Source organism: Kogia breviceps, chromosome 13, assembly GCF_026419965.1.
Source record: "Kogia breviceps isolate mKogBre1 chromosome 13, mKogBre1 haplotype 1, whole genome shotgun sequence".
NCBI lineage: Eukaryota > Metazoa > Chordata > Mammalia > Artiodactyla > Physeteridae > Kogia > Kogia breviceps.
In genome coordinates, this window is record NC_081322.1 from 23,347,319 (window position 1) to 23,399,044 (window position 51,726).

At 47.3% G+C, this 51,726-nt stretch overlaps 1 protein-coding gene across 4 annotated transcripts; it reads right to left on the minus strand.

Annotated features, from left to right (window-relative positions):
- Positions 1–389: 389 nt before the first annotated feature.
- On the minus strand, positions 390–49,344 carry GABRR2 (gamma-aminobutyric acid type A receptor subunit rho2). 4 transcript variants are annotated; one of them, XM_067011462.1, is made up of 9 exons: positions 38,801–38,877; positions 15,016–15,083; positions 13,098–13,321; positions 11,713–11,795; positions 11,385–11,525; positions 9,130–9,282; positions 7,465–7,661; positions 2,596–2,796; positions 390–682 (listed from the first exon to the last, which is right to left on the minus strand). In XM_067011462.1, exons 1-9 carry the CDS (start codon positions 38,817–38,819, stop codon positions 515–517), a joined length of 1,254 nt encoding a protein of 417 aa, XP_066867563.1. In that variant the 5' UTR covers positions 38,820–38,877; the 3' UTR covers positions 390–514. The 4 variants fall into 4 exon arrangements, with proteins under 4 accessions (XP_066867563.1, XP_066867564.1, XP_058939223.2 ...); XM_059083239.2 differs by lacking the exon at positions 390–682 and adding an exon at positions 49,217–49,344 and having other exon boundaries at positions 2,151–2,796; positions 38,801–38,907; XM_067011463.1 differs by lacking the exons at positions 15,016–15,083; positions 38,801–38,877 and adding an exon at positions 14,390–14,687.
- Between the last annotated feature and the right edge of the window lie 2,382 nt (positions 49,345–51,726).

Here is a 51,726-nt window from a genome sequence, read left to right on the forward strand (position 1 = left end):
TTCCGTGGTGGCGCAGTGGTTGAGAATCCGCCTGCCGATGCAGGGGACACGGGTTCCTGCCCCGGCCCGGAAGGATCCCACATGCCGCGGAGCGGCTGGGCCCATGAGCCGTGGCCGCTGAGCCTGCGCGTCCGGAGCCTGTGCTCCGCAACGGGAGAGGCCACAACAGTGAGAGGCCGCGTAACGCAAAAAAAAAAATTGCTATTTAAAATTCTACATGTTCGCTACAGAATGAACTCCAGTTTCACCGTATAAGCTAGTTAAAATACATCTTTATTTTTTTTTTTAAGTGTGAGCAGGCCACCATGTTATATGAGCCTCAATTTACGAAGACAATGTAGTCAGAAGCAGAGCAGTATTGGAATTAAATAAGACAACCAAAGCAATAGGATATATTTAATGACAACGTATCAATAATTATCATTCTTTGAGTAGCATTGTGGCCTAGGAGAGTCTCTAGAGAGTAAAAGTTTCTAAACATGTCCAGGTGCCCTGTACCATGCAATTTCCTTGTTTATGTACCTTCATTCTTCATTTGTCCATGAAGCTGGGAGAGCCGCTGGACTTGGGCCAGGCAACTCCATGGAGGGGAAGCTGTCCTGATCAGCACTGGAAGGGGAGGGGGACCTGCTGTGACCCCTAGTGTTGCAGAAAAAGCTGGTCTCTCACCTCTTCCTACAACCTAGGATCCAACCAAAACAGATGACTTGCCCCACAAACTAGACTCTGCAATCCCAAACCTTCCTGCCTCTCTCACGCCTTTGCTCAGGCCGATCCTTCCATCTGCAGCAGCACTAACAGGACCTTCCGTGATTGTGGAAATGTTCTCTAGATCTGCACTATCGAATACAGTAGTCACTGGCCACATGTGGCTATCGAGTAGAGCACTTGAAATGTGGCTAGCACAATGTGGCAAGAACTGAGTTTTTTTTTTTTTTCTTTTTTTTTTTTTTTTTTTTTTTGCAGTATGCGGGCCTCTCACTGTTGTGGCCTCTCCCGTTGCGGAGCACAGGCTCCGGACGCGCAGGCCTAGCGGCCATGGCTCACGGGCTTAGTTGCTCCGCGGCATGTGGGATCTTCCCGGACCAGGGCACGAACCCGTGTCTCCTGCATCGGCAGGCGGACTCTCAACCACTGCGCCACCAGGGAAGCCCAAGAACTGAGTTTTTAATTTTATTTAACTTTAATTAACTTAAATTTAAATAAATATATAGCCAGTGGCTACCATATCGGACTGCACATATCTAGCATGTACTTTCTCCATGTGAGCCTAGAATGAACATTTCTTCTCCAAATCCCCAGCTGCTTCAAGGAGCAGCTCAGAAGCTGTTTCCTCCACAAGATTCAGTCTTCCACTGGAAATCATTCTTTCCTCCCTTAGAATTCCCATCACACGTTGAACCATTTTTGTTGTGCTTAGTACTTTTTAACTTACACGTAATCGTATCCCATATCCTTGACCAGTCCTTTTTCTGAGAGCTATACAAGAATAAGACGATCTCTTACTCTTAATGTGGACCCTACTATATCTAGTGCAGGGATTTTTTTAATGTTTGCTGCATGAATCTATACTAGAAGCAGAGTAATTCACATTAACAATGAGGAATTGAAAATGACTGCTGTGCAGTAAAGGATTAACCTTGACAAAAGAAAGGTTTGGGCCTTGGCCTCTAGCTCCTGGGAGGTAACTTCTAAACTCCTGGAATGTCCTGCCTGATTGGAGGGTCTTTGTTCACCTGGGGGCCTATGGCCATACCAGATGGTCTAAGCCAACAATGTGGTTTATGATGGGATCTCAGGCTGAGATTTATCAGCTCAGCCTCTGAAGGAACTGGAGACTAAGGTCAGCCATACGTATAGGCAGTCCGCTGTATCCAGATGGCCAGCCCCCAATAAAAACTCTACACTTTGATGGGTTTGGGTGATGTTTCCCTGGTTGGCAATACTCAATGCACGTTGTCACACATTGCTGAGAAAAATAAGCGCTGGCACAGGGCAGGTATTCAATATTTAATGAATGATTGAATGGATGTATGAATGAACGACATCCCTTAATATTGCAAAATCATGCGAGCTGCCAGACTCACTCAGGTCTGTCTGGGATTAGAGTTTTTTTTTTTTTCTTTCCTAGATAGTTTTTTTTTTTTTTTTGCTTTCCTAGATAGGCACTTAATCCAGTGTAGGGTTTACAGATTTTTTTATTCCTATTTTGAATCTTAATTTCCTGTCTCCTATCCAGAATGCCCCTAAGCTTGCCCTTCATTTTTCCTTTCCCTTTACAACTGAATCCTAGGCTTCATAAGGGTCTCAGAACAGTCACCTGGGAGGCATTGGAGTCTTTTTTTATTGGAGGGAGGCTCTCGTGAACCTGTTCACACACAAGAACAGAAGAAGACAGTCCCAGAGCAGCAAGAAGTGGGACACAACACAGCATGAACGATAAGCAAGCCCACGAGGCCTTCCCCAGACGTAGCCTCAGAGCCCCTAGGCAAACACTGACCAATAAATTAAGTTGAAAAATATGTAGGAAGCCGGGAATATCAACCGGGAGTATTTGTCGATGGCGTGGGTGTTCTGGAAGATGCGAAGACCCACCTGGCCCTTCAGAAGCCCCTTCTTCCTGGAGGAGTTGGAGTCACTGCTCAGGGCCAGGTGGACCACGATTTTGTCTTGCCTTTCTTCTTCTGTCAGAATATGGCTTCTCGGGTACCCGGCCAGGCTGTTGGCCTCAGACTCACTGTAGCTTCCACCCAGCATCATGGTTCTTGAGTGGAGCATTCCACACATGCACGGGAGCTGTGGGTAGCAAACACAAGGGGAGATGTCAGGCATGTTTCGGCCTGTGAGGGGCCCAGAGGAGGCTGCCTGGGCCAAGAGTAAAGCCCATGGCTTCTCAGAACCACAGAAAAGGCAGAACTAGAAGCATCTCCAGAGATCACTTTGTCCAATGATTCCCTATCCTGGCTGTATATTGGAGTCACGTTGGGAGCTCTTTAAACTGGCCATGCCCAGGCTCCAGTCTAATTAATTTAAGGTTCCCAGGTGATTCTACTATGCAGCCAGGGTCCTGAACCACTGATTTAGTCCAAATGCCCTCAATTGCAGAAGCAAAAACTAAGCCCAAGAGAGGCTATACAGTTCTCCTGGGATCAGACAGTGTCAGATTCAGGACTTTAAACACACATCTTCTGGTTCCAGCCGTGGACCTCCACCACTGTGTGCATGAATCAAAAGATGATTAGGTGGGGCTTCCCTGGTGGCACAGTGGTTGAGAATCCGCCTGCCGATGCAGGGGACACGGGTTCATGCCCCGGTCCGGGAAGATCCCACATGCCGCGGAGCGGCTGGGCCCATGAGCCATGGCCGCTGAGCCTGCGCGTCCGGAGCCTGTGCTCCACAACGGGAGAGGCCACAACAGTGAGAGGCCCTCATACCGCAAAAAAAAAAAAAAAAAAAAAAAGATGATTAGGTAGGAGAGTGTCCTTATTCTAAAGAGTTCCACTTAAGGGTAAAGGGTCATGGTACCTATCACGTATTTTTATTTTTATTTTTTTATTTATATATTTTTTCTTGGATAATCCTCCAAGTTTTTTTTTAATTGAAGTATAATTGATTTACAGTGTTGCATAATTTCAGGTGTACAACAAAGTGATTCAGATATATATATATATAGAGAGAGATACATACACATATACGTAAAACGTTTTTTCAGATTCTTCTCCATTATAGGTTATAACAAGATAGTTCCCTGCACTATACAGTAGGATCTTGTTGTTTATCTCTTTTATATATAGTAGTGTGTATCCGTTAACCCTAAACTCCTAATTTATCCCCCTCCCCACTTTCCCCTGTCATGTATTTTTTAATGGTTCAGCTGCACCAACAACAGTATGTTTATATGAGAAAAAGCTCACACAAAATGGCAAAATGTCAACAATGTTGGATGGAGGGGCAGGGTGTATGAATGTATATTATCCTATTTTTTCAACCATTTCTGTGAGCATGAAAATGTTTATAAGAAATTATAAGGTGGAGGGAAGGGAATGGTCTTCTTTAACTCCTCCCCACCGTTTGAGATAGCAAAGCTGGCTCCGGTTAACAGCTGGTTCATGAACCCATATTTGTTGGATGAAGGCTTTCCTATGGTTTTTTTAAAAATTTATTTTATTTATTTATTTATGGCTGCTTTGGGTCTTCGTTGCTGTGGCGTGGGCTTTCTCTAGTTGCAATGAGCGGCGAGCGGGGGCTACTCTTCGTTGCGGTGCTCGGGCTTCTCATTGCAGTGGCTTCTCTTGTTGCTGAGCGCAGGCTCTAGGCGCACGGGCTTCAGTAGTTGTGGCACATAGGCTCAGTAGTTGTGGCACACAGGCTTAGTCGCTCCGTGACATCTTCCCGGATCAGGGCTCGAACCTGTGTCCCCTGCATTGGCAGGTGGATTCTTAACCACTGCGCCACCAGGGAAGCCCCAAGGCTTTGGCACGTTTTGAATGACTCTATACAGGAAAGTCCAATGCATTATAAGTCAAAAGTATTTAAATATAATCCAAAGGTATTTGATAATAATCAATGTACAGATTATTGAAAATTTAAACAAGGATTCACATACCCAAGTAAAAAAGGTTTGAGTTTGGCTGATGCTGGCCAGGGGTATGATGCCTGCCTGATCCAGCCAACTGACCTTGGGTTTGTTCTCAACCTGTTGGCTTTAATATGTTTCTAACCTCGCACTCAGCCCTGTGGTGCCTCTGTTTTTCCACCTGGGAAAAGTGAAATAATGACATTTCACACATTTCCTCCTATTGTCATGGATATTGAAATACACAGATGGATACCAGGAAGCTTTAGAATGCAAAATAGATGAATGATTTTATGTCAGATCAGAATTACTTGACGTATTTTTACACTTGAAGAAATCTGTGGTTTGGGGAGCTATTTTTTAAATCAGGCATGATTGTTTCATTACTATTTCTATGTCTTGTCCCATCAGCAACAATAATTAAGTAGCACATTAATACATTCCTGGAATAATTAACTCATAGATTTTAAGGATAGAAGGTCAGTGAGAGGTCATCTATTCAATTCTTTGCATTTAGATAAAATCACACCCAAACTTTGGTAAAATTGTGAGATATTGTTATATCACTGGGGACTTCTTTTTTGTAAGACATGGGTCTTCTTTTTCCTTGCTCTAAACTGAAATTCTTTCTGCTAAAATAAAAACAGACATTTAAGAGTTAGAATCAGGAAATGCCCCAAGTTATGGAAAATCTCTATTTCCCACATCAGCTCATTTCTAAGAAAAATTAAGTGGCACCTGGCTCACTGGACGGGTCTGGATGATCAGCCAAAGAATTCAAGCACATATAGGGGAGAAGAACTATACCCTGCCTGCCGGCTTCAACCCAAAGCAGCGTGGGTCCCCTTTTGAACCATGGTGAACCTAGCAGGCTCCAGTCAACTTTGCCCTCTGCAGGGCAGAAGTCAAACCTCCGTGAGCATCACAATTGCCTGGGACCTTGTCAGCAAGGCCAATTCCAGGGTGCCATCTCTGGAGATTCTGAGCCCGTAGTTCTGGGGTACAGCCCTTAATCTTCATCTTTAATAGGCTGAGAAGGTGAATCTAGGCCAGGTGCTCCCGGGTTCCCACTTTGGGAACCTCAGGTCCACTGGGGGCCATGTTAACGCTGTGAATGGTGGTTTCTCTGTGGGACAGCGGGAGAGAGATTTCGTGTCCTCCCACCGGTCTGCCCCCCCAGCAACGACAGCTTCTCAGCCTTTCAACCGCGTGCTTGACAACAGTGGAGAACAAGCCCTCACTTCCTGGCTGTCTGTTCCCATAGATATGGAGCTAGACTTGGAGCCCAAAGGGCTGTCCACAGATGATTTCCTCATTGCTCTTTAGCCAGCATCGTATCATCACTGGCAAACACCGGGCCCATCATATGGTAACAGGTTAATAATGATCTGCCTGAGTAAAGTCATGAGCTGTTAATGGTTCATGGGCGCATATCTGTCGGATGAAGGCTTTGCTATTTTTTGAACAAGGAAAGCCTAACAGATTACAAATCAAAAGTGTTTAAGTATATTCCAAAGGCATCTGATAATGATCAATGCACAGATTATCAAAATTTGAGGGAATTCCCCAGTGGTCCAGGGGTTAGGGCTCGGCATTTTCATTGCCAAGGGCCGGGGTTCGATCCCTTGTTGGGGAACTAAGATCCCACCATCTGGGAAAAAAAAAAAAAAATTGAACAAATCCTCAATTGCTGAAGCAAAAGTATTTTGAAGACAATTTAAAATATAAACTCTTAAACAATCTAGCATATTTGAAGATAATTGGAAATATTTAAAGGTATAATGTGGGCATTAAAAGACTATTTTTAGGGCTTCCCTGGTAGTGCAGTGGTTGAGAGTCCGCCTGCCGATTCAGGGGACACGGGTTCGTGCCCCGGTCCGGGAGGATCCCACGTGCCGCGGAGCGGCTGGGCCCGTGAGCCATGGCCGCTGAGCCTGCACGTCCGGAGCCTGTGCTCCGCAACGGGAGGTCACAACAGTGAGAGGCCTGTATACCACAAAAAAAAAAAAAAAAAAAAAAAAAAAGACTATTATTAAAAAGGCAACAGGTCCTCTTTACTAAAATTTAACGCTCCCTTTGCTAAGGAGCTCCCAGCCAGCTAGACACACATAAATGTGGAATTTTCACGTCCCCTGATCTCTACAACTTTTAGGTAAACACCCATTTTGATCAGTACAATGACTAGCAAGGATTTGGTAACAAGTTGGCATTTTATTTCTTAATGTGATTAATAAGAGTCCGCATATGAATAGAATAGATTTTCCCTCTCTGCCCAGGTGCATTGCCCTGAATTCCGCATTTGCATTCCATCCCATAGTAGACTTTACTATAGTGCAGTATCGTATAGATAGCATAGTATTTCCAATGAGTCTAAAGGCTAAGGTTGTATGTGGCTGAATTTTCACTGGGCCAGAGCACTGATAAATACAGGAGTTTTTTATTCTAGAACTTTCCTCTTGTCTGTTCACAGGATGTAGAGACATTTTCCCTAGACAGGTTCAGTAATGATAGTGATAATTTATGTGCATCTAGAAGCACGCAGTTTCGAAACAACTCTCATATACATCTTTGTAAGGGTATTGTGACCCTTACAATAACCCTGGGAGGAAGGTGGGGTGAGGGTTCTGTTATAGTTTTTTTTAACAGATGAGGAAACTGAGGCCCAACATAAATGGCAGAGTTGGGCCCAGGAACCCAAGTCTTCCTAGTCTTTGTCCAAAGGCTTTCTACTTTCTGGGATCCTTTGTGATGGAAGCTAGAATATTCTAAAACGGATCCTCCTCCTTTTGCACAAACATCTCCCTTTTCTCCGTGAAAGCTCCCATCCGTTATTCCCATCCAACCAGCAGCATGGGCTCCAACAAGGAAATGAATGAAACTTCTCTCACCTTCTCCTGCGGCTTCCGCTCTTTCCGCTCCTGCACGGTGGTCAGGTAGTTGACGGCCGCGTACTCCAGCACCGAGAGGAACACGAACACGAAGCTGACCCAGAGGTAGATGTCCACGGCCTTGACGTAGGACACGCGGGGCATGGAGGCGTTCACACCCGTGATGATGGTGGACATGGTCAGCACCGTGGTGATCCCTGCAGCATCCAGCTTTAGTTCAGCCACGGACAAGGGTACACAGCTGCCCTCACATTTCACTAAGTCCCTTTTTTTTTCAACTATTAACCATTTTATATTGATTTTTGTAGTATGCTTCTTCCAAGGTCTTATGTGCTTAAAGAGATTTTATGTATAGTAGTGTGTATATGTCCATCCCAAACTCCCAATTTATCCCTCCCCCTCTGGAAACCATAAGGTTGTTTTCTACATCTGTAACTCTATTTCTGTTTTGTAAATAAGTTCACTAAGTCCCATTTCACATTTGCTCTCTCTTACATCTAATAGGAAGTGGCCAGGGCACGTTTCCACCTCATAGAGGTGTGAGGATCTGCAAGGATCTGCTCCCGAGCAGCCGGCCCGTTCTCCTCCCGGCCGACTGCCTGACCCCTTTCACTCTGAGCCACTTGGGAGCCTGGGTTTCTATGATGTAGTTGCTAAGATCAGCAGAGCTTCCCGAAGGATCTGCTCAGATGTGGACTTTAAAACAGTGGCTATGAAAATCAACTCTACTTCAATAAAAAATAAAAATTAGGGCTTCCCTGGTGGCGCAGTGGTTGAGAGTCCGCCTACCGATGCAGGGGACGCGGGTTCGTGCCCCGGTCCGGGAAGATCCCACATGCCGCGGAGCGGCTGGGCCCGTGAGCCATGGCCGCTGAGCCTGTGCGTCCGGAGCCTGTGCTCCGCAACGGGAGAGGCCACAACAGTGAGGGACCCGTGTACCACAAAAAAGTAAAAAATAAATAAAAATTAAAAATCAGGGGCTACAGGACCCCTCTCAAGGAACCTTCCCAAACTTCAAGGAAAGAACACATCCTCCCTCATCTGAGACCAGGAAGACTGTGGAAATTCCTGGAAGCCTGTCATACAGGTTTCTTCTTCACTGTGCCTTGCTGGTCAAACCCTCACATGTCTCAGTGCCCAACCTGACTTTGTCCAAATCTCAATGATGAGTTGCAAATGTTTACTCTGGCATTTAGGGTCTGTGAAGGACTAAACCACAGCTCCAGGGAGTACAGCCCTCTCCTTCCCAGAAATCATGAAATATGGGCCCTGCTCCCAAACTCTCAGTCTGTCTAAATAAGGCCAACAAAGTTTTTGTATTTGCAGAGTAAGTTTGGGCATCTGTCGAATTGTCTTATTTATCAAAGTACTGAGCTCTCATACTGCCAGTGGTGGAAGTCTACACCCCAAGTAGGTGCTATCTTTCTGAAAGGAGTCGAGCAGAGCTGATGCGGTTGGAGCTCCCTGTGGTTTTCACAGTGTAGTCTGGGAAACTGAGGGCTGTATGTGAATGGAAAGCAAGAAGCAGGAGAAAAGTTCGCTCCTTCTGACTCAGACAGCCCATCGGTTAAGGACCCTGAATGATGATTTTACTTCTTCTTTACATAGTGATTGATTGAAAAGAAAAAAAAAACCACCCTATCACACCTTATCAAATGCTTTTACCCAGTGAAACTCTGGCGGGCACAGCTCTGCGGTCGATCCAGAAGGACACCCAGGACAGCATGACCATCAGGGTGGCGGGAAAGTAGGTTTGCAGCAAGAAGAAGAAGATGTGGCGACGCAACGTGAAGTTGATGTAGAGACGGTTGTACCAGCCTGGGGGACACAGGAAGAAGCCAGTGAGGTTCCATCGCAGAGACAAAAACAAACTCCTTCCCTGGGGGCCCTTCTTCCCCTGTCATCACAATCATCTTCAGCAGAAAGTTAAAAGTTAATGATCCAAGGGACTTCCCTGGCAGTCCAGTGGTTAAGAATCTGCCTTCCAATGCAGGGGATGCGGGTTTGATTCCCGGTCAGGGAACTGAGATCCCGCATGATGCGGGGCAACTAAGCCTGCGTGCCGCAACTACTGAGCTCACACACCACAACTAGAAAGCCCATGCACCACAACTACTGAGCCTGCGTGGTCTGGAGCCCAGGCACCACAACCAGAGAGAAACCTGCGCACCACAACGAAGAGCCCTCACGGCGCAGCAAAAAGATCCCGTGTGCCACAGCTAAGATCCGGCACAACCAAAAATAAATTAAAAAGAAAAAAGAGTTAATGATCCAAAAAAAAAATAGGGAATTCCCTGGTGGTCCCGTAGTTAGGCCTCCTTGCTCTCACTGCGGGGGCCCGGGGTCAAACCCTGATCGGGGAACTAAGATCCCACAAGCCTCACAGTGCGGCCAAAAAAAAAAAAGTTAATGATTGGTTGGCTTAGTATAATACATTTCTTTCTAAAATCTAATCTCTCTGAGTCTCAGTTTTCTCATCTGTAAACTGGGGATACTACGATCTACACCATAGATTTGGTAGGTAGAAAATAGTTAATTCATACAAAGCACTCAAAACAGTGACACATAGTAAAAGTTATACCGGGAACTCTTAAAAATGGTTTTGGAAAGAGAGTTGATTTGAACTTGCCAAGAACAGATGAGAAAAGAAAATTGTGCGGCAATGCACATCAGAGCAAAAGAGAAGAAAGGGATGGGGGTGAGCTCTATGGGCATAAAGGGAAAGCAGGTGTGAGCTGTCCTGACACCAAGGCCACCTTGGCTGGGGCCCGCTCTTCTCCAGTGTTTGATGTTGCAAACAGAAGGGTGGGGCTGGGGGCAGGCGAACGGGGAAGATGGTGGCCATGCAGGGGCAGACGGTAGCCCAAAAGCTTCCCACAGCCAGGCCTAGGCTCCTCAGCACTGGGACAACGGGTAAGGAAGTGAGAAGTCCTCCAGGGTCCCGTGGCTGCTGCAGAGCTGTGTATTGCAGCTCTATATTGCAGAGCTGTGTAACATATAAAGGCATGTTGAAGTCCTAAATCCCACCACCTGAGAATGTGACTTTACTGAGAAATCGGGTCTCTGTACATGGAATCAAAGTAAGACGAGGTCATATTGAGTTAGGGTGGCCCATAATCCAGTGACCGGTGTCCTTGAAGAAGAGGGAAGTTTGCACATAGATGCACAGAGACACACCACGGGAAGACCAGTGACAGGGAGAATGCCACGTGACAACAGAGGCAGGGGATGGAGTGATGCCATAACCACCAGAAGCTAGTAAGAGGCAAGGAAGGAGTCCTCCCCAGAGCCTTCAGAAGGAGCATGGCGCTCAGGCTTCTGGCCTCCAGCACTGTGAGTGAACACATTTCTATCGTTTCAAACACCCAGTTTGTGGTACTCTGTTAGGACGGCTCTAGGAAACTAACACAGGGGCTGACGGTGAGATTCAAGAAGAGCAGACAAATGGATCCTCTCAAAACTTCAAACATGGCCCCAAGGTCCAAGAAGAGGTCACACTACGCATAAGAAAGGAATCTATAGCTCTGACTATAGGTAATAAATACATAAGTAAATCCAGTAATAAATACATAAATAAATAGGTAATAAATACATTTCCCCATGTCGTTAAGTCAAACGAATCAGGTTACAGAATAGCGTGTACACTCTGACCCTGCTTTTGTAAAATTACATAATTAAAGCAGGATGTCTGCAAGGGTGTTTGCTGAATTGTTCAGAATGACTACCTCTGACCATGGAATTTCAGAGGGCAGCAACTTTCAAAGCCTCTGCTTTTAAGTGTTGTTTATGTCTTGTTGGACTGGGCATTATTAGAATAATGAAAAGTTATTTTTACTGGAAGGGGAAAAAGTTAACACTGAAAAATAATTCTAATGTGTTTTCTTGCACATCTGAATCTGACCATGGCAGAAGTTAGCTACCAGTGCTGCTGTAGAAGGCCAGTCTGGAAGTGGTGTGGAATTTCTGAATCAGAAACTGAGACAGGGAGATCTTCTCATCTGTTTTCAGGGATTCGTCCCCGTTCTTCCAGTACAGCATCAGATCTTCATCTGTATATGCATCTTTGGGAAGAGGAAAATAAGTTAATTTCACTCCTTTTCTTCTGAGGCAGGAGCAACAGGGGCCATCCTACCTCAGCCAGGGATTAAATAGGTCTTATCCCTGGCAGGCAGTACTCAGTCTCATAGTTACTAAAATGGCAGAGAGGAAATAAGGCAAAGATCTGTCATTATGAATTCAGACACTTACAGCTTTCCAGCTCCAAAGAACAGGTCTGGGAGTCCAGGGGAAAGTGGCTGAAATCCATGTTGCACATGGCGGTGACTGTAATCCTAGAACCCAAACAAACACGTTGGCTCGTGCAGTGAGTTACTGGCTCATATACCTGCCCAGAGTAAGGAGGACAAAGACACGACCAAGGGCAGCTGCCTCTTCACGTCTACTTCAGAAGCTCGGAAACCCAGGACTCTAACTTTTTTTTTTTTTTTTTTGGCCGTGCGGTACAGCATGCAGGATCTTAGCGCCCTGACCAGGGATCGAACCCGTGCCGCCAGCATTGGGAGCACTGAGTCTTAACTACTGGACTGCCAGGGAAGTCCCTCTAAGTTAACTTTTAGAGTTTTGTCTTCTGTAGATGATGGTATTTGCTCTGCTTGGATCACAGCTCCTGAGGCTGCCGGCTGTGCATGGCCCACACCTGGACCCTTCTCTGGGCATTGCCCGCATCCAGAGACTCGTCTTCCCCAGAGATGCCCAGAGGTTATGCCCTGCCTCCCCAGCCCCGACTCGAGGCTATTAGCACTGAATTCTGGCAAACTTTACAAGGTGTGGGATGAAACTGTGTAATCACTCAAGTCAGCCCAGAAGCCAATCTGCAGTAGCACCTAATAAACAGTAGCTATCGTTATTTTCCTATTTTTTGTTTATTACCAATAAACTAGAATCATAGGCTCTCAGGGGTGGAGGGTACATAGAAGGTCACCGTCTCCCTCAGATCATTCAGGTTCAATTAGTCTCCTAACCTAACCTTAAGATCCCTGATGACAGGGAAGTCAGCACCTACTACGGTGGTCATTTCGTCTTTAGAGAGTTCTAACTATCATCAGAAGGTTCAGACCCTCCCATGGAGCCACAGACCCAAACACAGTGACAAACTCTTCGGGGCCAAAGGGACAGACCACACATATACATTTTTTTTTAATAGAAGGGATTTTTTTTTTTTTTTTTTTTTTTTTTTTGTGCTGTAGGCGGACCTCTCACTGCTGTGGCCTCTCCGGCTGCGGAGCACAGGCTCCAAACGCGCAGGCCCAGCGGCCATGGCTCACGGGCCCAGCCGCTCCGCGGCATGTGGGATCTTCCCGGACCGGGGCACGAACCCGCGTCTCCTGCATCGGCAGGCGGACTCCCAACCACTGCGCCACCACGGAAGCCCAATAGAGGGGATTTTTTGTGGTGGTTTTTAAACCAAGAGTTGACTAGCTAATTCATTCCACAAATACTGTTTTCTCACCTACTGTGAAAAGCACAGTTTAGCTCTGACGAGACAGTGGTAAATCAGTCAAACGATCCCTGGCGTTGTCCACACATATTAGGATGCCATTGGACACAGAGACCATGACCCCGTGGACAGTTACCTCAGGCTGTACAGCACCTGCCCATCCGGGAACACCCTCAGCATGATGTTGTCCGTGGTGGTGTCGTGGATGAATGACCTTTTGGAGTGAACAAAGAAGACGTCGGGGACCCAGATCTTCTTCACCAGCCGGCCGTCGAAGGTCATGCTCTTGTTGCTGGTGCTGGGGAAGGCCAGCCGCTCATCCGTCCAGTAATGCCGCAGGTAGAGGGTCATGGTGAAGTCCTGTGGGAGTGGGGGGGGGGGAGACCAGACAGAGATGGCTTACAAAGAAAGCTCTCTTCCTGACAGCCGACCCTCCGTCCACCACTGTGACGGACACCTCAGGATCAGCCTCAGCCTCCAGAGTTGAAGGAAACAGTTCTGCAGCCCTGTGGGACGACGGCCAAGGCAACGGCGCTGCTGCCACAGGAAAGAGAATGGCTCATGTTTGTGTCTCATGAGGTTGGAGCCCAAGAGACAGCACAGCCCCTCCTTCAGGCTTTGCAAAGGAAAATGGCAGCTGTGCTGCCCACCGCCTGCCCTGGGGCCAGCAGGGCTGGATTCCCACAAAGCCCTGCACTCTCACCTAGACCTTTGCACACATGGCCCCTTACCTATTGGCCAACCATTCAATTCAACTTAGCAGACACTTCCAGAAACCTGGACAGTCAAGTGTCCCTTTTGCCTTTTTTTTTTTTTTTTTTTTTTTTTTTTTTTTTTGTGGCCACACTGCATGACATGCGGGATCTTAGTTCCCTGACCAGGGCTCAAACCTGTGCACCCCTGCAGTGGAAGCATGGAGTCTTAACCACTGGACCGCCAGGGAAGTCCTAAGTGTCCAATTTTGGAGGGTTTCTACCATTAGGCTTGTAGTATCCTTAAAGGTAGAATTGTTTCCTTCCCACCACTGAATCTCCAGACCCTAGTTTAGTGCCTGGCAAGGCACAATAGTGGATGATCAATAAATATCTGCAGAATGGAAAAATGGGGGGAAAATGAATGAATGAGGAGATGGGCAGCTGCATGTCTAGTATAATTTCAGCCTGAACGCTTATCCTGTTAAAAAGTGTCTCCTCGTCTGCACAGCTGATGCCTGAAACCAAAAGTGTAGCCCTTACACCATAGCCAGAGCTAATACATGAACGCCAATGAATAAATAACTACCCAAAAGAGCCTGTTCCAGGAGCAGGTGAAGGAAGGCGGGAAGGACGCATGCGGTGGCCCACGTCTGCTCTGCCAACCATACCCAGGCTCCTCCAGCCTGTGTCCCGGAGGCCCGCCCGTGAGGGGAGCACCGCCCCACAGGCCCACCTCTGCAGCCCCTCTCTTCCCCGTTTTGTCCGCCACTCTTTCAGTTTGCAAACTTCCTGTTCTTCTGCCTCAGAGACCTCGTACGCGCTCTTGCTTGGCCCTCCCTACAGCTGTCAGGTCTCAGCTGGAACGAGGCTTCTTCAAAGACGCTCCGGTGCCCGCCTGAGCCTGCTGGGCGCTGCCAAGGAGTGAGCGGGGAAGCTGTGCTCCCGGCGGGCGCTGGCGCGCAGAAACCTGCAGAATTTGAAGGGGAACACGTCCACCTCCGGCGCCCCTCCATGTGTGGCGGGTCCAGCCCCTCACACCGCTAAAGGGGCGTGTTCAGAACGTAGAGGGCTGGGCCTCACTCCCAGAGACCGAACCAGGAAGTCTGGGGCGGGGCCTGGGATCTGCATTTAACACACACCCCTCCGCCCCCAAGTTATTTTTACCCACGAAGCTGCAGAAGTCCGGCTCTGGATTTTACTCAACCTGGGCCAACCTCCAAATCCCGGTTTCATCCCCTCCAGCTCTGGCCCCGCCCCCAGACGCAGCCTGCCCCAGCGTGGCCCCACCCACCGCAGGCCCCCAAGGGACCTCGGCTACAGCATCCCGCCCCGGCGCTGCCAGCCGAGCGCGCCTCGTACCATGTCCACCTCCGAGATGCTGTCCAGGCTCTCCACCTGCACGTCCACGCCCACCGGGATGGCAGGACCTGCAGAGAGGCAAAGATGGCTGGTTAAGGCGCCTTCCTCTCTAGCACTGGGCAAGCAGACAGCCCCTACGCCCTTCCCAGGGGAGCCTGAGCGGAGCAGGGGTGAGGCAGTGGTTCACATTCCATGAGGGTTTTCTTGATACTTCCTGGCAGGTTGGGTGCCTGAGCTTTCTCCATGAGGACGGGGCCTGTGTCGACCTTAAGTGCCTTTCCTGGGCCAACATGGGTGTTTAACCCCTGCTTGTTGCATCAGTGGATGAGCTGGATTATGTATGTTTATGCTTCCATAAAACGTTTTTTTAGATTTTAATATTTTTAAAAGTCTTAAATGGGGAAAACAAAAAAACCTGTGTCTGTCAAGCATATTAATGAATGCTATTTCATTCACAGGCAAAAAAAAATGCCTCTGAAAGCATCAGGTGGCATCTAGGTGGGGCCTTCTGAGAGGAAGGCATAGTCTGGAGGCCAGCCCACTGCACCTGGGTCCTCTGGGCCCTGGCCAGGGAGTGCAGGACCAGGGCATGCCGACCCACCGTGGTCTGAGCTGGGAGAAGCTTAGGGTGGCAGGGGAAGTCTGGGTCTCAGGGAATGAGGACTGGGAGGGCCTTGGACTTTGGCTGAGGGCAGGGGAGGAGGATCAGAGATCCTGACGGGATCTGGTGGGCCAGGGCATTGAATGGGTTCACCGACTCTCCCAAAACCTTCCGCCTGGTAGGTTTGCTAAGACTTGAAATCCCACCATGAAAGATTTGGGGCTTTCGGCTGAGCCCGATAGAATGGGAGCGTTTTATTTATTACTGGTGGGATTTAGTGGCTATTTCCTGTGTTCTTAAACATGAAAGCGAGCACAACCTTTATTTTATTATTTTTTTTTAAACCAGGAATCGAACCTGGGCCCACAGCAGTGAAAGCACCGAGTCCTAACCACTGGACCGCCAGGGAATTCCCACAACATTTTTTTTTTAATTTTTACTTTTCCCCCTCCCAGATAAATTGGGTCATAAGCTGATCTTTTTCTTTTCCTGTGCTCTCAACTGAGGGCTCAGGTCAGGGCCCATGAGAGATCACTGCTCTAACAGCCGGAGCCTTCTCTCACTCCAGGCTCCAGGAGGGCACTGAAGGGGCAGAGTGGAATGGCCAGTGTGAGGCTGAAGCCCCCTCCTCAGGGCTGAGTGGCCTGCCTTCCTCTTCCAAGGGGCCTGCAACACGAGGGAGGGTCTGCCAGCAGCCTGGCTGGGGCCCCCTCCCAGCACCCAGACCCCTGAGCCCCTGTGCAGGACCGTGTGTTCCCAACACCACCATGGGAAGCAGGGCTGGTTAATTCCCCATCCTCTGGACGGACCTTCCTTCACTTGAGACACTAAAACAGCCCAGGGCTGGAGCTCTTAACCGTCATCACCTTTCCCCCTTGTTCCCTTTCTCTAAAGTGCCACATCCAATCGTTCCAAGAGCCAAAGGGCAGAAACAGTATAGCCATCACCCTCTTTGGACCCACTTCCCTGTGGCCTGGTTTTCAGATAATGGGCACAGTGTTTGACCAGCAGCTGGTTTTGGCAAAGGACATTTTCCAGATCAAATACAACAGCTTGCTTGGTGCCTGTCACTGTGTCTCTCTGTCCCCAGGGCCTGCCTTGCTCTCCGCAGTTCCAGCTGTCCTTTGGAGAGAAATTTGATAAAGGTTGTGAGGGTGGCATTCAGGCTCTGGACGTATTGCCCACATGGGAGTGCAGGTCAGGCTCCAAGGATCCTGGGTTGTTGGAAAACATCTGTGTGCTCAGAAGGCTCCAGAGCTGCACTCGGGGTCTCGCGCCCCAAGCTTGAACGGGACCAACAGCTCTGCCCTCCTTGGTCCAAGTGCAATGGAGGTGACCTTTACCTTTGACTTGCCCCGCAGCCCAAGACTAACGCTCCGACCCCAGGTTCTCCCGAGCTCTTCATTTTGTGGCCCTTCCCAACCTGATTTTCGAGAAATTCTTCCAAATTACTGGTCTTTCTCCTTTTTCCATGAACAGTTTTATGTTTAGAGTATGATTGAGTCCTATAAGGTGTTAGAAAGAAAATAAGCTAACTAGGCATTTGTGCCTTGGCCCCTGAACACTGACGTGGGTTTTTCTACTTTCAGAGAGGGATCTGGTGAGCCAAATGGAAGTCACTGGTGGAATTTCAGGCAGTATAGCCAGTGAGGCAACAAATTCAGAAGGGAAGTACGTCTTTAGCCAAGAGCTTATCTTGGTTCCTAGCCTTTCTGCAATTATTTCTCCTCACATGGTCCTGGAAAGCACACGTTAGGGATTTATCCATTTTTGAAATAAAGCTATATGTCATTTCTTCTCCACTGACCTACAAGAATAAATGTGAGGTAGAATTTTAAGGCAAATTACAACAGAATTTGCCAACAGGCATCCTGCCCTAAATGAAGGTGTTTTTCAAGCAGTAGGAGATTGATCCATAAAGAAAGCTAGAGATACAAGAATGAATGAAGACCAACAAAAATAGTAAATATATGTACGATTCTAAGGTAACACTGACTATATAAAACAATATTAACCATGTGTTGTAGGATTGAAAAAAACTAAATAAAAATACACAACATTTAAGAAGGGAGAGGTATAAATTGAGTGAAAGTGTTCTGAGGTCTTTGCATTGTCTGTAGAACAGTAAAAATAGTTAATTAACATACTAGTACTATAAGCCAAAGATTCATGTTGTTTTCTAGGGAACCACAAAAAAAGGTAGTAAGGGTATATATTTTCAAAACTAAAATAAGAAAGCCAAAATAGGTATAACCAAAAATAATCAGTCTAAAAGAAAGCAAGAAAGGAAGGAGAAAAAAAAAGAGAGAACATAAAGAATACATTGGACAGTTAAAAAGATGATAGGATGATAGATTTAGAACCAATATATAAATTATTCAATAAATGTAAATGGTCTAAATGCTCCAGTTAAATATTTTCAGACTTGATAATTCAGAAATGTTGAAAGTTTATCAAGCTGGATCAAGAAACAAAATCTGGGACTTCCCTGGCAGTCCAGTGGTTAGGACTCCACGCTTCCACTGCAGGGGGCACGGGTTCAATCCCTGGAACCCTGGTTGAGGAACTAAGATTCCTCAGGCCACGTGGCATGGCCAAAAACAAACAAACAAAAAATCATCAAGCTGCACTTATGTTGTCTGACTCTTCCATTAAATATATTTTCTTTAAAAAAACAAAACAAATACAAACAAACAAACAAAAAGAAACAAAATCCAGCTTGATGCTGTTTAAAGAGACACATTGAAAATATAAGAGGGAGGGACTTCCCTGGCAGTCCAGTGGTCGGTTAAGACTCCATGCTTCCACTGCAGGGGTTGTGGGTTCAATCTCTGGTCTGGGAACTAAGATACCACATGCCACAGTGTGGCAAAAAAAAGAAAAGATAAGATGGAGAAAAGATAAGATACAACATGAAAGGATGCAAACATACAACATGCAAAGAATAAATAAAAGAAAGTGGGTGTAGCTATATTATATCAAGTAAAGTAGATTTAAAGACAGATGAAATACAGATAAGAGGGTCATTTCATAATAATAAATTATTTAATTCACCAATAAAATATAACAATTTTTAATTTGTGTGCATTTAATGATATGGAAATAGCATAAACTAAAAATACCTAAGTGTACTAACCACAAAAATATTTTAAAAATTAAGATTGAGATTTTTTTGCATAAAACTGGAAACTTTTGGAGTCAATCAACATAATTTTCCACATTTGCAGATTAAGATATAGGAAAAGCTTTTGCTAAAATCAGTACCCGTTTATAATTTTGAAAAATATAGGAATAGAAAGGAATTTCCTTAATCTGAAAAGGGATAACTACCAAAAAATAGCTACAGTAAACATCATATTTAATGATAAAATGTTGTAAGATTTCCTTTAAGATTGAGTATGTCTGTTAATGCGACTTCTGTTCAACATCGTTCTAAAGGTCCTAGACAATATAATAAGGCAAGAAATGAAAAAAAGTTATGACAACTAGGACAAAAGAGCCACTATTTGTATGTTATAAGGTTGGATATATAAATTTTTTTTAAATCATCAGATAAATTGTTAGAATTAATATGAGATTTTAATGAGGATGTTGAATACAAGGTCACTATACAAATATCAGTTGTATCCCTATACGCCAGCAAAGTTAGAAAAAGAAATTTTTTCAAAAATATCACTTACGAGTAGCATCAAAAATACCTAGGTATAGGTACCTAGAAATAAATCTAACAAAATATCTGAATGTCCTCTATGAAGAAAACTATGAACTACTGAGAGAAATGAAAGAAGACCTAAGTAATAATGTTCATGGATTAGAAGATTCAATATTGTAAAGATATTAATTACCCCATATTAAACTATAGACTCAATGCAATTTTTGTGTGTGTGTGTGTGTTACACGGGCCTCTCACTGCTGTGGCCTCTCCCGTTGCGGAGCACAGGCTCCGGACGCGTAGGCTCAGCGGCCATGGCTCACGGGCCCAGCCGCTCCGCGGCATGTGGGATCTTCCCGGACCGGGGCACGAACCCGCGTGCCTTGCATCGGCAGGCGGACTCTCAACCACTGCGCCACCAGGGAAGCCCTCAATGCAATTCTAATCAAAACCCCCTTAGGTTTTCTTGTGGAACTTGACAAAGAGATTATTAGGAAATTCAAAGTTCCAATGGCAGTCCTTCTTGAAGGAAAAGAAGGTGGGAGGATTTGCTCTACCAGATATCAAGATTTACTATAGAAATACAGTAATTAAGCGGTGAAGCACCAGCATAAAAATGGACAAATTGACAAATGGAACAGAGTGGAGAGTCCAGAAACAGACACATACCTTTATGTACACCTGACTTATTATAAAGATACCACTGCAGGGCTTCCCTGGTGGCGCAGTGGTTAAGAACCTGCCTGCCAATGCAGGGGACATGGGTCCCTGGTCTAGGAAGATCCCACATGCCGCGAACAACTAAGCCCATGAGCCACAACTACTGAGCCCTGTGCTACAACTACTGAAGCCCGTGCACCTAAAGCCCATGTTCCACAACGTGAAGCCACCACAAATGAGAAGCCAGTGCACCACAATGAAGAGTAGCCCCTGCTCACTGCAACTAGAGAAAGCTCTCAATGCAGCCAAAAATAAAAAAATAAATTAAATAAATTTATTTTTAAAAAAGATATCACTGCAGATCATTGGAGAGGGAATAGTATCTTCAATAACTAATGCTGAGACAATGTGTATATGAAAATCATGCAATGTGCAAAACAACTCCAAGTGGACTGTAGATCCAAAGGTGAGATGCAAAATAACAAAACAGGATAGCAATGTACTTCTTTATCAAGACACAAAAAGCACTACCTTTAAGAAAAAGATCAGTAAATTTACATTAAAATTAAGACTATCTGACAAAACTAATCCTTGGTGTTAGAAGCCAGGATAATGGTTGGCCATGGTGAGGGGATAGTGACAAGGGGAGAAGGAGACTTCTGGCTTTCTGGAGATACTATTTCTTGGTCGAGATGCTGGTTGCATGAATGTGTTCACTTTTTGATAATTCACTAAGCTGAACACTTAACGATTTGTGCACTTTTCTGTATATGTGTTGCAGTTCAATAAAAAATTTTCATCGAAAAAATCAAGAACTCTTGTTTTTCAAAGACACCATGAAGAAAGTGAAAAAACAAGAGTTTTTCAGAGTGAAAGATACTCACAGTATATATAACTGGCAAAGGGCTCGTATACAGAATATAAAAGTAACTCCTAAGAGTTCCATTAAGAAAAATAATCAGACAGTCCAATACAAAAAGGGGCAAGAGATTTGAATAGGCATTTTGCAAAAGAAGAAATAAACAATAGACAAATGAGAAAGTACTCAATTGCATTAATAGCGCCCTTAGAACCACAATGAGATATTACTACTATATACTAACAAACATGGCTTACGTGAGAGTAGCTACACCAAGTGTTGATAAGGATATGGAGCAACAGGAACGCTCATATTCTGCCAGTGGTGGGTGTAAATTGGTACAACTGCCTTAGAAGGCATTATCCAGAAAAATGGAAGATATATAAACCTCATGACGCAGTCTGTCTACAGAATAGGGTAAATACATTGTGGTATATTCATACAATGGAATGTATAGTTACACGCAACAACATGGATGAATACGCACTATAAAGTTTTCATCACTGCAGGTTGCATGGCTTGACTTTCCTCCATGGCCCTTCCCTTTCCTTGAGGACTTCTTTTTTTTTTTTTTTTTTTTTGCTGTACTCGGGCCTCTCACTGCTGTGGCCTCTCTCATTGCGGAGCACAGGCTCCGGACGCGCAGGCTCAGCGGCCATGGCTCACGGGCCCAGCCACTCTGCGGCATGTGGGATCTTCCCGGACCGGGGCATGAACCCGTGTCCCCTGCATCGGCAGGCGGATTCTCAACGACTGCGCCACCAGGGAAGCCCGGGAAGCCCCCTTGAGGACTTCTTGCAAAGTCTGAGTTAATTTGAAGTATTGGTTGAGACACTTTCCCTTATTGTTGGGTGTAATCAAACATTTCCATTTTAAAATAGGCCTGACTTTTCTCATGGTGAGCACTGCTTCCTGGGCAGGCAGTGAGTGCCATGTGGCAGGCATTTAACCATCCACCTGGGGTGGGGTGGGCGAGGCTGGACCCAGTCAGGGGCTCTCCCTTCCACAAGCAGCATCAGCATCACCAGGCATTTGTTAGAGACGCAATTCTTGGACCCCACCCTGAGCCTCCTGCACCAGAGACATCACAAGTCCTGCAGTGATGCTGACCCACAGTCCGGTCTGAGGGCACTGGACAACTGATCGTTAAGGAACCCCCAGGAGTGAGATTTTACAATGTCCCATGTCCTGGTTACCATTTTTCTCTTGTTTTCAAACTTTCTCACGATCCCATCTCCACCAGCTGGCTCCACTTCCTACCTATCCTTGCCTTCCTTCCCCCATAATACTTGCTGAGTCGAGCAGTCTTTTCCCCAAGCCTGACCTCCCTCCCATGACCACCCTCCTTAGCTGAAACCCCCTCCCTCTTCCATCTCTGTGACACAGCTCTTCCCTGGCTCCTTCTCTGAGGTCCTTGGGCCCCTTCTCTTCCCTTGTCATTCAGCCCCTCCCACAGCTAACTCTGCTTAAAACTAATGATTCTCAGTCTCCCTCCTGGGCTCGATCTCTGACCCGGACTCTGACCCTGTTGTTGTTGAAGTCTAAAAGAGGTCCCCACTGGATATCTAACCAAGTTCTTAAATTTAACATCCCAAACAGACTTGTCTAGTAGGGGTCCAGCCCTGCCCCACTGCCCAGCACCCCGTCCTTCAGGCGCATGGTGACCTGCTCGGTCACCAGGGTTAAATGGGGTCAGGGAGGGAAGGAGTGAGATTGTCTGGAGGGGATTGCAGAGGAGCAAGAGGCCAGGAAGAGGAGTTTAATTTTAGGGGAAGGAGGGAGTAGGAGTGAAACTGAGTCCCATTGAAACTGAGTTCCTCTGCCGAGTTTATCATTAACCCCTCTATCCAAAACTTCGTTCCCTTTCTTGTCCTGCCCTTGTTCCCCTGAAGATTGAGGAGTATCAAAGAAATGTGGCGATTGAAACTGAACAGGACCCTGTGAGGCCCTCTTGGGTACAATACTCCCTACCATGTGCCCCATTTCTTTTTTGTAGAAAAAGGCTTTATTCTCCTAGGCCTTCCCTGAGTGCCAGACTCAAGCAATTACTAACCAGGGAAGTGAGGGAATGCAGAAACAAAGGAAAAGCAGTCAAGCAAGAAAAGTAATGATAGCTTGGGCTTCAGTGATTGAGAGTCCGCCTGCCGATGCAGGGGACACGGGTTCGAGCCCTGGTCTGGGAAGATCCCACATGCCGCAGAGCAACTGGGCCCGTGAGCCACAACTACTGAGCCTGCGCGTCTGGAGCCTGTGCTCCGCAACAAGAGAGGCCGTGACAGTGAGAGGTCCGTGCACCGTGATGAAGAGTGGCCCCCACTCGCCGCGACTAGAGAAAGCCCACGCACAGAAACGAAGACCCAACGCAGCCAAAATTAAAATAAATAAATAAATAAATAAAAGAAAAGTAATGATAGCTTAAACAATAGTTCAGTGATAAAACAGAGTCCTAGTTCCTCTTCAAGGGGTATATATAATGATCTGACCCAAATCTTTGAGCTGTTCTGCAGAAACTAAGACCCCACCCACCCAAGTGGAGGATGGTGATTACATAGAGACTGGTTGGAACCAAAAGGCCGATGATTAAGATTCCCCAAACCTCTCCCTGTTACCCCACCACCAACCAAACAGAAGAAAGTCCACAAGTTGCAACACTTACTCCAAATGTTGCCTTTAGAAACCCTTCCCTGAAAGGAATCAGGGTGGTCAGGTCTTTGGAGCACAAGCTGCCCTTCACCACAACCCAGTGACAATAGATTGACTTTGCTATGAGGTGGCCAAGTGGACCCAAGTTCCATTTGGTAACGGGAACAGGGTGTGAGTGTAAGTGAGGGTTTGTGCTCCAGAAGGGAAGGGCCAAGGGCACTGAGGAGGAATCAGAGGGGTCTCCTCTGAGGGCAGCAGATCCTGGGAAAAGGCTGCCAGAGACCCAGAAGGCTGGCTTTCTCCCTAGCTTTGGCTCTCTAACCTGTTCACTGTAACAGTGAAGCACTAGACCTTACCCAAGCATGGGGAAGCGGGGAGGCAGAGCCAGGGAGGCCCGAGAAGCATTCAGGGAGGAGACCCCAGCTCCAAAACAAGGCATGACCCTGCCTTGAACTGGCTCCATGGGCCTCAGCTGGGCCAGCTGAGTGGCATTTGGAGCCTTGGTGGCCAGACTCCAGGGGCTTGGAAGTTCAGGGGTTGAACCCCTCCTAGGAAGAAGGCTACGGAGTAAAGCATGGGAGCATTCAGGAGGGTCTCCACTCACAGTCTGCGTGCTCCAAACACCTAGAGGGCACCTTAAATGGGGGTGGGGTGAAAGTATACTGGGTGAAACACATGTGCTCCTAGAAAATTCCCTAGGAAGGTATCACATTGGAGACAGTCCAGCTGGAGACGTAACTAGGCATTAACCTTGCAAAGTGACACAGCAGTTGTGATATCATGATATGATATTGTGATATAATGAGATATATGTATTTGGTCCTCAGCCCCAGTTCCTGGCACAGAGCTCCTAAAACCCTTGTAACTTCCTGAGTGAGAGGGGTGAGAAGAGTGTATTTTGTTATTTATAACAACCCCTTACCAACCACACCTGAGTTTACGCTAGTGTGGTGGCTCTCGTGGGCTCCTGGATAGTTTCAAGATGGCGCTGGTTGCCAAGGAACAACCATGTAATTAGAGGGTTGGAATTTCAGCCCCACCTCCCAACTCCCAAGGAGGGGGAGGGGAGAGGGGCTGGAGGTTGAGTTAATCACCAGTGGCCAATGATTTCATCAACCGTGTCTACACAGTGGACCGTCCATAAAGCCCCTGAACAACGGGGTTCGGTGAGCTTCCTGGTTGGTGAACACATCCGCATGCCAGGAAGGTAGTGTCCCCAACTCCGCGGGACAGAAACCCCTGAGCTCAGGACCCTTCCCGTCCTCACCCTATGCTCCTCTTCATCCACTATCCACCTGTGTCTTATATAATGTTCTTTATAATAAGCCGGGAACCATAAGTAAAGTGTTCCCCTGATTCTATGAGCCATTACAGCAAATTATCACACCTGAGAAGGGGGTTGTGGGAACCCTCAATTTTGCAGCCAAGTCGGAGAGAAGTGCGGGTAACTCGGGGACCCACTACTTGTGATTGGTATCTGAAGTGGGGGGCAGTCTTCTGGACCTGAGCCCTTAACCTGTGGTGTCTGCACTAACCCCAGATAGTGTTAGAACTGAATTAAATTGTAGGACACCCAGCTGGTGTCCACAGACAACAGGGGAATTTTCCCGCATAGTGCGGGAAAACCCACACATTTGAGTCAGAAGCGTTGTGAGCAGAACAGATCATAGTAGTAGTAACAGTACAAGCATTTATCCCAGAAGAGGCCCTAAGGGAGCGTGTGCTGTGAGTCTAGGACGCCAGGCCATGCGCTCCCCCGGGCCGTAGCCACGTCTTTATCACGTCAGCAACCAGTGCTTTGATGCACTGCCTCCACCATCCCCTTCCCCCGCAACACACACACACACACACACACACACACACACACACACACACACACACACACACACACACGGTCTCTGCTGTGCTCAGTGCTTCCTGTAGGACACTTGAGTCCATCCTCATGACAATCTGGTGAGGAAGGTACTGATATTACCTCCATTCCACAGGCGAGAATCTGAGGGCTAGAGAGGCGACGGAGGTCCCCATCAGAGAGAGGCACACCACAAGCTGATCCCAGGGGTCCACCTCCAGAGCCCCTGCTCTAATGAATGCATTATGCTGACCAGAGCATTCCTTTTTTTTTTAAATTTTATTTAAAAAAAATTTTATACAGCAGGTTCTTATTAGTTATCTATTTTATACATATTAGGGTATACATGTCAATCCCAGTCTCTCAGTTCATCCCACCCCCACCGCCACCCTCCCACCCCCTCACCCTCACTGCCCGCTTTCCCCCCTTGGTGTCCATACGTTTGTTCTCTACATCTGTGTCTCTATTTCTGCCTTGCAAACTGGTTCATCTGTACCATTTTTCTAGATTCCACATATATGCGTTAATATACGATATTTGTTTTTCTCTTTCTGACTTACACTCTGTATGACAATCTCTAGGTCCATTGACGTCTCTACAAATGACCCAATTTCGTTCCTTTTTATGGCTGAGTAATATATGTACCACATCTTCTTTATCCATTCATCTGTCGATGGGCATTTAGGTTGATTCCATGACCTGGCTATTGTAAATAGTGCTGCAATGACCATTGGGGTGCATGTGTCTTTTTGAATTATGGTTTTCTGAGGGTATATGCCCAGTAGTGGGATTGATGGGTCATATGGTAATTCTATTTTTAGTTTTTTAAGGAACCTCCATACTGTTCTCCATAGTGGCTGTATCAATTTACATCTCCACCAATAGTGCAAGCGGGTTCCCTTTGCTCCACACCCTCTCCAGCATTTGTTGTTTGTAGATTTTCTGATGATGCCCATTCTAACTGGTGTGAGGTGATACCTCATTGTAGTTTTGATTGGCATTTCTCTAATAATTAGTGATTTCAAGCAGCTTTTCATGTGCCTCTTGGCCATCTGTATGTCTTCTTTAGAAATGTCTATTTAGGTCTTCTGCCCATATTTGGATTGGGTTGTTTGTTTATTTGATATTGAGCTGCATGAGCTGTTTATGTATTTTGGAGATTAATCCTTTGCCTGTTGCTTCGTTTGCAAATATTTTCTCCCATTCTGAGGGAGAATGGGAGAAACTTAAATGAAATTTAAGTTTCATTAGGTCCCATTTGTTTATTCTTGTTTTTATTTCCATTTCTCTAGGAAGTGGGTCAAAAATGATCTTGCTGTGATTTATGTCAAAGAGTGTTCTTCCTATGTTTTCCTCTAAGAGTTTTATAGTGTCTGGTCTTACATTTAGGTCTTTAATCCATTTTGAGTTTATTTTTGTGTATGGTGTTAGGGAGTGTTCTAATTTCATTCTTTTGCATGTAGCTGTCCAGTTTTCCCAGCACCACTTATTGAAGAGACTGTCTTTTCTCCATTGTATATCCTTGCCTCCTTTGTCATAGATTAGTTGACTATAGGAGCGTGGGTTTATCACTGGGCTTTCTATCCTGTTCCATTGATCTATATTTCTGTTTTTGTGCCAGTACCGTGTTATCTTGATTACTGTAGCTTTGTAGTATAGTCTGAAGTCAGGGAGTCTGATTCCTCCAGCTCCGTTTCTTTTCCCTCAAGATTGCTTTGGGTATTTGGGATCTTTTGTGTCTCCATACAGATTTTAAGATTTTTTTGTTCTAGTTCTGTAAAAAAAGTCATTGGTAATTTGATAAGGATTGCATTGAATCGGTAGATTGCTTTGGGTAGTATAGTCATTTTCACAATATTGATTCTTCCAATCCAAGAACATGGTATATCTCTCCATCTGTTTGTATCATCTTTAATTTCTTTCATCAGTGTCTTATAGTTTTCTGCATACAGGTGTTTTGTCTCCCTAGGTAGGTTTATTCCTAGGTATTTTATTCTTTTTGTTGCAGTGGTGAATGGGATTCTTTCCTTAATTTCTCTTTCTGATCTTTCGTTGTTAGTGTATAGGAATGCAAGAGATTTCTGTACATTAATTTTGTAACCTACAACTTTACTAAATTCATTGATTAGCTCTAGTAGCTTTCTGGTGGCAAATTTAGGATTATCTATGCACAGTATCATGTCATTCAAAGAGTGACAGTTTTAATTCTTCTTTTCCAATTTGTATTCCTTTTATTTTTTTTTTTCTTCTCTGATTGCCATGGCTAGGACTTCCAAAACTATGTTGAATAATAGTGGCAAGAGTGGACATCCTTGTCGTGTTCCTGATCTTAGAGGAAATGGTTTCAGTTTTTCACCATTGAGAATGATGTTTGCTGTAGGTTTGTCATATATGGCCTTTATTATGTTGAGGTAGGTTCCCTCTATGCCGACTTTCTGGAGAGTTTTTATCATAAATTGGTGTTGAATTTTGTCAAAAGCTTCTTCTGCATCTATTGAGATGATCATATGGTTTTTATTCTTCAAGTTGTTAATATGATGTATCACATTGACTGATTTGTGTATATTGAAGAATCCTTGCATCCCTGGGATAAATCCCACTTGATCATGGTGTATGATCTTTTTAATGTGTTGTTGGATTCTGTTTGCTAGTATTTTGTTGAGGATTTTTGCATCTATATTCATCAGTGACATTGGTCTGTAATTTTCTTTTTTTGTAGTACTTTGTCTGATTTTAGTATCAGGGTGATGGTGGCCTCTTAGACTGAGTTTGGGAGTGTTCCTTCCTCTGCAATTTTTTGGAAGAGTTTGAGAAGGATGGGTGTTAGCTCTTCTCTAAATGTTTGGTAGAATTCACCTGTGAAGCCATCTGGTCCTGGACTTTTGTTTGTTGGAAACTGTTTAATTACAGTTTCAATTTCATTATTTGTGATTGGTCTGTTCATATTTTCGATTTCTTCCTGGTTCAGTCTTGGAAGGTTATACCATTCTAAGAATTTGTCCGTTTCTCTCAGGTTGTCCGTTTTATTGGCATAGAGTTGCTTGTAGTCGTCTCTAACAATGCTTTGTATTTCTGTGGTGTTCGTTGTAACTTCTTTTTCATTTCTAATTTTATTATTTGAGTCTTCTCCCTCTTCTTCTTGATGAATCTGGCCACTCTCGCCTTTTGAGACGGACCTCATTCTATGGAATGTGTATCTCTCTAAATAAATCCACTTCTTACATATCACTTTGTCTCTCACTGAATTCTTTCTGCGCTAAGACATAAAGAACCTGAGCTTCAGTAAGTCCTAAGACCAGGTGTGTGATTTCAATGAAAAGACAGTGAGTTCAAGTTCCAATCCGAGTTGTGCAGTTTCAACATGGATCCAAATACCTGAGAGTTGTTTCCTGTTAGAGGAAAGGAATTAAACTGGTCTCCAGGCAAGGACAGGCTGTCAGATGAAGCAGGACAGAGCAGGGGGGTCACCATGGACAGATGTTCATGGCAAACTCGAACACGGATGTGCAGCAAGAGAGAGCCTTCTACGACAGAAGAGTCCTGTCAGGAGGAGGTAAGCTGGGGAGGCAGCTGGGCCAGACCGTGGAACTTTCGGGACACAGAGGGGAGAGGTGGGTCTGCATTTCAAGCCCTGAAGTTTCTGAGGGAACAGCACAGGGAAGGGGTGTTTCCAGAAGGTGAATTTGGCTATGAGGTGTGGTTTGGGGACCATGGTGTTGGTGTCAGTAGTGCTTCCAAACTTCTTATCATTATCATCCACGAAAGAGAAAATTTAATGTATTTAAGTATGAATTCATTTAAATTTAAATTAAATACTAAGGAATAAGATGGTAAGGGAAGGTGGAGCTTTGGAGGGCCACAACCATTGTAATGTCTAAGATTTTTTTCACCCCCCAAGAAGGCATTGAGACTGTGTGGTGTGACGGGGCAGATCTGAGAGACACTGTGATGCATGAATTGATTCAACTTGGTTGATCTAGGAGGGGAAAGGGCAGGAGGGAAGGGGGAAAAATCAGCAAGGTCTCCACAGCTCCCTGCCTGAGTCACCTAAGAGAAAGCTGACAGAAAATCAGCAGGTTCACTAAGTGAAGGCCGGACGTATGGGTTTTGCAATTATCTCAAGGAAGCACAGGAGCCAATAGTTCGTCTCCTAAATTCAGGCCCTTGGTGGTTGGATGTGGTGCAGGAAGGGTTCTCCTGTGCTCTAGAAGCGGACATGGGGAGAATACTGCAGGCCCAGCCACTGCCCCAACCTGCCCCTGGTCCCATCTTCCCCGCTCACTCAATCTCGGCCGGTCCAGGCGTTGCCCCTCTGGGAAAGCATACCCACACGCCGCCCTGCTCTGTGCTGGGCAGCTGACCACTAAGGTCCGCGTCCACATTTACAAACCCTCCCCCAGGCAGGAGCACAACTGGGAGCCCATTACCACGTTCCTGAATGTCTAAAGGTTATAAGTCAAGCTAAGAAACTGCAAAATGATATATAGCCTCGCCTACTGCTTTGACAAATACACGTTCATGTCAACGCAGAAGGTCAAGCCCAGCCTCAGAACTCTGACTCCTGGGAGCTCCAGTCGGGACATGGCAGGGCAGGGAGAGCGGGCCCAGCTCCGGAGCTGCCCTTTTCCCACCCACAGCAGCAGCCGGCACAGAGAAGAGGCTGGAGTGTGCCGGTGGACACCCCTGCCCACTATCTGAGCTCTATCCAAAGCCGTCTGAAAGGCAGCCCTCAGCCCCCTCTCAGCACCGGGTGTGGGGGGGGGTGATGGGGGGGAGGGGAGGGGAGGGGGAGAGGGGAAGGGGGAGGGGAGAGGGGAAGGGGGAGGGGGAAGGAGGGGGGGGGAGGGGAAGGGAGGGGGGACCCCGCATGCGCAGTACAGCCCCCACCCCCACCCCCGGGGCTCGCCTAGGGAGGAGGCCCGGGCAGGTCCCGAGGTGGGCTCCGGGCTATGTGGACATGATTCTGGGTCCCAGTACCCAAGTGTGGCCTAGAAGGGAAATCTCAGGTGGGCACGTCCTCTTGGCCCACAGACCACGCCCTGAGTGCAGGTGAGTGATCACACACAGCACCCCCTTGCCTTGGTCTATGGCCACTGCTCACAGCAGGCCCTCGTCTTCTGCCTTCGGGTTGGTTCAGCCAATGAAGGTGCCAACAGGTCTCAGAAGGCTGGAGGAGACTGAGAGGAACTGATTCTCTCCCCCAGCCCTCCCTGCAGGCTTCACGGGGGGGGGGGGGGGTCTCCTGGACGCCAGGCCTCCCCTGTAGGGCACCCCCTTCCCAGGGCTCTGGCTCTTTTCCAGATTCTGGTAACTGCTCCCTCCTCTTGCCTCCCCCACCCCTAACCTGGTGAAGGCTCCACACTCTTCCAGCCCTCAAGGCCTCACTGCCAGCTTGCTGGTTTCCTTTAACCCTGCCCACCCCTTGTGAACAGACCTTCAGTACACTCTCCACTGTTCCCCCACTGTTACTGTAGCTTTCCCCAGTGCCTCTCCCCTGGGCTCCGTCTGGGTGGATGGCCGCCCCCAGGCAGACACTCAGACTCCAAGCTTCCTCTGGTTCCATCCGTGGCTGTCTTCCTCCTTCACTTCTCACTATCCCTCCACATTTTTTTTAAATTGGAGTATAGTTGATTTACAATGTTGTGCTTGTTTTAGGTGTACAGCAAATGACTCAGTTATACCTATACACATATCCATTCTTTTTCAGATTCTCTTCTGATATAGGTTATCACAGAATACTGAGTGATTCCTTCCACCTGTGCTATACAGTAGGTCCTTGTTGGTTTTCTGTCTTATGTATAGTAGTGTGTGTATGTTAATCCCAAACTCCTGATTTATCCCTCCCCCCCAACATTTTCCCTTTGGTAACCATAAGTTTGTTTCTGAAATCTGTGAGTCTGTTTCTGTTTTGTAAATAAGTTCATTTGTATCACTTTTTAAAATTAGATTCCGCATATGAGTGATATCATATGATATTTGCCTTTCTCTCTCTGACTTACTTGACTCAGTATGAAAATCTCTAGGTTCATCCATGTTGCTGCAAATGGCATTATTTCATTTTTTATGGCTAATATTACATTGTATATATGTACCACATCTTTTGTTTGTTTGTTTGTTTAGTTATTTATTTTTGTCTGCGTTGGGTCTTCGTTGCTGCACGTGGGCTTTCTCTAGTTGCAGAGAGCGGGGGCTACTCTTCGTTGCGTTGTGAGGGGTTCTCATTGCAGTGGCTTCTTTTGTTGCAGAGCACAGGCCCTAGGTGCGCAGGCTCAGTAGTCGTGGCGCACGGGCTTAGTTGCTCCGGGGCATGTGGGATCTTCCCGGACCAGGGCTCGAACCCGTGTCCTCTGCATCGGCAGGCGGATTCTTAACCACTGCGCCACTGGGGAAGCCACACATCTTCTGTATCCTTTCTTTCTAGGCCTTAGCTTAACCCCTATCAACTCAGACCTGGACCATGGCTGAAGTGGCCAGCTAGCATCCCGCATCCATTCTTAGCTGCTCCAGCCTCCTCCTAGCAGGCCCTCAGGGAGCTTTCTAAAGCACAGGTATCATCTTGTCCTTCCTCAGCCTGGGCTGCACTGCCCCCTCACACACACACACACACACACACACACACACACACGCTGCTCGCATTCCGCTGCCCTCCTGTTATCCGTGAGCACCCTCCTCCCTGATCCTTCCTTCCCTCCCACCCGCTGGGCTCACCCCCTGCACATCTTTCCCGACTCACTGCGAGCATCGCCTCCTGAATGAAGGTGTCATTGCCAGCTTGCTGGTTTCCTCTCTCTGGATGGAACTGACCACTCAATTCCCCCCGTCAGCAGAGATGCCCTACATTGTTTCTGTGATACTTGTCTGCACTTAGTCATTTCTCTGTTTCCCTTGTAGACTGTTAGCTTCCTGGGAACACTCTGTCGGGTCAGGCAGAGCGACCGAATGCACACCCTTCCCGGCAAGGGTGGCTCCTCGGCCTTCGTCCTCCCAGGCTCCTCGGGGCCACCCTTCCCTGGTGTCCATGACCAGACCCTGCTTCTCGCACCCCACGGCTCCCCTGTCCTTCCAGCAGCTCTCCATAATTTAACATCTTGGTGTGAGGATTTCATTAACACTGGTCTCCCCGTCTAGAGCATTGACACTCCAGGGACTGTGGCTGTCTTGCTCACTGCTGGGTCCCCGAATGCCATGGACCCTGCTTCACACATAACAGCTCCCAAACACACTTGTCTTATGAATGAAAGTGAAAGTATTTTGGTTGGAGAACCTAACCTACTTTGTGGTCACTTCCTGACCATCCTAACAAACTCCTTGGATGTAATTCAGAAGAATCCGTGACGACATTACACCCCTCCTTTACCTTCCATCTCTACAGTTTGAATTAAAAATCAGTATCATGGGGCTTCCCTGGTGGCGCAGTGGTTGAGAATCCGCCTGCCGATGCAGGGGACACGGGTTCGTGCCCCGGTCCGGGAAGATCCCACGTGCCGCGGAGCGGCTGGGCCCATGAACCATGGCCACTGAGCCTGCGCGTCCGGAGCCTGTGCTCCGCAACGGGAGAGGCCACAACAGTGAGAGGCCCGTTTACCGCAAAAAAAAAAAAAAAAAAAAAAAAAAAAAAAAAAAAAAAATCAGTATCATGCTGGTGAGGATGTAAACTGATGCAGCTGCTGTAGAAGAAAGTGTGGGAGTTCGTGAAAAAACTAAACATAGAACTACCATGTGACCCAGCAATTCCACTTCTGGGTATATACCCCAAAGAATTGAAAACAGGATCTTGAATAGATGTTTGCACACACATATTCATGGCAGCATTATTCCCAGGAGCCAAAAGGTAAAAACAACCCAAATGCCCATTGACAATTAAATGAATGTCAATTAAACAAGATGTGATATACTCATACAATGGAATATTATTTGGCCTTACGTTCTACAACATGGATGAACCTTGAAGGCATAATGCTAAGTGAATAAGCCAGTCACAAAAGGACAAATACTGTATGATTCCACTAACATGAGAAACCTAGAGCAGTCAAATTCATAGAGACAGAAAGTGGAATAGTGGTTGCCAGGGGCAGGGGGAAGCAGGAGTAAAGAGTTATTGTTTCGGGACTTCCCTGGTGGCACAGTGGTTAAGAATCTGCCTGCCAATGCAGGGGACACGGGTTCAATCCCTGGTCCACATGCCTCAGAGCAACTAAGCCTGTGCACCACAACTACTGAGCCTGTGCTCTAGAGCCTGCAAGCCACAACTACTGAAGCCCGCGCTCCACAACTACTGAAGACCGCGTGCCTAGAGCCCGTGCTCCACATCAAGAGAAGCCACCACAATGAGAAGCCCGCGCACCGCAACGAAGAGCAGCCCCCGCTCTCTGCAACTAGAGAAAGCCCGCGCGTAGCCAAAAATAAATAAATAATAATTTTTTTTAAAAAAAGAGTTATTGTTTCATTGACAATTTAGGAAGATGAAAAAGTGCTGGAGATGTATTCTGGTGACGATTGCACAACAATGTGAATATTCTTTCACCACTGAACTGGTTAAAATGGTACATTTTATGCTATGTATGTTTTAGCCCAATTTTTTTTATTTTAATTTTAATTTTTTTTTTTTTTTTTTTTTTGCGGTACGCGGGCCTCTCACCGCCGTGGCCTCACCCGTTGCGGAGCACAGGCTCCGGACGCGCAGGCCCAGCGGCCACGGCTCACGGGCTTAATTGCTCCGCTGCATGTGGGATCTTCCCGGACCAGGGCACGAACCCGCGTCCCCCGCATCGGCAGGCGGACTCCCAACCACTGCGCCACCAGGGAAGCCCTTAATTTTAATTTTAAAAAATCAGCATTGCACTCTTTCTCCTAACAAATGGAGGGGAAACCCCAGGCCTCTGGAGGTCCTCCTAACCAGGACACACCAGCGAACCAGGCAGCTGGGAGCTTAGACAAGATATTTTTGTTTCAGCTGATCCCCGGGATTATTAGGAAGCGGCTAGATTTTTAATCTTTAATTTTTCCAGACTGAAAAGGTCATCCGAGGGGTATCTAGTCTTAGGCAAATTCCTCTCTAGCAATTTTTTTTTTTTTCTTTTTTTTTTTTTTTTTTTTTGTGGTACGCGGGCCTCTCAGTGTTGTGGCCTTTCCCGCTGAGGAGCACAGGCTCCGGACGCGCAGGCCCAGCGGCCATGGCTCACGGGCCCAGCCGCTCCACGGCATGTGGAATCCTCCCGCACCGGAGCACGAACCCGCGTCCCCTGCATCGGCAGGCGGACTCTCAACCACTGCGCCACCAGGGAAGCCCTCTAGCAATTATTTTTAAATGTCAGTCCATAAGGAAGCCCCTCTTCGAAAAACAAGTTAGGAAGAGAAGACAGGGGTGCAACACATACCCCACAATTATTGACGGGTATGTTGGCATGGCCTGCTGAGCGTACATGGCTGCTCTTTAGAGGGGCGTGTTAGGCTGGGCCGGCATTAGGGCCGGTTGAGCCCAGGCTCTGATTTGGACCAGGTGTCTGGCACAGGGCTGCCCCCAAGGAAGGCGGGCTTTCTCGTAGTCGCACAGAGCCATCTATGCGCTGTCTGCAAGCCTCCTTCCTCAGAGACACACCCACCCCCTGGTCAGTGCCTCTGCACAGGAGTAAGAGGGTGGATGGAATGGAGACCCTCAGGAGGACCTGCAAGGAAGGCTTCTTGGCTCTAAACCATCTGCAGATGCTCCAGGGATTATGGATTATAGCAATCATTGGAACCCCAGGCGGTGGGAAGCTCCGTCCTCTGATGGCCCTAGCCAGCCTGCTTGGCCATGTTGCAGCAAAAATAGAAATGAGACGTTTCTGATAAACGAGGAAAATAAGGAAACAATGAACAGGCTGGGGAAACAACATAAACAGGTCTGAAAGAGTTAAGCAATCTTGGTTACTGTTTAGCTGTTACTACTAACAAACACTTGTAGCTAGACTTGTCCTTCACAAAGCTGATTACTCTCTGACTCCATACAAATTATCCTTTGCACCTGGCCTTTCTTCCCCTACACTCCCTTGTAGCACTCTTCATTTCAGAAAGAAGTTCACGGGCCCCGATAACTTCAGGGGCACCAGGCCCGGGTGCTGAGCCACCTGATGCCAGCTTTGGCCATGAATTTGCAGAAGAAAAGAAATGCAAGACATTCACTACTTTTTTTTTTTTTTTTTTTTTTTTTTTTTGTGGTACGCGGGCCTCTCACTGTTGTGGCCTCTCCCGTTGCGGAGCGCAGGCTCCGGACACGCAGGCTCAGCCGCCATGGCTCACGGGCCCAGCCGCTCCGCGGCATGTGGGATCTTCCCGGACCGGGGCACGAACCCCCGTCCCCTGCATCGGCAGGCGGATTCTCAACCACTGCGCCACCAGGGAAGCCCGACCTTCACTACTTTTGATCCTTATCATATACCCCTGCGAGCCGAGCCGCACATATAAAATCTTCTCCGATTCCCCAAGGAGGTGGGCACAGTTCTTGAGGCGTTAGCCTACTGTGTCTTCCCTTTGCCTTGGCAAGGAAAATAAAAAGCCTCGCTATTTCTTATCTTCCAGTTCTCTGTCTCCGTATTTTTATTCGGCATCGGTGCACAGGGAGCCAGATTGACAACAGCCAGGACTCCACGAGTTGCAAAGATTCTTATTTATGAGTTCATGTGTGTGTACCTCACCATGTGCTTCACGGTCCTATTTCATCCAAGTGACATCTAGACATCTAGGAAGGCCCTGCAGAGGAGAAAAGGTGCCCAGAAAACCAGCTGCTCTGGGGGGAGGGCGTGGGAAGGAGGAGTAGCCCCCTCCATTGGCTTTGGTGACCGAGATCTTGACAGCTGATGTGTAAGAGCCTCAGGTCTTATCGCACCTGCTGGAGGTGACACCTCCTTCCCGGGCAGCTTTCTCTAAAGTCAGGGTCTTTCCCAGCCTCAGAAGCTTACTCAGGCAGGGGCAAGGGACTGTCCTGATCCTCCACACTCTGGGCGACACCAGAAGTTGCAGGGATCAGGATACAGGAAGTCCAATTTGCTCCCCAAAGGTGACTTGAGGAAGGAGCATCCTGACTGAGGCTGCAGCCTGTTGGATGATTCTCCTCAGAGCTGGGTTTTCTGGGAACGTGGCAGGATTTCACCTGCCAGTCCTGAGAGCTAGCTCCTGGCTTTCCTGGCTTTCTCCCAGAGGACGAGGGCGTTTTTATGAGGCTTTCACTTTTGCATCTGACATCACAGAGGAAACCCAAGTTCGGCCCCCAGTTGTTCTGTGGCCATCACTTAACCCCCTGGACCCCAGGCTCTTCTTCTGTAAACTGAAAGTCCTAACCAGGTGATGGCTCAGGCTCCTGCCAGCAACATCAACCTCCGTAAGAAAGTTACAATGTGTTATTCAGAAGATCACCCACACCCAGACACACACAGCTGCCCTACAAAACTGTGCATTGAGGCAGGGTCACGTTGTGACTTTTGAGGACGCTGGACACTATTGCCTTCATGGGCCCTTCCACCAGAAAAAGAAATATTTAAAAAGCATACAGCTGTGGTGGTATAAAGATGAATATATTAATATTATATATTAACATTTTCTTCTACCTAAAATTTTATTTTTTTCTTCTGACTTTAAAATAACATCTTGAGCTTCCCTGGCGGCGCAGTGGTTGGGAGTCCTCCTGCCGATGCAGGGGACACGGGTTCGTGTCCCGATCCGGGAGGATCCCACGTGCCGCGGAGCGGCTGGGCCCGTGAGCCATGGCCGCTGAGCCTGCGCGTCCGGAGCCTGTGCTCCACAACGGGAGAGGCCACAGCGGTGAGAGACCCACGTACCGCAAAAAATAATAATAATAATAAAATAAAATAAAAACATCTTATCAGGGGCCCCTAGGAGTGTTCTTTGTGAGCCCTAAACACGCCTGCTCTGCCTAGTGGCCCAGCACTGGGGGACATGTGGATTGACGGGGTAAGAAAGAGACCCAGCTAGGAGAGCGGGCCTACCTCAGTAGCTATGTGACCTGCACCGGTCACCTCACCTCTCTGCGCCTCAGTTTCCCCACCTGGGCATAATAATAGTACCTACTTCACGGAGTTGTGAGGAAGGAAGGAAGACCGTGTCTGTGAGTACCCTGAGTAGAATGGTGCCTGGCACAGAAGTCACTAGAAGCTGTTCGTTGCCATTAATGCCATTTTTTGTCAACCCTGTTCCAGTCGCCTTGCTGGCCCTCTGCATCTTACCCGACCCTCTCGAAGCAAGGCAAGGGAACAAGGATGTCTCGCTTGCACTTCCTGGAGCACACACTGCTAATTTTAGAGCTGCTTATTCAGGGAAATGTTCTTGAATCTCAGAAAACTCTTTGGTGGCAAAAACAAGCACCAGAAGCCCTGGTTGTCCAGCATTCCACCCGGGGCAGGAGGAAGAGGCAGGGGCTGTCATCTGTCGCCTGCTCTCCCCTGCTTGGCAGGTGTCAGACCTCAGGGAACTGAGTGGAAGGCTTTGAGTCCTTGTAAAATGCAACGGCCTCTGGGATAAATTAATGTCCTAATCCCCTAACAGTCACACGAGGGAGGCCTGACAGCTGGTTTTTCTAAGGAGCCATGAGCGTGTATGTGCCAGGGCTTTACATACATTATCTCGTTTAATCCTGACAGCAACCCCAGATGGACGGATTACTATCCCCATTTCACAAAGCAGCAAGCAGAAGCTCAGAGAGGGTCGGTGACTTGCCCACAAGCCACCCCTACTCCTTCCTGCCTCCCCAGGAGAACAGCTGGCACCTGAGAGGAGTTCAAGAGCGAGATAAAGGGGAAATGGAAACCCGCCTGCCTGGGTCTCTCTGGCCGGGGCCCATCAGCGGCCATGCTCCGGGCCTCAGTTTCCCCACCTGCGCAAGGGGGGCGTGGGCCCCGTGTCTCATGCATTCTGCAGCTCTCATCCCTCTCCCTGTCTGGTTGGTGCAGATGGCTGGCTCCTTTCCCAGCCCCCTCCCCTCCGTGGCATTCCTCCTGTACCCGCCACTCCTCCCCAAGCCGCCGAAGCAGGGAAGCTCCTTTGGGGCAAGTCTGCAAGGGAGGTTTGCCAGGCGTTAAACTGTTGCTGCATTGGCAAGCGGGGGGGGCCCCCTCAGAACCCCAAATTCCCAGCCAGGCACGGGATAGCAGAGCCAGGGGGTCCCTTCCTGTGTGGACGCTCCAGCCCTGCCACCCAGCCTCCCCGTGCACCCAGCCCATGCAGCTCTCATGCTCTTATTTTTTTCGGAAAGGAAAGTTGGCAGCAGCAGTGCTGGGCCTCCATGAATGCAAACAGCTTAATCACCCTCGGGTCCTTTTCTCAACAGCCCTCTCCTCTCACTTCCTCCCAGCTCTTTTCTCCTGGGGATACTGAGTGACTGGGAGCCAGCTGGGCTTCTCTGAGTGTGCGTGGGAACATCAGGGCCCCCGGGGGGGGGGGCTGTGTCTGAGGGAACCCAGTGGAAGAGCGCCATGAGGCAGCCCTGGCATCGGGCCCCAGAGGGCCGAGGGGAGGACACGGTCTTACCTCCAAAGGCGGGCCTCATGGTGAAATCGTGGTCATCCACTCTGAGAAGTGGCTGAGGTTTTCCCTTTCGGATTTTGGTCACATCCAGGTTCTTCTTATATAGGTGACTGCCAAGACAAGCGAGAAACTGTTTTCCGTCAACGCACCAAGACATCGCGTGAGAAGATTTGGGGAGATTACTTCCTGCAGGATCTACGTGTTACTCACCTTTTTGCCCATCCTAACATCTCTTTCTCCACTGAAGGGAGGTCAAGAGATAAACGCCCCTCCCCCCCGCCCCGCTTACCTCCACCACCCTGGGCCCTCACAGGCGGGCTGGCCCGAGGACCTGGCCCTTCCAGAAGCTTCCTAAAGTAGCTCCCCCCGAGGCAGGACACCATCCTACCTTGGCAAACTCCTAACTGTCCTGCCCAAAGTCGTGATTGGATGACCAACGGTTGGGTCTAATGGTGGAGAATTATGATGGGTCATTTTTTTTTTTTCTGTTAAAATATTTCTTCAGTGTTGTTATAACATTGGTTTTGCGATAAGGAAAATTCTTAGGGACTTCCCTGGTGGTCCAGTGGGTAAGACTCCACGCTCCCAATGCAGGGGGCCCGGGTTTGTTCCCTGGTCAGGGAACTAGATCCCGCATGCCGCAACTAAGACCCGGCACAGCCAATATCAATAAATAATAAATAAATAGTTTTTAAAATCAATATACCAAAGTGGCATATTTTAAAAAATAAAATAAAATTCTGAGACAAATGTAGTTAAAGTTTTAAAAGGCTGGTGTTATCCTAGCCAGACCTGATGCTCTTTACATCTGTCCAGTTGGCAGCTGTCTGAAGAATCCACCCTGGCGGAGAGAGCCTCAACCCTCGCGAGAACAGACAGTTCACAGCCGGCGGGCATCAAGGCCACAGTTGGGCACAGAGTTGCCCCGACCATCCAGCCAGGTGGTGGGAGGGGGAGCTAGAGCCCAGCACTGCAGACCCTGCTTCCCTGTCCTTCCTTTAACCCAGAGGAAAAAGGAGTAATTCTCTCCTCTTTTTCACTCACACTCATTCTTTCCAGATCTTTTTTTTTTATTCCCCACCAGAATCACACATAATCCTAAAGCAGGCAAATGCAAAATCTTCTAAAGCAATAGGCTACTTAGGATCATCACTAAACAGGGAGAATAATAAGAGGGGAAGGAAAAGAAAATGGAAAGGAAGGAAGGCTAGGAGGCAGGTTATTTGGACATTTCCCCGACCAGGGATTGAACCCAAGACCCGACAGTGAAAGCCCGGAATCCTAACCCCTAGGCCACCAGGGAACTCCCTGAGCTTTAATTCTTGACAGAAGAAAATAATCATAAAAAGTCAGTGTTACTATCATATCTGTTATGTGTTGACTGTTGAAGGGTTCTAGAACTCAATGAAGAGATTTTGTTTTTGACTGTATGTTGTTCATCTGTATATACCCCTATTTGCTCTCCACGTTCTTACCACATTTTGTTGATTTTTTAGAGAAAAAAGCATATTTCCCATTTAAACCCTGTAAGAGGAAAGTGACATATTTCCTGTCTCGAGGTCCTGTTCTTTGAGACATCTTCCTATGAAATCCTTCTTAACTTTCATTCTCTACCAGCTCTGCCCAGATGGTATCACTTGATGGGAGGTCTGAAGCTGTGCTGATCAGTAAAACAGCCACTAGTCACATGGGGCTGTTTAGATTTAAGTTAATTAAAATTAGATAAAATTAGTATTCAGTTTCCTCAGTTCCACTAACCACATTTAGGTGCTCCAGGGTCATGGGTGTCTGGTTGCTACTCTACTGGACAGTGCAGATATATAACATTTCCACAATTGGGAAAAGCTTGATTATTCAGTGCCGACCTGACCCTCAACCGTCTTCCCCACCCAAGAAGCAGATTCCCCTGTGAGCTCGGCCTCCCCGCCTTGCAGCCCAGCTCTGGGAGTCACCTCGCCCAGCTTCTCACAGCTCCAGACCTCCCAGGAAGGCACCCAATTCTGGGCTCGGTACCACCTGTTTCTCTCTATTCAGTTCCTCCCTTCAACCTTGGGGAGTTCAACATCCAGATCATAGGAGAGCAAAATTTGCCACCTCAAAATGTGTCTCTTTGGCATGTGGATTATTTTGAGCTGAAAACAATCAAAGCCCAAAAGATCCAGGAAGAACCTTTGAGCTTCCCCCTAACTGCCTAAAAGAATTTGTACAGAGGGCCTGTTCCTGGAAGAGAACGGTCACCAGAGATCTCTGCAAAGAATATGGGCTAGGGGTGGTGGGGAGAAACTCTGCTGGGCCTGGAAATCAGAGTCCACTTGGTGTCCCATTGTCTCTGCACAGCCCAGCACACCATCGGTTTACCAAACAACTTCCATCTTTTTTTTTTTTTTAAATCTTATTTATTTTTGGCTGCATTGGGTCTTCGTTGCTGCCCGCGGGCTTTCTCTAGTTGTGGTGAGCAGGGGTTACTCTCCGGTTGCGGTGCAAAGGGTTCTCATTGCGGTGGCTTCCCTTGTTGCGGAGCACGGACTCTAGGCGCAGGCTTCAGTAGTTGTGGCTCATGGGTTCTAGAGCTCAGGCTCAGTAGTCGTGGCGCACAGGCTTAGCTGCTCCAAGGCATGTAGGCTCTTCCCGTGTCCCCTGCATTGGCAGGCAGATTCTTAACCACTGGGCCACCAGGCAAGTCCCTCTTTTTCATCTTCACGTGAATTGCCTTTCTCCCCTTTGTGGTCCTAAACCACTACCCCCAACATCCTCCTTTGTCTTTAGCTGAAGATGGTTTTTAAGCTGAGGGTTTGGCCATTTGGGTGAATTACTCAGTTATCCTGGGTCTCTCCCATGGATACAGGTTATTAAACTTTTGTTTGATTTTCTCCTGTTAATCTGTCTCATGTCAATTTAATTCTTAGACCAGCCAGAAGAACTTAGCAGGGTAGAGGAAAGCGTCTTCATCCCGGACAATACGGACAGCCATCCTGCAGTCTGGTTGCACAACTCTTCAATTCCTGGACTCAAGTTTATTTGCTCAACACATTTCTATGGATCACCTACTCTGTCCAAACACTGCTCACTCAAGTCACGGGAGGACATATATTCACCTCCCCCACAGAGCTGATGACCTAGGGGGAGAAATAGACAATAAACAAGTGGACAGATAAAGAATATAACTTCAGAAAGTGTTGGGACCTCCCTGGTAGTCCAGTGGGTAAGACTCTGTGCTCCCAATGCAGGGGGACTGGGTTCAATGCCTGGTCCGGGAACTAGATCCCGCATGCATGCTGCAACTAAGAGCCCGCATGCTGCAACTAAAATACCTCACATGCTGCAACTTAGACCCAGTGCAGCCAAAATAAACAAATAACTAGAAAGTGCCATAAGTATATCATAGAGCAGGGTAAGGAAGAAGAGAGAGATGGGTTGGGGTAGAGGGTGATCAGAGAAGCCGTCTGAGCCCTGGAAAGGGTGAGTCATGAGAGGAGATGAAGAAAGTGCATTCTGAGAGAGGGAAGAGCAAGTGCAAGTGTCCTGAGGTGAGTGTGGCTTGTGTGTGGAACAGTAAGAAAACCAGTGGGCAGAGAATAAGGAGGAGGAAAGCAGTAAGAAAGGAGGTGCAAGACAAGGCCAGGGACTAGATGCTGAGGTCCTCAGGGGTATATACTGAGTGGGGAAACCCATGGGAATTCTGAGCAGGGGAGTCCAAAGGTCTGGTTTAACATCTGGGAAGATCACTCAGGTAGAGGAGACTGTGGGAAGAAATGGGGAACCATTAGGAGACTTCTGCTGAGAGAACATGGTGCCTGGGTTAGGGCGGTAAGGGGTGGAGCTGTAGAGAAGGGATCAGAAAGGCTTTGCTGATGGATTGGGTATGGGGTGTGGGGGAAACAAAGAGGCAGGGATGGCCCAGGTTTACGACAAGCACCTTGGTGAATGGTGGGGCATTCGCTGAGATAGTAAAAACTGGAGGAGTGGCATGTTTGTGGGGGTGACAGTGCATCACATTCTTAGAAGCCATCTTGATGTCCAGACGCCTGTGAGGCACCAGGTAGGAAGTGCAAATAGGGTGGGTGCAACTCAGAAGACAGTAGCAGTAGCAGTGTTTTCACTTCCTTTGGCCTTGTAGGTTCTGGGGGTCCCTGGGGGCTCAGCAGGTGTGCCTGACCCTCTTTCTCCCAGAGCCCTTTGACTCCGCCCTCAACACCCTGGCCTGGCATCCTCAGCTTGTCTCCTTCTCACTGTTCATTCTCATCAGCATTCAGACGGATTCGAGTCTCTCTCACCTTGAACCAAAATGAAGCAGAAAATCTGTCTGGACCCCACGTCTCTTCACGCAAAATTAATTGAAAAGTGATGGCGGGACAGTGGTGGTAGTTATACTCTTCTTTGAACATTTCCTCTTTTAAAAAAAAAAATCTCTCCCTCCCCGCCTCTCAATAAATAAATAACTTTCCCAAAGAGCTGCTGCCATTCCTCACTCATGAGCACTTCTTGCCCTACTTGTGCCTGAGCCAAGGCCTTGAAGGTGCACTTGCCAAGGGTCAGGGAGGACCAGCCTCTGCTGGAAACCTCATCTTCCAGGACAGGGTGCTTGGTCTTCCTCCCACCTCCACTGCAGCCTTGCCTTCCTCCTCAGCCTGTCCCTAGATGTCAGCATCCCCTGGACCCTGTCTCCGCTGCCTTCTCTTCCCTCTCGACACTCCCTTTGGCAGTGGCTTCAACTGTCATTCACTTACTGATGATTCCTAAACCTATGTCCCTTGCTCTACACCTTTATATCCTACCGTCTAACAGATTATCCCCAGTTGGGTATCCTATAGGCATTTAAACTCAACACGTCCATAGTTTGGGACCCGCTGAGTGGGAGGTGACCCAGCTGAAGGACAAGGGGGCGTTATATGAAACTGGAGGAAAGGTAGGAGGGGTAAGGCTGAAATGCACAGACTGAGGCTGCAGGGGCTCCGCCAGGGAGAGCCTTGAAGATCCTGTTAAGAAGTTTATCTTTACCCATGGGACTTCCCTGGCGGTCCAGTGGTTAAGACTCCCCGCTTCCATTGCAGGGGGCATGGTTCGATCCCTGGTCAGGGAACTAAGATCCCGCGTGCTGCGTGGCCAAAAAAAGAAAAACAAAACAAAAAAATTTTATTTTTATCCAAAAGCAAGGAAAAAGAGGAAGGGTGTTGGGCACTTGGAGAAAGAAGCTATGATCCGATATGCTTTTGGACAAGCCCTTGCAGCTGCACGCTCCGAGGACGAGAGGCCAATGGCTTCTGCCTGTAGCTGGAAGGTGGGACCTAAGTCAGTTCCCTAGAAACACGCGTGGTCATGGAGGGGCCTTTCCAGGGAGCTTCCACCCTCCCGGGTCTCATCCGCAAGAAGTGGAGCAGGACCAGGCCGGCTCCCTGCGCAGCGACTGCTGGGGGGCCGTATACAGAAGCCCCAGCAGAGACACCCAGGGAACGTGGAAGCAGAGCTCAGCCTGAGGGCTTAGCCGATCACAGACGTTAAATCGTGAGGGCAGCCCTGACTCACGGGGAGCAAACCCCTCCCGGTGAGCACAGTTTCTCAGTTGAGAGGGGAGGATTAGGGGAAGGGAAGTTCCCACATGCCAGCACCCTGGCGAGAGGGAGGAGACTGAAATCCCAGTGCCATTTATAAGGACCCAGAGTTTTTCTTACGGGTCCAGTTATTTGATAACTCAGGCCGCTGATATCCTGATCCTTGGGCTGTTGGTGAAAACTGGATGCCCTGCATCGATCCTCCACAGGAGACGCCGGCCACTGCCCCATCCCAGACTCCAGGGGCCATAGGCCGAGCCCCAGCCCTGCGGTGGGGCTACCAGAACTTTCACGGAACCTCAAACCCAGCTCTGTCAGGGTGTGGAGGCGGGAGAGAAGAAGAAAAAGTGTTCACTATGCCTTTGAGAAGCAGGGCTGCTGAGCTGCCGTCAACACAACATTCCAGTGGGTTTCAATTGGAGAAATGAGGTTCAGAAAGATCAGGAAACACGGCCACACAGCCAGGGAGCAGCAGAGCCAGGGCCTGAACCTGCCTGAACCTGGTCCCTCCTGACTTCCCCATCCCACTTCCTTCTCCAGATCCCTAGGGAGGGTGAGGGTCACTGGGTAGCAGGAGAACAAAGCAGCTCCTGGGTCCAGCACTGGAACCATGATGCCAAAGGAGAGAAGGACGGCCAAGGGCAGGTGGAACCAAAGGGGCAGCAAATGGGAAGGAAAGATGAAAGGGGACCTCAGGCTCCGGGACCAGGAGGGGCCACACAGTGTGATCAGGGCAGAGCCCAGACTCCCAGGTCTTGGTGTATTTTCAGATCTCAAGGGAGAAGGGCGTCTCTTTGCAGGAAAGCAATCAAGTGGTCAGGAGGCCGCATTAGGCAGCAGGGCGGGGAATGAACCTGGGAGGCTGAGAGGCAGGAAGAACAAAACAAAACAAACAGCTAAGAGCAAACAGGCTCCCTTGGCAGCAATTCAGTAAAGGGACACAAAGGATCAGAAAACCGGAAGCAGTTTTGAAAAAGCAGTTGCTGGACAGAATAATTGTTTTGTGAGGGTGTGTTGGCCAGGGTGACACAGGGAAGGTTGGCAGGTTAGAAGAAGTCCTCTCGGTGTGTGTGTGTGTGTGTGTGTGTGTGTGTGTGTGTGTGAGTGTGAACAGGACTTCTAAAAGAAGGAGCTACTCCACAGAGCTGAACTGCTCTAAGACTGTAATGAGAAAGGTTCAGGTCATTTTATTCCTATTTATTAGCATAGCTTAACTCTTTTGTTTTTTTGTTGTTGTTGTTGCGGTACGCAGGCCTCTCACTGCTGTGGCCTCTCCGGTTGCGGAGCACAAGGCTCCGGACGCGCAGGCTCCGCGGCCATGGCTCACGGGCCCAGCCGCTCCGCGGCACGTGGGATCTTCCCGGACCGGGGCATGAACCCGTGTCCCCTGCATCGGCAGGCGGACTCTCAACCACTGCGCCACCAGGGAAGCCCTAGCATAGCTTAACTCTTGTGTCAATAATGAAAGTGCCTTTTAGTCAGATGTTTGGCTGAAATTTTTCACAGACAGACGTAGCTCTATGATTGTCTGAGCGTGTACACGCCCTGGTGGATTACAGAAAGGCCTAGAAGCATGTTCCCTGATATATTTTCTCTATCCTTTTTCCCAGCTTCTGTTCAATAATTATTTTATATTCTTTGAATATGTATGTTCATTTTTCATCCACTTTAACACCTCATGGGATAGATTTCAAAAAGTTATCTTCACCCCTAAGGGTCAAATTCAATCATCCATAAACAGTATAAAGTTTCCTCAAAAAACTAAAAATAGAACTACCATATGATCCAACAATTCTACTCCCAGGTATATATCTGAAGAAAATGAAAACACTAATTTGAAAAGATACGTGCACCTCAATGTCCATAGCAGCATTGTTTACAATGGCCAAAATGTGGAAGCAACCTAAGTGTCCATCAAAGGATGAATGGATAAAGAAGGTGTGGTCTATATATACAATGGAATATTACTCAACCATAAAAAAGAAAGAAAATTTGCCATTTGCAACCACATGGATGGACTTGGAGGGTATTATGCTAAGTGAAATAAGTCAGACAGAGAAAGACAAGTACTGTATGGTATTACTTATATGTGAAATATAAAAAACAAAACAAACTAGTGAATATTTTAAAAACCAGACTCACAGGTATAGAGAACAAACTACTGGTTACCAGTGGGGAGAGGGAAGGGGGAGGGGCAAAATAGGGCTAGGACATTAAGAGGTACAAACTACAATGTATAAAATAAGTAAGCTACAGGGATACATTGTACAACACAGGGAATATAGCCAATATTTTATGATAACTATAAATGGAGTATAATGTATAAAAATTTAGAATCACTATGCTGTACACCTGAAACTAATACAAGACTGTAAACCAACTATACTGCAATTTAAAAAATTTATTTAAATAAATGCAGTCTGTGCACAAGCTCATGCAGGTGTCTGGGAATGAGACTGTGGGTCTTCTGAGAGTAACAGAGATGCTGTAACTGCCCAAGCTGCCAAGTGGAATTCCTGAGGGTCCCCGAGGGGCTCGTGCTGAACCCCAGCACCATTATTAGAAAATAGACAGGTTCAGACAACGATTTCCCTTCAGACCTAGTAAATCAGGATCCTAGGTTCAGGTCCTGTCAAGCTACTACCGAGCTGTATGAATGACTCATGCCGACGTTTTAGCATCTGTAAAGTAAGACAGTGTTTCCCCATGTGTGCTCTGTGGACTATGAATCCCACAAGATAGTCCAAAAAACAAAAGTGTTGCTCTTTTTCTTTTTTTTTTTAAAGAGAAACTGCATAATTTATCCTCCTCTTCAAGATTCACAACCTCTATTGGCATAATAAATGTTCTATAAGTTCTGCTATAAAGATATCCTTCTAAAATGGTCTAAACCAGGATTTCCCAACCTTCTTTGACCCTGGAACCCCCTCTTCGTACAACACCTATGCACATTTCACAGAATTAGAACTCAGGGGAATTGTTGGACCCCATGACCTCTGAAGTTCCTGCCAGTTCAACAGCCTAGGATTCTGGCTACATGACCAGGATGAGTCTTCGAGAGTGGTGCGTCTTTCCCAATATCCTGGACAATTTGTACCTGTTTGCTTTCTGACTGAGTAGAATTAGACTTCACAGAGTATTTACATCTCCCAGAGCAGCAGTCTCCAAAGTAGGGACACACCTGGAGGGCTCAGGAGGCTCCACTGGGATGCAAGAAGTAGAAATTGTAACTCTCATTTATAGTTAGTTTTTATCTAAAAATAAGGAAGCTTTGGGGCTTCCCTGGTGGCACAGTGGTTAAGAATCCACCTGCCAATGCAGGGGACACGGGTTTGAGCCCTGGTCCAGGAAGATCCCACATGCCGCAGAGCAATGAAGCCCCTGTGCCACAACTACGGAGCCTGCGCTCGAGAGCCCACGAGCCACAACTACTGAGCCCGTGCGCCACAACTACTGAAGCCCGCACGCCTAGAGCCTGTGCTCCGCAACAAGAGAAGCCACCGCAATGAGAAGCTCGCGCACCGCAACGAAGAGCAGCCCCTGCTCAACGCAACTAGAGAAAGCCCGAGTGCAGCAATGAAGACCCAATGCAGCCAAAAATAAATAAAATAAATAAATAAATTTATATTTTTTCAAAAACTGTGAGAAACAAATGTTTAAAAAATTAAAAATTAAAAAATTAAAATAAGGAAACTTTTCAGCTTTAATATACATATTTATAATAGTACATGTATGTAATTTGTGTATATATATGTATACACATCACGGGGTACGGTTTCAAAAAATTGTCACTGATAGCGGTACGTGATCAAAAAGGGAGACCACTGACCTAGAAAATGTGCCTCAAGATATTAGTTAATATTCATAATCACTAGTTCACGCAGTGCTTAGTAGAATGGAAAAACAGACATGTAATGTGGCGTGTTACACATGGCGTGGATATCTCAGCTGCTTGCTCTTTTCTTCATGCTGAACAGGCCTAGAATATCGTGCCTCGTACATCAGTTCAAAACAAACGTATTAAGGAACTTCGATTTGTGATGTAATTATGTTAAGTGCACATTCTGGGCCTAACCAGTTATTTCTTGGAAGTGTTTCCATTACATCATGAAATAGCCTTCACTGTCGTCCACACGTATGTTTTTAATAACCTAGCAAATTTCACACATCTTCTCTAGGATTCAAAACAGTACAATGAAACCTGATAGCATTATAAAATTGTTCCCAAACAAATAATTTAAAGAAGACAACTCCCAGTTACATTTTTTTCTTAATAAGTCAAACTACATTCCTATATATAGTTCCCCTCAAAAAAAAAATTCTTTTTTTTTTTTCTTAAAGTGAAAGCAGGTTTATTTAGAGAGATACACACTCCATAGACAGAACGTGATCCGTCTCAGAAGGCAAGAGTGGCCCCAGGGCATGGGGTAGCCTCGGAAAGTGAGAGCAGCCCTGAAATATGGGGCTGGTAGTTTAAAAAAAAAAATCTTGAGTGTAATTCCTTAGCAGGTCATCTATGGTCCCTACAGGGTGTAATCCCAAGAAACTAAGCAGCACAATCTGAGAAGTACAACAATGCTTTACCCACTAAGTCTTCAACTACCTGACTTAAAATGCTTTGGCTGAACACAGACATCAGAATGAAAGGCTCAGCCTAGTCTAGTTTCCCTCTCTCGCTGCTGGTGACACGAGAGTGTATTTGGGCCCAGGGAGAGGCTGTGTTGAGTGAGGGCGAGGTCCTCTCTACCCCCGGCCGGAAAACAGATTCCAGTCGGACGGACGATCTAACCCCTAGCCCTCCTGGGAGCTGTCCCACTGTGTGTCAGTGCCACCACGAGTCACCTCCCTCCCCTCCCGCCCACAACTTTACCTTGGCTTGGACGTTTCCAGCTGCCCTGTCCATCTCCTCTTCTTGGGCTTTCTGCTCTCCACAAGAACCATCAGGCAAAACAAGAACAAAATGAGTCTTGAAAAATAAGGCATCCTGTGAATGTCTGTGATGCTGCAAGCTGCTTTCCAGTAACCTGCAGCGAGGCAGATCCCCCCAGGCTTAACCATTGACTCGGTCTTCTGCCTCGAGCCAGGGCAGCAAGGAGGGCATGGCTGGCCAGGCTGAGTTTCCCGATTTAATATTGATACTGATGCTTGTGCCACCCTACTTCCCACCCCCTCGGGCCATGACACAAACACCAAGGCTTTGCCTTCCCTGCTACTTAGTGATTGGCTATTAGTCAGTAAGTTGGTTCTCCTGTGAAGCTCAGCTTCCGCCGAGTCCTAGAACAGCTTTGGCTAAAACTGTTATATAAAAAAATTAAAAAAAAAAATTAAATCTCTTGGACATGCCAGCTTTTTGCTGAGATCATTAATCCATCTCTCTGGCGACATAAAACCAGTCTGTCACATCCGCCAGGGAGCAGGTTGGATTCTGAGTGGATTTGCAGGGAAGACTTGTGCACCCGGAGATGAGCACCTGAATGTGCCCCAGAAATGCTGAGTAAACACGCAAATGACCTGTTTCCACAGCGTTGCTTTATTTCTTGAGCTAAGAGCCTGTGCTTCACCTATGGCCAAGGGTGCTTGCTTTTCCCCCAAATACACATCTTTTTTTTTTTCAATGAAAACACATCTCATCAAAACATAAAACATATTTTGATTTTGAAGGAAAGCATAAACCAAAAGAGAATTCGTGATTCTGTAAGCTCTTTCCTAGCATGAGCACTAGGTCTTCCATCCTACAATGTCTAATGTCATCACTGACTCACTTTGTTATACAGCAGAAACTAACACACCATTGTAAAGCAGTTATACTCCAATAAAGATGTTAAAAAAATGTATAATGTCATCATAAATGAGGCTTGATTCCTATTCTGGGATATGGAATTATGAACATTAGAAGTGAAAAGATACATGTGGTTATGTTTCATATACTCTGCAGAAGAAAATGTTTAAAAACTACCTATTGCTTGCTTGCTGTGTCCTGGGGATGGAGATGATGAGTGTGGTAGAGACACAGGAGATGAGGATGGAGGTCAGAAGGGGCAATATAGCTAAAACTGAAACAGAAGTAGGCTTTTCTTATGTAAGAAAGAATCAAGAGGGCTTCCCTGGTGGCGCAGTGGTTGAGAGTCCGCCTGCCGATGCATGGGACGCGGGTTCGTGCCCCGGTCTGGGAGGATCCCACGTGCCGCGGAGCGGCTGGGCCCGTGAGCCATGGCCGCTGAGCCTGCGCGTCCGGAGCCTGTGCTCCGCAACGGGAGAGGCCACAACAGTGAGAGGCCCGCGTACCGCAAAAAAAAAAAAAAAAAAAAAAAAAAAAAATTCAAGAAAGAATCAAGAGAAGCTCTTTTGATCCCTTTAAGCAAAATAGAATGATATGATCCACTTTATTTTTTCAGGAATTCCTAAGTGGGAACAGTTGGGTCAGAGAAGACCCAACTGATTGATCTCTTTTGACTATGTTAAAAGAGGATGAGGTCCTGCCTTAAGGGACGGGAAGAAAGAAGAAGAGAGGAAAGACAAAGAATGTGACAGTCAAGTTATCACCGAAGGAGAACATACATGGTGACTGAATAGAGTAGGAGGTGAGAGAACACAATGAAAGCTAGGACCCCGGTTTGGAGGCAGGCCTGGTGGGTTGGTACCACCATTATCTGATGTCCCTGAGAGGTGGACAAGTTTGGTGGGGGGGGGGGGATGAGATAAATTTTGACTTATGGGGTTTGAGGTGTCATGGGACCTCCGGATGCCCAGTAGGCAGCTGGAGTATGAGCCTGGAACTCAGGAGAAAGGTCTGGATTGAAGAAATAGATGCGGAACCATCAGTGTAATGGTGGTAGTTTAATCACAGGAAAAGATGAGATCTTCCCGGGAACAGAAGAAGTCAGAGTCCAAGTGCAGAATCCTAGAGACTCTGTACTCTTAAAGGCTGGGTGGGCAGCCAGAACACAGGCATAGAAAAACTAGCAGAGATGTTGACTGCGAAAACCAAAGGAGCTTCAGGAGGGGGATAGTTAACAGTCAGTGCTGGGAAGAAGTGCGTGCACAAAACATGTTCCTGGACCTGAGAACCAGGACATTGCTCCGAACTTCAATAAACTCTAGTTTCAATCGTGCGATGTGGAAGAAGCCAAATTGCAATGAATTAAATAGGAATCTGGGAAACAGAGTAATTTAGTACGGGGACTGACTCAGTGGTTCCCAAATCTGGCCACTCCTCAGAATTATCCAGGTAATTTGTTCAAAAGTCTCATTCCTGCCAAAGATTTAGTGAGGAAGACATGAGACTTATGAAAGTTCTTTTCCATAAATTTTGTTCAAAAGATCTCTTTTGCTGTCTTCCATTTGGACCAGGCCTATCAAGGGCTGACTGACTGGAACCCT

Coding starts and splice junctions, on each gene's coding strand:
- GABRR2 (XM_059083239.2), bottom strand. CDS start 49,329: ATGCCTTATTTTTCAAGACTCATTTTGTTCTTGTTTTGCCTGATGGTT. Junction 11,526..11,712: donor TTCTTTGGAGCTGGAAAGCT/GTAAGTGTCTGA, acceptor CTCTTCCCAAAG/ATGCATATACAGATGAAGAT. Junction 2,797..7,464: donor AGCGGAAGCCGCAGGAGAAG/GTGAGAGAAGTT, acceptor TGCTACCCACAG/CTCCCGTGCATGTGTGGAAT.